Source organism: Solanum lycopersicum, chromosome 1 (genome assembly GCF_036512215.1).
Source record: "Solanum lycopersicum chromosome 1, SLM_r2.1".
Lineage (NCBI taxonomy): Eukaryota > Viridiplantae > Streptophyta > Magnoliopsida > Solanales > Solanaceae > Solanum > Solanum lycopersicum.
Window position 1 is genome coordinate 47,554,187 of NC_090800.1, and position 72,089 is coordinate 47,626,275.

At 35.1% G+C, this 72,089-nt stretch overlaps 2 protein-coding genes and 1 pseudogene across 2 annotated transcripts; 1 reads left to right on the plus strand and 2 right to left on the minus strand.

The window, feature by feature from the left end:
* The first annotated feature begins 30,680 nt into the window (after nucleotides 1-30,680).
* On the plus strand, nucleotides 30,681-33,112 carry LOC138342219 (uncharacterized; annotated as a pseudogene).
* Nucleotides 33,113-36,261: 3,149 nt separating this feature from the next.
* Nucleotides 36,262-39,728, minus strand: LOC138342221 (uncharacterized). Its single transcript, XM_069294464.1, has 7 exons — nucleotides 39,101-39,728; nucleotides 38,776-39,023; nucleotides 38,500-38,703; nucleotides 38,306-38,398; nucleotides 38,100-38,204; nucleotides 37,479-37,859; nucleotides 36,262-36,351 (listed from the first exon to the last, which is right to left on the minus strand). The coding sequence occupies exons 1-6, from the start codon at nucleotides 39,726-39,728 to the stop codon at nucleotides 37,650-37,652; spliced, it is 1,488 nt and encodes a 495-aa protein (XP_069150565.1). The 3' UTR covers nucleotides 36,262-36,351; nucleotides 37,479-37,649.
* A 2,479-nt stretch (nucleotides 39,729-42,207) lies between these two features.
* LOC138342225 (uncharacterized) lies at nucleotides 42,208-44,382 on the minus strand. Its single transcript, XM_069294467.1, has one exon. The coding sequence runs from the start codon at nucleotides 44,380-44,382 to the stop codon at nucleotides 42,208-42,210; it is 2,175 nt and encodes a 724-aa protein (XP_069150568.1).
* Between the last annotated feature and the right edge of the window lie 27,707 nt (nucleotides 44,383-72,089).

Genomic DNA, 72,089 nt, shown 5'->3' on the forward strand with positions numbered 1-72,089 from the left:
AACCATAACTAACTCTTTTGAACCATCCTATGTTAAGTACTAGGATGTTTCTTGAGTTATACTAGTTTAGTGTAACAATTTCTGTTTGACCCCTTTAATTTAATTAATTAACTTGATAATTTAATCAATTAGGTTACCTAGGGTAATTAATAAATTACCCTCAAGTCGTTAGGGCAATAACAAACCCCTTGGACCATCCTGGGTTAGGTACTAGGTTGTCTCTTTAACTAGTTACTAGGTTAGTATAAAGATTTTGGTTTGACCATTTAATTTAATTTATTAGGTGACTTAAGATAATTATTAAATTAACCTAAAGTCGTTAGTACAATAACTAACCCTTTGGAACATCCTAGGTTAGAAACTACGTTGTCTCTTTAACTAGTTACTAGGTTAGTTTCACCCGGTTAAGTCTTAGGTTGTCGGGTGCACTAATTTGTTTATTTAGGTTATTCCTAGGTTAGTTATCTATTTAGGTCAGTTATTTAGAGTTTAGATTTGGTTAGGAAGCTCAGCATCACATGGCTTGACCCCCAATCGCTCTAACCACCCTAACCGAATTCCCATGGGTTGCACATGTACTTGTACAGTGTTGTTGCTCATTTCTTGTTGTCTCAAGGATCCTTACTATATCATTAGGCACTGCTTAATAACCATTTCCATTTTAAGTGCTCATGTGCTATGGTGCCTAGGCTTGAAACATGAATGCCTAGCACCTATTGTGTATATGATAAAAGTATTGAATTTTAGCTTGGGGTCTTTATTGCAGGTATATCACTTAAACAAGCTCATTAATACTTAGAAAAATTGTCTAACACCCTTTAAGCCAATATTTTCTATATTTTCTAATATTCCCAATATTTTTCTTATTTCGGCATTATATAAATTGGCTAATACCCCTTAGCCAATTTTCTATACTATGCCCAATATTACTCAATATTGGGCATTGGAAGGCCTATGTATCCCCAATACGCATTCATAAAGACCTATTGTGATCTCACTATACATGTAATTTTCAGCAATGTTACACTTACATTTAGTATAAGTCATGGTGTTTAAATGAAAGGTAGTTCTCATTTCACTAGTATCTACTACTATGCATGTAAAGTGTATGTATGTGAAATATTTTATGTATTCCTTTCTAGGATGACTTGATAGGTTTACTAGTATGGGCAAGGGTTTGAGACCTTGTCTATGCGTTGCACATGTGTACCTTGATAGGATAGTTCCTAGGTTTGGTTTCTATGTATATGAAAATGAACGTACGGACATGTTATGAATATGATTTATATGATATGATGAAGTATGAATTTGCATAGTGTCTTAGTGGTTTTATATTAAAGTATTGCTCATATAGTTGTACCTATAGACTCATTCTTTGATATATGAACATGTGTGACATTTATGTGTTATGTGAAAAGTTTGCTCACATATATGTATACACACACATATGAATGATGATCTAGTCTATAGAGAAGCATTGAAAGGTGTGCTCAAGTGTATCCATAACTATATAGTGCTAATACATATTCTATGTCCATGTGAAAGGATTTCTCAAATGATTTAGGTTGATGAATTCTCATCTATGACCTATGAGCTAAGCATATGAGGGGATGACGATCCTAAGCCTATGTTTTATAAATTAATGTAATAAAGGCTTTTTCAATAAAGGTAACTTAGCTTAGCGCCGAGTGAACTTTTAGATGAGGGGGTGGCACCTTTCTAAAGATGGAAGAGGAAAAGGGTCCACTACGATCCTCCCGGGGTGGATAGTCTCATGACCCAAAAAGTGTATAGAGAGATGTTTCCATGATAGCCCACAAATTCCATAAAATATGTTGCCACATAGGATCTAGAAAGTGATATCACCTAATATTCTAGAATGTTACTCACGTATTACCTTTTCGAGTAAGGTGCCCTCTTTTTTGTGTGAGGGGATAACACCAAATTCCATGTTTAGCACCCATGGTCTTAGTGTAGGTTAAGGCTATAGTTTCCCTACCGTAAATGGACAATGGAAGTAAATGAATAGGATCCTAACTAGGAGGAATTAAGGAGGTTACTTAGGATTGGTGGAATTAATTAACCTATCTTGACATTGCACAAGTAGCTCCTTATGAAGTCCTTTGAAGGTGACTTGATGTATATGATTATGTTTATGTCTTTATGCAAGACATTGTAGTAATTGTCTACTTGTGATGAAGATGTGCATGATATGAGTCTATATGATGTGATCTTATCCTTATATGCACTATGTTGGTATAAATGACTATATGATGAAGGTCTTGTATTGACATTTATGAAGTTGTCTTCACTTACTTAGTGATGTATGAATCGGATGGTAAGGCTTACGGTCTTATGATAGGTTTACTAAGTATGTGTGAGGTTAGGGGGCTTCCCATATACATTGAACTAGAAGGATTAAATTAGGATTAGGCTTAAGGTCTTATAATTGATTGACGTAACATGGAATTGGTATATGTACAAGTTGAATGTTGCTTACTATAATTGTCAGATGGTATTGACTTAAATATGTCTAGGTTGTACTATTCTTCGATGATGGCGTGTGTTGCGTGCTGTAGATTGTATATATGGTTTCTTTGTGTCCTTAAGGTGATGCATTGCACCAATTATCACTGGAGGGTTACAGGGGAAGCTAATGAATAAAAGAATGGAATATTCACTGTTAAATAGGAATAACTCACTATAAAGTGACTTGAAAATGTAATAAATTCTATATGTGATCTTATGAAATGTTTGGAATTTGAATATGTTTATATGAAGTATGTGAATGATATAATTGCTATTTGATAAAGGTTTTATGAAGATTTACTCAAAAAGGCATGAAGTGTGATTTGAAGAAAATGTCCCTTTTAAATGCATGTTTTTACATGGTTGTCATACTTAGTGCATTATTGTACTAATCCCATTATTATCTAATTTTTACACAAACTGTAGGTTATGGATTCTTAAAGGAAGTCTACGTAATTGAGGATCTTTATATGTAATTCCCAAGATCAAGGAAAGGAATCCTTAAGTCCAAGGGTTCCTATGTTATGTCTTTACTGTAAAGTGCATTCTTAGTGTACTTATGTTTATGTTTAAAAAACCATGTCCCTAATGTATTCTAATGTTGATTGAGTCTAAGATGGAAAATAGACTTAAGGTCTAAGTATGTAATATGATATTTTATATGTATATGAATTAAATTTTCTAGCATATGATGTGCTATAAAAAAATTTAATTTTTTAGCTAAATTTAATAATACAATGCGAGGAATGATAACTATGGGCTTGTTTAAGATCTTCGATAGTTCAAATACGCCATGTTACTTCTAGGAGGTGCTCCCCGATCGTGACAAATGTGGTATAATACCTCTGAGGGGTCTAGTACGTCGTGTTACTTCTAGGGGGTGCTCCACGGTCGTGACAAGAAGCTTAAAAAGATCAGTATATTAAAGACTGATGAATCCTAGTTCTTCTTCGTCCTTATACTTAAGTGAATTTGTAGAGTGACTTGGTCAAGTTTAGGGAATTTTGGAGAATGAGTTTAATATGGGTAACTTTGGGTTTCAAAACTTTGTTAAGGCCTTAGTATAGAAGGCAAAACAAAGTAGTATAGAATAAAAGTAATTCGGGAAAGACCCAAACGCCCCTTTAAAATTACTACCAAATCTCATCTACGGTTTGGATATAGACCATACTTGTTATTCATTGAAAAGTTTAGAAACTTTTATTTTGGACTAATTTTTTATGGATCTGGTCTACAACTCACAGGTCTCTGTACATACAACAGAACCCAACACGACCTCTTAAAATGTTTCTAAGTCTTGGACTCATCTATGAGACCTATCTTTGAGTTGTACAATGTTTGACAAACCATCATGGTGAACCATAAAAAATGGTACTAAGACATGATTTTTCATTATAAAATATTTTTTCATTTCTTACGGTTGCCATCAAGATTCCGAAGAATGTTCTAATGTTTTAAATGGGAACCGTAGATACATACTTTATCCCATAAATTTATTTTCTTTTTTTCCAAATTATGAGGTGTTACAATATCTCCCCATTGGAATATTCCTCCTCAAATAAGACTCAAGGAAACATAAAACGGATAGGGTAAGAGTTCTAACAACCCAACCAGAAGGCAAATTCATTAACAATACATAACCAAGGATAACATAATATCCTAGCTTAACCACATTGAAAATATCATTTCATAAGGTATACACGCAAATGATACTCAAGCATACATAATCATGGAGTAATCAATCAAAGCTAAATCAAATGCATGAGGAAACATGAGAATGACTATTACATGAGGATGGACCATGAGGAATTAAATATATCCAGCTAGAGTAGGGCCAGAGGGAAAGAGATGTGATAATTGTGTCATCATACAGACCTCTACCTCATAGGTAGCACCCTGAACCCTTGATTATTTTATAATACTTTTAAGAATGTAACTTCCTTTTTTCTTAACTTTTTCACTTGCTGGTCAAAAATCTTAACCGAAGCTTCTTCATAAAAATTCTTTTATACCAAGACTCTCCAATGGCACAATACATGTTGGATCACAAACACATTTTTTCAACAAAGAGACATGGATAGTCAGATGTCTCAATTCTAAGTCATTAGGAAAATCAAGTTCATAAGATCCTTTACCAATCCACCTCAAAATCTAATATGAGCCCACATAACAGGAAATAAGCTTTTCTTTCTGTCCAAACCTAATTAAAACCTTCATGGGTGATCATCTACGTCAAACTTAAGATCTTTTCTTCTAACATCAACATAGGACTTTTTTCATCTTTGAGCCATTTTCAACCTTTCTCTAATAAGTATAAATTTCTCCATAGCCTCATGTACGGATATGAGACCAATTAAAGCAACCCTACCAATATCAAACCATTCTATAGGATTTCTAAACCTTTAGTATAAAGAGCCTTAAATGGAGTCATATCATATCTTGAATGATAACTATTACTATTAAATAAACTCAAACAAATACCAATGATATTTGACAAACCAATCGTTTGAATGTTGAACTTAACTCGTACTTTTAGAATAAGTTTAAGACTACCTACCATATTAGGAAGTATTCTATATGATTTATTTGAGTGCACAATATTTTTATGTTAAGTTAAAATTCAAGGAATTTACGGAATACAAGTTGGCATATGTTATTGTTAATGCCATTAAGGAATCCTCTTTGTTTGGGGGTCACATTTCTCATATATTATCAAATAATATATATAATATTTACAAAACCAGTAACCTATAAAATCGAAGGTCTACGAGTATAGTTTCAAACAAAAAAACAATTCATCAATATGAGTTAAGAAATGAAAGATGTGCAGGTTTTTGTAAGACTGCACAAGTAGACATCTCGAAGTGCATCCCCAGACCCCTAAGTTGGTTATCCTTTTAAAACACCCATATTCTTCCATTTATTCTTTACAACTGATCAAAAACCAAGAAAATCTGATGTTAAGCTACTAAATCCTCATGAAGTTTAACGTAAATTGCTCTACATCAGGAGCTTAGTGTTGTGGTATAATTTCCTTTTTGGTTTGGGCTCTGATTGTTGAGTTGCAAACAAGCAGAATTTGAGTATTTTTATTGCATACATTTTGGTCGGGGTAATATTTTTTTGATAAGCCTCATGCGTAGGTCAATGTTGTTGTCACGACCTAGGGGTACACCCTAGATATAACTTGGCGTACTATACCCCGAAGGGGTCTCATACAAGCCCTTTGCATATCATAACATAAGATGATATATAAGTACAAAAATTTTAAAAAACTATTTCCCATACATACGAAAACTTTTATAAAATCAAGCAAAAGTTTTACTACACTTTGTCTAAAACCATCTAATTAAACTTTAACTACTTTTGGGTCACAACTTGTACACTAGTCCCACAACATGAATATAAAAGACATAAAGGAAAATAGTGGCCTTGTCCTCAAAGCTATAAGGACTCATCAAATCTTTAACTTATTTTCTCCTTCGAAACCTATCCTCAAGAATGAAACTCAAAATCACCGAACTCTACATTTGATTAGAATGTAGAAAAAGTATGTGTTGGTACAAAAGTACTAAATATGATAACTAGTATAACATCAGAAGGGTTAGTCAACATGTCATAATTCATAAACATAAGAAATGTTTATGAAACGTAAGAGACAATATCATAATCACAAGTAAAGTCTCCACCATAAGCATCTAATAAGAATTTTTCATCCTTAGCTATCATATCATAGGAGAATTATTTCAAGTTACCTCATGTAATATATGTGCAAGACATGGATAAGACCCCATAATCCCATCAAAACTAAGTATCCCTTTTGATCTTCACATGCATATTCCATACACGTAGTCAAGTCCTAGACTTTAAGATGTAGCTTCAAGTCCCATATTTTCAATGTATGAGTAAGACCCCATAAAAACCCTCCTACTAAGTACCACCTTAGGCAATCATACATACGTACTTACAATATTAGGATCTGATCCTTAGCTTAAATCTCATAAACAAGGGAATCCCTCACCTTTAGTCAATCATTTTATGCAAGGAAACTATAGCAACAATCTATCAAAGTATACATCCTATAAAAGAAACATTTCTTAAGTAACATTAAGTCATACTTATGCAATGAATAAATGAGACCTCCATAATCCAGTCCGTACTAAGTACTTCTTTAGATCATCAATAATACTTTACAATTAGGGAATAATAATTCCTCTTTGGAAGCATTGGAACCCTAGGAATCACTTCATTAAATATATGTTAGTTCCTCATTAAGTTGAAATCTATGAGATGTTACATTAATTACATCTTAGTACATAATTGTTTTTAACTACAGGATATTATTCCACAAGCATAGTCTTAGTTCATTAAGTTTTAACCCTATGAGATGCTTCTTCAAGAACATCTTAGTTCGTTAATTGTGCTGGACTCTAGGAGATGCTTCCTTAATCATAATCTTAGTCCATTTGGTTTGAACTCTAGGAAATGCTTCATCAAGTATATTCTTAGTTCATTATTGATATTGTTGTAGCTGGGATATATCCTTAACCGACATGAGAACATGTGATCTATCACATGATCACTCCCTCTATTACCTATACCGTCAAGGATTGGTCCACTTGGCTAAAGTAGAACCGGTTTGTTAACTTAGCTGGATCCACCAACTTACATTCCTACGGGGTACGTAGTTATGAGATACAAATATTTCTAGTAGGAACCAAAAACTCCAGTCGGTGAAGGCTTCCATCTCATAAGACATACTTTGGGAAATCAAGACTGTACTAGGTGACAATTCCCATTTTGAAGCCAAATATCAACTAGGATGGAACCTTCATCTTATTTCGATATCATTTGGTGCTTAGGTACAAATCCAATAATATAATTAATAAGTCTGTACTTTGACTTAATTTTGATGGTAAGATATTCTTCAAAACCACACCTATTTCTATTGTGCCACACAAGATGGTTCCTCTAAAGTTTGAGCCAATGGTTACAACCTTATTAACCGGACCATATACTTTGGAAAAGTATAGGAAAATATGGGTTACTAAAAAAATGCACTCAGTATGATAGCCAGACAATTTTTTTGAATGTATGCCATTAGCTAAGTTAAACTATTGTTTTGAAGATTGTGTAAAAACACAAGTCATTAGCATAAGAGACATCATAAAAATACATACACAGTAAGCAAAAGAGATAAAAACAAAATCATAGACATAAACCATACATCATCTTAACATAGCATTAGAGAAACACTCCATAAGTCACCTCAAGTACAAGCTTGTGTAATGCACCGATAAGACCCCATAATCCCACCCATGCTAAGTAAGTATCTTTAGGTCCTCTTTAATATATAAAATATAATGATCTCATCTTTAGCTTATTTCTAATAGACAAGGGAACATTCACCTCTAGTGACACACATGTATAGGAAGGGCCTTTCACGATACAATCAAAATTAAGCATAGATCATTTCATAGACAATTATAATATAAGAAAAACACACCACAACTATTCCCAAAGCATACTTGTGCAATGCATGAATAAGATCTCACACTCTCACCTATAATAAGTAAAGTTTCTTGAGTAGCCATAGTTCATACTCAATCATAGTGGGAATAAGCCGTAACTGACATAAGCCATGTGAGCTTAATGTAGAATATGGTGTCCAACATCGAAAAGATTTTGTTTACTTGCCTAAGGTAGGACCATTAACTATAGGTTTGGAAAATCCATTATCCAAATATTCTAATGGGGCACGTAGTTTATGCATGGGATATGGTGATTGTTACTAGATACACAACCTCAACTCATGTAAGGGCATCCATCTCAAGAAATTTCTCCTAGAAACTCGGCCTCAAGTCACGTGAGGGATTCCATCTCATATAAATATCTACTCGGTGCAAGGCATAAATTCGAGAGAGTACTTATTAAGTCTTAACTTTTTTCATTAGGATAGCTGATACGCTCATACTTACTTCTCAAATGAGAAGTAAAGCGGTCGCGTCAAGTAAATAACCCAACTGGTGAGGTTGGGATCGTTCCCACGAGGAAAATAGTCTAGACTTAACTTCAACTTGTTATTATTATTGTTCAGTTGATGACTTCCTTAGAAAGTAAAAGCATAAAAAGGGGGGGTTTGTATTTCCTAATGAGTAAAAATAAACAACGAACTTGAAAGAGACACTTAACAGCTTTTAATTTTGGGTTTTAATCAATTAATCAAAGTAATTAGGGTTTACATGTTCCCCACAGGTTCATAACTTGATAATTCTAACTATAACAATTCTTTCCTAGTATCTTGCATGCAAAGTGATAAGTTATGTATTTCTAAATCCTTGGTTCGGCATCTAGAAAATCTCACTCCGCACCTTGCTCCGGCTGCGTGTGTTGCTTTCCTAACCCTTATCTTTACCTCATATTAAGCATCGTATTCGATATTTGACTAAGTTATTACCTCGTACCAATCAATAATAGCCTATTAGATAGTATACACTAAATCTATGCTAATAATTCTTTTCCTATTATCTACCTCCTTGGTCCAGCAAGTAGCATTAAGGTGAGTTGTAATGTTGATCATCCAATAAAAATAATTCTAAGCGAAAGAATTATTAATACATGAAAGACACTATTCTAGAATTGTTATTTTAGCTAGGGTTTATCTCATTATTTGCCTATGGTTCCCACAACCCTAGTTATGGAGTTTAGTTCCTCATAGCCATAAACACAATATTCAAATATGTTAAACAAGAATTCATGTACTTACTTCAATGAGAAAGAATAAAGTCCGAAAATTTGCTTGATTAATCACCAAAAATCACTTGTAAGAATCTCCAAAAATCAAACACTAATACACAAAGTCTAATAATATCATGTCTAATCTCCCAGAGTCTAACCTCAAAAACAAGGTTTTTCAAACTATTTATAAAAAATAAAAACCTAATTAAACAAGGATTCTAATTACTGGAAATTTGCCAAAACGCGGCTGGGTCAACGGACCACGCGACGGACCGTCGTGGTCATGACGGACCGTCGTGGACTCTGTCGTCCCATACTTGGTGCAATTTCTTCTGCTGCTTTCTTCATTCTCCTCGACGGCAAGTGTGACGGACCATCATAGGCACAACGGTCCGTTGAGGGTCTCGTTTCAAAATACTTCAACTCTTGGAATCTGGGTACTAGGATCACTTCTCTGATCTTCACGACAAACCTGCAGAACGGACCATCATAGCCATGACGGACCGTCACAAGCTTCGTAATCCCACACTTGGTCAGACTTCCCCATCTTCCTTCAGCAGCTTCTCTATGCTGCCACCTACGGACCGTCACAGGCACGACGGACCGTCATAAGCTCCGTAGGTGGTCTCTTCTGCATTTTTTGCTCAAAATCTCCGCATTCAGCTTTGGACAGATTTCCTGCAAAACAAAGAGAAACTTATATCAAATATAGCACAAAAAAGGCTTTCGGACACACTAAAATTATAGAAAAGGTATTAATTATACCGTGAAACCACGGTATATCAATAGCTCAATAGATCATTCTTGAGAATAACGTTTTATTGTCCATAGATAAATGTAACATTAGATTAAATTGGGCGAGAATTGCCCTTCAACCATAGAATCTTCATTATGTGAGAAAACCTTAGGCTTCACGTTTATTATGTGTTCATGAGAATAACCTTTCTATGAATCACAAAAACATTGTCATAATCATGGATACTTTATTAATAGTCATGTATAAGTATGTGTGAGAGAGTATCCTTTGAACAACACAACAGTAACATCATAATAATAATCAATTTACTCTCCAAGTGTTCTTAATTCATATACATAACCTTTATAAAACACACATAATATCATATATTGCCCTTTCATGGATCAAATCTCATATAATATAAACATATCTAGAATTCACTACATTAGACATGGATAATAAAATAGTTCAAATAATCAATTCACTATATTTATAATTCAATAATATTCTACTTTCAACAATCAATACTCTCACACTATGAGATCCAATTTGGGAAAATAGCGGCATAGATTCTTCGCGAATTCAACATAAAAAAATATAAATTGATAAATTTTTTCCATCATAAAAATGATTCAATCATTAAAAACGATTTACTATAAGAGATTGAAGTCAACCCTAACTTTTGTGATTTTTAACTTGAAATTTGGGGTCTTTAAAGGGGCTTCATTGATGAATTATATCCATGGATGAAGAGCTACCATACCTTTGTGATGAATCCCCATGAATTTGAGAAGAAACTCTTGCTCTTTGAAATCTTAGGATCCAACTTCCTTCTTCTTATTCCTTGTGTTTTAGTGAGAGAATTCTTGGTGTAAAGGTTTTCTTTTTGGATTTTAGAAATAATGATTTGGATGAGTTAATTTAAGGGTCTAAAAGTATTAAATAAATGTTTAAAAATGGGCATAAACAACATAAGATAATATTAACTAAAAGTTGAAAAACTACAAAGTATCCCTAAACTTAACCACTATAAGGCAGTTTCCAGGACACATCCACGACCACCACCTACGGGGAATGGAATGACCAGTGACCCGTACTAGTTTCGCATGGGTTGGGGTCTGAAATTCCTTATTTTTTCACTCGAACCATCAAATCAAGCCGAGGGACGAAGGTCATGTCGTAGGTTAAGGTCTTAAGAAGTTTTTAAGAGAAATGCTAGGTCCTCCTCAAGGACCATTGGTTTGTCCTTGGGGGTTTGTACCTTGAAGTTATAACCCAACACCATTTATTTTAAGTACGGGAAGTTATATCTACAAATCTATCCCCAAATGTCAAGCTCTAATGTAGTCTACTAGTTTTCGGAGTGTTACAAAAGTTCATTAATATGATTTAGATATTAGTATCTAATGGTTAGTTTTTTGTTCTTAATAAATGTAACATGTTAAAACTAGGTAAGTTCAGTTGTTGAGGAAAAGTGAAAAAAGTTGTTGGTGCTGGTTTAAATGAGTCCATTTGACCGTCAATGTCCTATGGTTAGTGATGGTGATCGTGGAATGGGTTGTGGAGAAGTGTTATTTACAAAATTCAAGATGTGTTCCAACATACCAACAAGAGGGTTAATAGTAAGGGGTAAGGTTCGTAGGAAGTGCTCGTTGAATGGATAATTGACTTGATTATTTTGTACCTTAGAACTATGGATGGTTGCTTAGCTTGTAAAATATCACATAGACTGCATTCCATGGATATCAAAAGTAACGTGGACTTCCATGAATTTTTGGGATCTAGGTTGTATTGTTTTTGCTTGTGGGTCATGGTGTGTTTTATGTCCCGAAGTTCATGGCTCATTGAAATTTATCAGGATGTTGGCCTCCAGTAAGCCATATATGAATGACCAGGATTGTTTGTAGAGACTTGTACAAACCATAGGTCTAGGCGTAGGTGCATTGCAACAGTTTTAGTTTCAAGGTTATTTGGCTATTTTACTGTCCTTTTAACTACTAAATTATGTCGTTTCTACACTATTCTAAGGTACTATACTCTTCAAAAACCCCATTGTCTCTCATTTACTCAAAACTCTTAAAAGCTGATACGTTTTCTTCTTTAAATTCTCTCAAAGGAGTCCCATGAAATTGTAAAAGTGTACACTATGATTCTACCCAAATTTTCTAGGATTTGCATGATTCTTAATAGGTTTAATTGTGTATGAATCAATTCACTATATTTTATTTTACTATGCATGATTTGGTTCAAATTACATAATGTCAAGATATCTCATATGAACCCATGTTATATGCCTATTTTATTATTGTGAATTGTGTTTTGAAAGTATACATGGATAATGAATTATAGTGGTTATCATTCTAGGGTGCCTTTTGAATAAAGTATCTCATGCTTTATTGAACTAGTTTGCTTCTGATTAAAGAATAATCATAAGTAAAAGATTATAATAATTTAGATGGTTTTGATTAAGTGTCTGTTAAATATCAATTATGTTATTTAATCATGATATTTTTAATTAAGTTATTCTTATAATATACGAGTCTTTATGATTTAGTTTGTGTTACTAAATTTTCACAATTTCAAAAAGTAAAGATTTTATGATTCTTTTTTGGCGTTTCCCAAGTACAAGGTGAATTTAGATGATTCCAAAAGTCCTTGAACTATGTGCTCCCAAGGATATCCCAATTCGATAATTAGCAAGGGGATCTACCTAAACTGAAGAGCATTGTCCCTATGTTTGAAAATAGGATAATCTATTTTCGCTTTGGGAGCAAGAAACATGATTCCATGTTAAAGCCCTCATGATCTATGTTGCTTAATGGTAAATATCCAACAAAGATATAACTCTCTTATTTGGCCTATGTTTTATACATATGTCATGACACTCCTATAGCATGGACCTTTTTATGATTTATGAACTAACCTTATCCAATTCATATGTTTTATTGGTCATGCATTATCATGTTTTGAACCAATCATTTTATCACATTTACGTTGTACACATTTCCCATATTCAATACATTCCTACTAGTCATAGATATATTTATGATGCCGATTTTATTTTATAATATAGGGTCTGATATTCCTCCATCCAGCCCTGCCTAGTTTAGTTGATCATCTATTTCAAACTTTTTAATGGGTCTTGACGGTTTACAGACTTTGCCACCACAAGTCTTCTATTACATTTTGTAATTTTAGTTTACAAACTTATTCATGAGTTAGGGTGTTGTCCTAACACCATCTATCACTAGTAGAGGATTGTTATATGACTTAGTGTGTTTTAAACATTTTCAATCTTGTATTTGTAAATTCTCTTCTGTTGAGATATTACATTTGATACTTTACTCAGCTTGATGATTCATTCCATTTCGTATATTGTTATCTTAGAATTATGCTTGTATCAAGTGGCTTGTAAAGGGAATTTCAATAATTTAATTGCAATGTCACACCCAGAGGGTAGTTTGGGTCGTGACAATAATCCTCTAACTCAATGTTTCCTTCACTCTACTGATGGAATAAAGCAAGTTTACCCATTTCTCTTGTTTGTTTATTATAAATGTTGAGACTTATTAAACGCTTTCAATAATTTATTTTAGAAAAAGAATCTAAAACTTATGATTCGTTTTATTGTATCGATCAAACTAAAAATCTTGCCTATGTAGATTACATAATAATATTTGCTACTTCATATAAAAGGTCTCTCCAATTAATAATGAGAACTCTTAATTTTTTTGCACATCAGTCTGATGAACTGATATATAAAGGGAAGAATTTCTTTTACATGCTCAATAAGGTTGCTCACTCTGTTGTGCGAGAGGTGGAGAAGTGATTGATTTTCTGAGAACTGAAAGTTCGGTTCTAAAACATAATAAAAATATATACAGAAGAACAATGTGAAATAGAAAATTACTCCCATTAAGGAAAAATCTTGTTAGTCAATCATGCATTAGAAAGTATTCACATACTCTTAGTATTAGATAATATACCTCAAAAATGTATATATTCTCAGGTATTTTGCAAAGTCCCTCAGATTTTTTTAAAATAAGGGCAGATCTAAACATTAATAGCATGGGATGATATACATTTTTTGTCCTAGATGAAGGAATATTGATTGTATTGAAGTGTTAACCTAATAAGGGAATACATGGGAGATATAAATATATAGGGGATATAGGAAGGAGTACTGATCCTAATAGGACTAGGATTAAGGAGTACTAATCCTAATAGGACTAGGATTAGTACACAGTAAATACTTATATTATTTAATACTATTTATTTAATACTATCTGTTATTATCCCCCCTCAAGCTGAGCTGAGCGGAAGCGAACGGAAGCTTGAAACTGAGGTAATCGTGATGTTGGCTCGGGAGAGGCTTGGTGAGAATATCAGCCGGTTGTTCTTCAGTGGGTACATATTGCACAGTCATGGTGCCGGCCTGAACTTCATCGCGAACAAAGAGACAATCGGTATAAACATTCTTCATTCTGGTGTGTAGGACGGAATTCTTGGCCACACGGATGGTTGATTTGTTGTCACAATAGAGAGCAGGAACAGTTTGAGTGGAGCGGAGTTCGCGAAGAATATATGTGTCCCACATGGTCTCAGCAGCAAAAAGAGCAAGGGCGCGGTATTCAGCTTTAGTCGAGGACCGAGAGACCTTGGGTTGTTTTTTGTACACCAGGAGATCAGGTTCGGCCCCAAAAAAATGAGAAACCCCGATGAAGATTTTCTGTCATTGTTATCATTCGCCCAATCTGAATCTGAGAAACCCCAAAGCTCCAAGTCCCCAGGTCGAATGAGTAAACCACGACCAAGAGTGCCAAAAATGTACCTGAGAATGCGTTTTAGACAATGGTAATCATGTTCACTTAGTTGATGCATGCGCTGACCAACTCGGTTGACAGCATACTGGATGTTAGGACGGGTAATGGCCAGATACTGTAGAGCCCCAATGAGGCTGCGGAAGTGGGTTATATCGGCAAAGGGGGTGTCGGCTCCATTCGTAGACGAAGAGACTGCCATCGGTGTTGGTTGACAGGTGCATATTTCCAGTCCAGCTTTCTGCAACAGATCTCGAGCATATTTTGACTGATGAAGAAACAAGCCGCTGCTTGTCCGAGAAACCTCCATTCCCAGAAAATAATGTAACGGCCCAAGGTCCTTCATTTTGAAGGTAGTATGGGTAGCTCGAGTGACATCCTGAATGAGAGCTGCAGTAGAGCCTGTAATAATTATATCATCTACATAGACAAGAAGAATGACTGTACCGTGTGCAGAATGTCGAGTAAACAGACTCGTGTCGTGTATGCAACACGTGAAGCTGAGTCCCTAGAGGAACATTTTCAAACATGTGTTCCAAGCACGAGGGGCTTTCTTGAGCCCATACAGATACTTCTGGAGTTTGCAAACATGTTGAGGGAAGTGGGGATCAGCATAGCTCGGTGATTGAGTCATGTAGATAGTTTCATCAAGCATGCCATGAAGAAAAGCATTGGAAACATCCAACTGATTGATGAGCCAATTGTTGCGCACGACGAGTGACAGTACCAGGCGAATGGTCTCCTGCCGAATAACAAAACTGATTGTCTTGGAGTAATCAAGCCCATACTCCTGATTGTAGCCTTTAGCAACCAAACAAGCCTTGTACCTGGAAATACTGCCATCTGCATTGTGTTTAATTTTGTACACCCATTTACAGCCCACTGGGTGCCGCCCATGGGGCTAAGGTACAAGAACCCATGTATTCTTATCAGTCAAAGCCTTAAACTCTTCATCCATAGCATGACGCCAATAACCATTTTTTGAGGCAACTAAGTAGGTTGTTGGTTCACTACCGGGAAGGGGTGTATTTGGTAGTATGGTAGCCTGAAAGGTTTTGGGTTTAAAGATACCGGCTTTGCCACGGGTTAACATGGGATGAGTATTGGGGGGTGGCAGAGGCAGTGGTGATTCGGGGGTGGCCGGGAAGGACCCAAAATGGATCGGGCTGTAGATGTTGTGGGTATGGGGTGGTTCGGGTTGGTTGTGAGTGTGGGTGGTGGTTGCGGGTGTATTTTGGGTGACGGTCGAAGGGGTGATGAGGGGTGGTTGGGTAGTGGGTGGAGGTGTGGGGGAAGGTGGTGAGGGACCCTGTGAGTATGTTGGAAAAAGGGGAAGGACGCCAATGAATGATGTATTTGTGGATGAGGAAATAGACTCGTAGGGAAACTCATTTTCTACAAATTTGACATGACAAGATATGTAGACTTTATGAGTTTGTGGGTCAAGACAGTGATAACCCTTGGAGGTAGGATGATAGCCCAAAAAAATACAAGGACGGGATCGGGGTTGTAATTTGTGAGTAATATGAAGACGTAGCCAAGGGTAGGCAAGACACCCAAAGACGCGGAGGTTGGTATAATTGGGAACTTCTTGGTAAAGGAGTTGATAGGGTGATTTGTTGGAGAGGGTGTGACTGGGCATTCTGTTAATGAGGTAGTTTGCGGTGGCTAGAGCTTCTACCTAAAAGGAGACAGGGAGATGAGATTGATGTAGAAGAGTAACCACCATTTCAATGAGATGGCGATGCTTACACTCAGCCACCCCATTCTGTTCGGGAGTGTATGGACAGGAGGTTTGATATATAATTCCCAGGGATTGCAGAAACTGGCCAAAGATGTTATTTACATATTCCTTTCCATTGTCACTTCGAAATAGTTTAACATGAGAATTGAATTGTGTTTTGACCATTTTTTCAAAAGTGACAAAGGTGGTGTATGCCTGTGATTTGTGTTTTAGTGGGTACAACCAAGTGTATTTTGTAAAATCATCCACAAAACAAATATAATAGCGAAAACCAACAAATGAAGGAACAACAGTAGGATCCCATAGGTCAAAATGAAGAAGTTGAAAAGGTGCAGTTGTACGCTTCTCAGATAAAGTAAAAGGTAATTTATGAGATTTAGCAATTGAACAGGAGTCACAATTGTTTACATGAATAGAAGAAAAACCTAATTGAGACATTAAAGAATTTATTATTTGAGTAGACGGGTGACCCAGATGACTTTGCCACAACAGACTGTGGCCATCAGCCGAAAGAGCCACCTGAGCCACAGGAACGCTTTCTGAAACTGGGTGGGTAGACGAACTTGTGCCAGAAAGAACGTACAGACCATGCTCACAGGGGCCCTGAAAAATCATCCTCTTGGTAGTATTGTCTAGGATCTGAAAATCATTAAAGGTGAACAGGAGTGAGCAATTATTGTCTTTTGTGAATTGGTGAACTGAAATGAGATTGGTTTTAATAGAAGGGACGTGGGTAAGGTTACCTAGGTGAAAGATAGCGGTGGGGGTTTTAATGGTACCCGTGCCAGTGTGAGAAATATTAAGGGACTCACCGTTGCCAACAGTAATACCATTAGCACCATGATATTGATTTGGAGCGTTAAGCTTGGATAGATCAGAAGTGACGTGTGCATGTTGGCCCCAGTTTCCAATAGCCATTAAGAGGAAAAGCCGACTTGAGATGCATAATTAGCACGGTTATCACTATTTCGGCTCTCCTCATACCGAAACCAGGAACGAACAGCGATGTTTCCTATTTTCTGACAGATTTGACAAGTTGGACGATCCCGCTCGTAAGTGCCCTGCTCGCCGCTGGAAGATGATTATCCGTCACTGTCGAAGGAGTGCAGGTTGTTGTTGCTGCCATGTTGCTGACCGTTGTACGGCGGACGACTGCCCTGCCGACCGCAGTGCTCGTGGCCTTCGCTTTTTCTACCGTAGCCACCACGGCTCCCCTGTTGGCCGCCACCACGCCCCCGTGATAGTTCTTGCTTGTGGTGAGAGCGGTGGCTGGCTCCATAACAGCGGATTCTCAGAGAAGAAGTTTGCTCTCCAGATCCATGTTGATTTCTTCACTTCTTAGCCACGAGGAGAGAGTAGCCAGGTTAACGGGCGTTGGACTGATGCGAACCGCCTGTTTAATGGAGGAGTAAGCTGATAGGAGCCTCCGAACGATGCACATGATGAAATCTTTTATAGGAATGATTTCGTTCACGGTGTCGAGGGCTGTGATGATGGTGGAGACCTCGTCTAAATACTCCACCATAGTTTTCGTGCCTTTGGTAATTGTGTGGAAACGATCACGCAATTGAAAAATATGAGAGTGGGAAATTGATGCATAGCGTGTTGTGAGGGGCGTCCACAGGGTTGAAGAAGTTGTGTAGGATCGGACGTGTTTCTGAACCGTGGGAGAGATGATTGCAATCAAACATGATCGGATCTGGCCATCCACTGCTTTGCAGGCGGCATGGGCCGAATTGGTTTTTTCTGATTTGTCTGTGGTGGTGATGACTGTCGGCGGCGGTTTTGTGCTTCCATCGACGTATTTGAGAAGGTCATTGGTCTCAAGGTCTTTAAGAACGGTGATTTTCCATGTAGGGTAATTTATGTCTGATAATTTTTTGGGAATCAGAGCATGAAGATGCCTGAGAAGGAGTTTAACGCCAGAAGGAAGTGAATCGAGAGGATCCACCACGGTTGTCATGGCCGCCGCCGCCCAAGAGAAGAGGGAACGATCGGTGCCCTAAAGAGAGAAAACAAAACTAGAGGAAAAAAGATCTAGGTTTTCTGGCTCTTGATACCATGAAGGAATATTGATTGTATTGAAGTATTAACCTAATAAGGGGATACATGGGAGATATATATAGGGGATATAGGAAGGAGTACTGATCCTAATAGGACTAGCATTAAGGAGTACTAATCCTAATAGGACTAGGATTAATACACAGTAAATACTAATATTATTTAATACTATTTATTTAATACTATCTGTTATTAGCAGATAGTGGGTCCCAATTTTAAATCTCTGATGATGTCTTGACAGTTCGTTTTACTAAATTTTTTTGAAACTACATATAACAAATTTACCCTTTCATACAACTTATGGTGGAAAAAATATTTCAAGAGACATAAACCTCAATAGAGGAATGAAGAGGGAATTCTCAAGTCTGTTAAATTATGCTAGATGCTTGGATTTGTTCTTGTATCAAGAAGACATGCAAATGTTTTCTTTGGCAATTGGAATCAATAAGTAGATTTATACATTCACATGCCATGAGACATTCTTAAATGGATGTAGATGAGGCGAACTAATTAATAGATGAGAATTGATGGAACAATAACACGTTGTAGGAGAACTTTAATGACAAAGTGTGCTCCTAATTCTTAAGGCTTTGTAAAAGGTAAAATATCATATGCAAAGCATAAAGCTTGGTGGATACTTAATTGGAAATGAAAAATTTTAGTAAACAATTCCTCGTATTCAATTAAGCAAAGATAAGAAAAAAAATTGAAAATAATGCATGTTTTGGAAAAAAAGAAATCATATAAAGGTTCTAGTGAGGATTAAAATTACCTATTGGTAGAATGTTTGTGTTGTAGTGATTAATTAGATGATTTATTTAATCATCTTTTTATTTACTATTATATTGATAAGAATTTTGGAGAATGTTAACAGATAGTGTTGGATTGGAAGGACCACCAATACAAATCAAACAAGGAATTGATTTATGGTAGGTTGAAGAAGAAATGTTATTATACATGGTGGAATCAATCCAACGAATGCTATCATTCTGGGTCATGCAACACAGTTATCATTGTTTGATAAGTTTGACATTCATGATTGATTGATATTCCTAATACTTGACCTCTAATTGTCAAATTCCAAGAGGAATATACTCCCCTATATAGAAGTAAGGTGTCCTACTAAAAAATTGCCGAAAACTACGAACAAATAGTTGAAAAACACATCAATTTTAGTCAAAATTAATAGAAAAGAGACTCATTCATCTACATTGCTTTTCTTAATTCTTGAAAGGCTTGCTGGCCGACTTTCTTCTTTGAATGAATATATTTAATATGGTGTTTGTCATGTTGAAATATCAATCATAAAGAGTTATATCTGTTGGACAAACACTCTCATCCATCTTATTGATGTAGTATGCTTACGCCTCACCAACCTCCGACATGAAAACTTCATAACTGTACCCTATGATAAATCTGGGCGAGCGAACTCAGACATGGACCATGTCCCTTCATTTGTGAGGATCATCAAAGCACCTACAATATAACATTTCGCCCTTTTTAATGATAGCACACAAATACACCTAACACTGAGTTTATCATTCATTTTCGTGTCAGCAATCCCAATAACAAGGATACGGTGCCTTGTAAGATGTCTAAGTTTGTTAAATCATCGAAACATAATATCATCTCTGAACTAACAATTCCCCCTTTTTGATGATAATAGACTTATTCACCAGTTCCCTCTATCAACAAGAACTCTTAGGGTAACTGGAATTGAATCATCTCCGAAGTTTGTCAACTCATCAAAACATTAACAAACATTTTCCCCCTTTTTGATGATGACAAACTTGTTCAACTTTTTCCCCCTATTAGAAGGACCATGCTATCTTTAGGTAGCTAGCATTGATTCCCTTATCTGCAAAACCATTTCCTCTTCAAGCAACTAACATTGATTCCCCCTATCGGCATGATCCATGTCTTCTTCCAGCAGTGATAACACCATTAATCTCATACTTCTTCAAGCAGTTATAAGACCATTTATTTCATACCTTACTTTAAGAACTTTGCCCCTTTTGACATCATAAATAAGGGTTAAAGCAGTAAACCAAGTTAACAGAAATGCAGTTTATAGCAAATTTATGGCCACTTGGGAAACACTGAGCATTATTAAAAAGACATAAGTAATGAGACAAGTCAGTAGAGACAAGACATTTTTCATTCATAAAAAAAGATCATCCATCAAAGCATTGAAAATATGACTACATACGGAAACAAGAAGAATGCCCAAGAGTAATGAGGACTGCCATAGAGATATAAGAAGAGAATGGATGACTTAGAGGCAAGGTATTGAAAGAATATAATTAATAGAGCGTATCCCTTAGCATAAGATTTCAAGAATCTTCTCTTAACATTTAGCATGTTGTGCAGCCCAACCTGTATGTTGAACCTTCAGGGCTACCAATTTTCCTTTTTTTTTTGTTTAATCACCTGGTCCCTCTGATAGTGTTATTTGAGAAGCTGGACTATTACACAGCCCATTTCATTATTCCAGTTAACACGAGCAATTGCCATAGCTTCCAACACCAGCCTGAGTTTCTCATAACAAAAAGATTTGTAACACAAAAAACCAAGGCCTCTGAGATGAATAGATCAACAATTTAAGAACCAAGAAGATTTTTTTTATCACACAACTTCTTCTTAAGAAAATTTTGAGTTCTCAGAATATCAACTTCTTCCTTTTTGAACATCATTTTTTCCACTTCTTCATTTTTCATGGAGGACTAGATCCCTCTTCACACTCAAAACATTTTCAATATATAATTCTCCAGCAAGAATAAAGGGGTTAAGAATTTGAAGTGTGTTTGGAAAGAAGAGAAAAGAGAATTTTGAAATACCCTGACATTTAGAAGGTAACTTGATTGTTCTGGGAAAATAGAAAGAAATATGGAGTATAAAGAAAGAGAAAGGAAGTATCATTTTGGTACTCAAAAGATGAGACAAAAGTCAGATTCTTGAATGAAAAACATGTGGCAATTGAAATGGTTCTCATGCATAATTCAAATTGCAATGTTAAGATTGCAATGCTCGAGAAAGGACCAGGTCCCTCTCTTTAGTTTGAATGTCATTGCCTAGACCTGTCCTGACATCCCTTTTCCTTCATCCACTTTTCTATGTGTGTATACCAAGAAAAGGTATGAAACTAAACTTGCTAAAACATACATAACCAAAAAGCAAGGATACCAGCTCCATTTGCATAGTCATGAAAGTGTTGATTGCTTCAGGAAGGATCCATTCAGGAAAGTATGAGCATTTCCATCATTAGCATGGTTATTTCCGCAAAGTTTTTGTGAACTTCAGGTTGCTGCTTGTTCCACAAGAGTTGAGTTCATCAAGTAGCACTTTCTACATTTATCACCTCAATTGATGAAAGAGCAATTGAATCTTGCCCTTTAATTCCACATGAGTGAAAGATCAATGCATAACATAATCCGCTCTTGAGGTAAAAATAGTACCAGGTCCTCTGTTTTCTTCAAATGACTTGAGATTTTCTCTGCAGACTTCAAAATAATTTCCTTTGTACATGAGTAGAGTATTTGAACAAGATTGATTAACATACATCTTCAATTTAGTTCCCTTGAGATTATGAATTATTCTAGGAAGCCATAACATGAAACTTTTTCAACAGTTTCTCAAAACCGGTACAAGATCCCTCTCTTTGATCAAACATCAATAACCTAATCATGTTGCTATTTTCTTCCCTTCATCTAAGTCATTTGAGTAAACACATGGTCTTGACAATTTGGACCTTGATTAGGCCTTGGGTGAAGATGTTAGCCACTTGATCTTCAAATTTGCAAAACTCCATAATAACATTACCTTTTTTTTAACATTGTCATGACATCAATTATGTTAAGCCTTTTGAGTAGCTCATTGATTTACTTTTCGGGACAACCAAGGATATCTTTAGAGTTTTGCTGAATCTGTAGCTCTAAGAAGAATTCTCCCATCATGCTCATTTAGAAACCACTACCCATGAATGTGACAAACTGTTCACACAATAATTCAAAGAGTAACTCCAAAGATGACATCATTAATATGTAACTGAATAGTCAACAATTCTTTTCCTAATGTATTTTTAAAAAAGAGGGTTTTGACAATTTTACCTATTTTGAAGCCATTATTGAAGAGGAATTCAAACAACCTATATGCTTGTTAGGGACGCGACAGTCATACTTTGCTTATTTCAAACTCAACTTGATCAGCTTAATTATTCTCACCTTCATAATTCAATTTATCAGTTTGAATTGCACCATCTTTGTTCAACATTGTCTATAGGACCAGGTCCCTCATCGGGTTCATCATGTGCATCACCTTTCTTGATATTGCTGGATTCATGAAGAGAATGTCCTTCAGCAAGCTCACTATTTAAACCATCTCTCTTAATATAAAGCAGCTCTTCCACCTCAGGAACTTCTTTCTTTGCAACTTCTAAACTCTTCTAGACTCATATTTGAATACATAACCATTTTTAGTATACCCCTGATAAGCGTTGCTGGAGAAAGAGTTTACCACAACTATTCTTTCATCAATATTGATATCAAACTTGTCAATATCATTATTTTGGCAACAGAACATGTAACATTCATTTTTAGTCGAAAGTTCCTTGAAAAACTCAAAGTCTACATATTTTACTTGAAGGATGGTTTGAGTTGCTGCTCTTTAGCACCATTTTAACAACCTTTGTCATCTGCAAATATCATTTTATCCAGATTGGGACCAGTTCCCCCGACACACGTTTGTGCAGAGAAGAAACACACACATGAGCACATCTCTTTGTCATACCTTAACATTCTCACTTTATGATCTAAGACAAGTAAGACTTTCTCATTGAGCAGTAATCAGATCAGCAATATATATGTTCTTGCATCTCTTTCCAATAAAAATCATTGCCTGAGAGATCAAGTTTGTGACCACATGTTAACTTTTATAAGAACTTCAATTTATTTTCATTCATATAACATTTATGAAAGACTTGAAAGATTGTACTTCAACCATTGATATAGTACAAAACTTCAATAGTGTGTTTCATAGATTTCTAAACCATGCCTTAAGAAAGAACATACATTTTGTTTCCATCACCAAATGAGACACCTTCACTTTGAAGTACATTGACAGAGAGGAAGTCCAGTGCTTTCAACATCCACCATTTATGAATAAACACTGGTTGTTGCCACTTCCTTTCACAAGATTGTCATATCACGTGTTATCCTTGGAACCCACTTCAATTGGAGTTCCCGTAAATAAATGAAGGAGAGATAAGAGAATTATTTGCCTAGTGAGGCAGAGTGATATTTTTCAACTTTGGAACAGAAGCACGACAAAGTCCCTTCTCCTGTTGAATATGTCCCTTCTTTTGCCAATTCTTGTGTTAATGAGGTCCCCTTTTCTGATTGCTCCTATTTTAACTAGTTCCCTTCTTCTTCTTGCTAGTCTATTGACCAGGTCCCTTTTTCTTGTTGTTCCTATGTTTTGAATATTTTGAGAGGTTATCCTAGGTCTTTTTCCAAGATAGACAATCCTACTTAAAGTGACCATCACGACCAAAATGGATACACGACAAACTATTAGACATGGCACATAATTTCCATGGATATTGTAAGAAGAACTTTTGTTTGAATATCCTAACCCCTTTCTATAATTGTGACCTTGACTGGTAGGATTGGCAAGTAATTTTTAAGAGGTAACCCATTTGAGAGATTTGTTCAGTTCATCTTTAATGTGGACCAGGTCCCTCTCTAACTGATTATTTCTATCCAAGGCCATGGAAAGTTTTGCTTCAACAATGTTTACACTAGCTTCTAACTCTATTTGCATACTAGTAGCTTTTCCTTTGCCTTTTCCAGATTTCTCACTCAACATCTCCAATTTCTTCTTGAGTTCTAGATTTTCAGCTTCTAGCACTATCAATTTTTCTTCTGTAACAGATGTTTGGTCAACCAAGGCTACCTTTTCTTCCTGATGAATATACAGGTTATTTTTCATCAACTCCTTTTTAATTGTTGACTCAATTATAGAGTCAATCAAAAGAGCAGATTGACTTCTCAACTTCTTAACACAGTAAACATGCAAGTTTTGTTTAAGATCGGAAAGGGTTACCTCTTCTTCATCTTCCTCATCATCATATTACGCCATAAAGGCTTCATCAGAGTGATTAGAGTCATCAGAAGCACTCGGGAGTCTTCCCATGCAGTCATTTTCCTCTTTATCTTCTGGAGAAAGTATTTTCTTCAGCTGTTGCTAGCGCGGACCTGGTCCCTCTCTTGATATTTTACTTTCTTGTTATCAACTTCAAGCACATGAAAGTCTCTCATGGTGTGACTTGTTTGATCACACTTGCAGTAGATGGTACTAGAGCTTGTAGCGCAGTCATGATTTTTTTCCTTCAGGTAACCCCCATGTTTACTCACAAGTTTTTGAAACTTCTTAGTGCGATAGTTCATGGTCTCATCTACTTCAAGATTCTCACATTTTTACACCTCAGAAGCTAATGATTCATCCCTTTCAGTATCTTCCTTCTGATCAACATCCTCGATCTGCCCTTGTTTCCTCAGCTCCCCCATACATAGTTCTCCCAGCAGATCCCAAATTTCTTTTGCTGATTCGCATGAAAAGGTCAAACTATAGACAGTTGGTCTCATTCCACACATTATAAAATTATTAGCCTTGTGCTTTTTCTAAATTTTTCGTTTGTCGAATTCATTTTATTTATGTCGAATTTTGACCACGATCTTTTTGACATCCCCACATTTTACTTAAATAGATATGACATAGGGACCATCAAAAATAAAAACCCATAGATCGCAATATTCAGCCATTATGAAGTCAATCATGTAATGTTTCCACCATCGATATTGTTGACCATCGAACAGGAGTGGCCTTGTTGAAGACCGACCTTCTTGCCATATTAGTGAAGCAGCCATTCTTTTTGCAGGAATCTCTCTTGGTGTTATCCAGATAGAGAGCACTTGCTCTGAGACCAATTGTTGGAATGTATATTTCCACTCTTACAGATGGGATCAGGTCCTCGATACACTAAAGTCAAACAATAATGAACAAATACAGAAACGTAAAGATTGACAAACAATTTACGTGGAAACCTCATTACTAAAGAGAGGAAAAACCACGACCTGTTATCAACAGGACTTTCCAAAACCACTTTCACTAATCTTCAACAAGCAAAAGTAAAAGTATGTTAAAACAAGAGATTAGCCTACTAATATTCCCACTAAGTGATATTCCCTATTACTTAGCGAAGCCTGAGCATATATAACATTGCTCTTAAAAGTAAAAGCTCAAGTTACCCGTAACCCAAGCCCTTACAATGATTCACCCAACATTGAAACAATTCTATCACAGTTGAAACAAATCCTATAGTTTAAGAACGATTACAAGCAAGTAGAATATAGCAAATACATAAAGCAATAAATGCACTTTAATAAGTTCTTTTGTTGCTCCTTGAAGCTATAAATTTATCTCTATGAATGAATGAGTGAAACTTGTTGTTTTTGTTTGATATATAACATTGAGAGTCATTACCCATCGGACCAAAATGTAGTCGTCCCTGATTGGTGAAGTACTCTGTTGCTTCACCAACTTTCCTGACGTAGACAACTTTTACAGTTGTCCAGCGCTTTGAAGCCTGGACGAGTTTCATACTCTGTAGTGGACCAGGTCCCTTCACTTGTGAGAATATTATCAAAACATCTAAGATCATAAAAACTTATCAATTTCCACCGTTTTTATGATGACATACAACTGCATAACTCATCACTTGAGTGTACAATCATTCATTCATATGACCATCAACAATAAGCACTATTCATATGGCCAATAAAATCTTTTTCAGTCTATCAAGTCCCTTTGTTGAGTTGAGCAGAGTTCTTCCTTGAAGACTTCTTTCTCTTTGTAAGAAAACAAATTTTCAGAGAGAAGAAAATGCAAATTTTGTTTTTCAAATCTTGAGTTTGAGTTTTGGTGAGAAGACTATATGAATTACACAAACTCCTTAGGACCACCAATTAGCTGAGAGCCTGCCTTTCTGGAAGGACGTGCACTTACTTTATCAGAAGTGGCAGCTTTTTTGGAAGTCGTCTTGTTGTCCATTCACATACGTAGTCTTGTAGGGACCAGGTCCCTTGAAAACTTCTTTATGAATTCTTGAAGGTCTTGCTGGATGACTTTCTTCTTTGAATGAATCTATTTAATATGGTTTTTCTCATGTTGAAAATATAAAACATAAATAGTCATATCCGTGGGACAAAAGCCCTCGTCCACTTTGATTGATGTAGTATGCTGGTGCCTCACAAACCTTTCACACGAGAGCTTTATAGTTGTACCCCATTATAGATTTGGCGAGAGACCTCTGAAAGGGACCATGTCCCTTCATTTGTGAGGCTAATCAAAACACCTGCAGTGTAATAATTTTAAAGGAGGTAGCTCCGCAAATGTTGCACTATTTGAATAACTAAATGTGAGTGGAAATGAAAAGGTTGCACTATTAGAAAAACTGAATGCTAGTCTGAAATAAAATAAATCAATGAGAGGATGCATGGATAACATAGATAAGATATGTGAAATGTTAGAAAGTAAAATCTTTAGAGATCCATCATCACCATTTTACAGGTTAGTAAGCTTGTTACTCTTAAACAATGTATTTTTCAGTTTAGCAAGCTTGTTAATATGTATAAGCTGATCATACAATGTTTCAACAGTTGAACACCATTGTATCCAATAAATGTAATACAGGGGACATCCTTCTCTAGATCTATATAGCTCATGTAAGTGCATATCTACACAAAAAGTGCACATAGACAACATGGAATTGACAACAAAAATTCTAGATTTCAGGACTCATCAAACAATTAGAAAGACGCCACAAAGTTTTGAATGGCTTCGAAAATATTCCCATTGTATATCACAGTAACTACTGAACTCCTTATTTTTCATAGTATCCTTAGCTTTCATACTAAAACAGGTTTTACATTTATTAAGAGAGGAGGATTTCTAATACAGTTGAAGTACTTGCACTTCGGAAACTCTCCATGCTTGAACATTGTTTGTTCTTTTCACATAGACTTTGTGTCACACCTTGATTCTGGAATCCGAATGCAACCGGCGTCGTTAACCTATCAAAGGTCGCAGACAAGCCTGTTCTTAGCTTTCATCACATTCATATAGTTAAATATGAAGACAAATTTAAAACTTTTAAAACATAATGAAGTATACATAGACTTCATATATTTTCTACATAGATTAATATTCTACTAAGCTCAAATTAAAACAACCATCTACAATTGATGAATCAATTCAAATAAAAATATCAATAAATAATGTAATACCTAATGATAAGTTAGCACTACATACCAACAACATGTTCAAGATTACATCTATATACTTAAAGAATCGAAAACAATGATAACTAGGGAGATGGACGTTCAACAATATCATTAGAGAACAACCCTAGTTTCAAAATTCATGAATTAAAACATTTCGAAAGTCTCTTGGAGAAAGAATTACATAAGATAAAACTCATACGTTATGTAGAATTAAATGTACAAAGATCACCTTGCACGAAACTTTGAAATAAACCTTGAAATCACCTAAGAGATATCGAGAGAAATTTTTCTGTTTTTCTTTTGTTCATTTACTATTTTGTGTCATGTTTTTCTTTGTGTTTGAACACGAGTCTAAGTTTTAGGAACTGATCTTGACTCATTCAACTTAGGCTTATTAAGTAAAATTAAATAATTTAATTAGTTAATTACTAAAAAGCCCCTCCTAGATTGACTAAATCTAGGAAAATATTTAATTAGTCAAATCTAAAAAAATTTCTAAGAATTTCGGCCGTGCTTTGGAATTTTACCTAGTTTATTAATTCCCTAATTTAGTTAATTAAGGGACCTAAGTTAATTACTAAAATACCCCTAAGTCATTCGGATTATAACTAACCCTTTTGGACCATCCTAGGTTAGGTACTAGGATGTTTCTTAGTGAGTTCCTTGTCTAGTGGAAGGATTTTGGTTTGACCACTTAAATTAATTAATTAAGTTGCTAATTTAATTAATTAGGTGACCTAGATGTCATCCAATTAAGTGTTAGGTTGTCGGGTGTTCTAGATAATTTATTTTTATTTTTCCTAGGTTAATTAGCTAGTTATGTCAGCTAGTTAGAGTCTAGAGTTTGTTAGCGATTTAGGCCCCCCATGGTAGGACCCTTGTGCACTCTTGCCCCCTAACTATCCTAATCGAATTCGGTTAGGGTGATCCCCTCCCTTGACCGTTCCTTCACGTGTGCTTGCACATGTGTTACTTGTACTTTCCTAACTACCTATTCTTTATGGTTCATTTGGAATGTTTACTTATTGTCCCAAGGATCTTCATTATGTCCTTGGGAACTGCTTCATCTACATGCCCATTTTCATTGGTCATGTGTTATGGTGCCTAGGCTTGACACACGCATGCGTAGAACCTATTGTGTATATTGAAGAATATTGTATTTTAGCTTAGAGTCTTCATTGCAGGTACATTTTGTAAACAAGCTCATTAATACTTAGAAAAAAATTGGCTAACACCCTTTAAGCCAATATTTTCTAATATGCTTAGTATTTTGCTTAGTTGGGTATTATATAGAAATTGGCTAATACCCCTTGGCCAATTTTCTATACTATGGTCAATATTTCTCGATATTGTACATTGGAATGCCTATGTATCCCCAATACGTAGTCTTAATGACCTACAGGGCTCTTCACTAGACATGTTATTTTCGGAATGTTACACTTTGTCCCTTCGAAGTTTGAATACTCATCAAAGTTCTATAAAAGATGATGAACTAGTTCTTGGAAAACTGACATGCATTTGAATATGAATACAATAATAAGGGGAATAATTAAGTATTTTATGAGCAGTTACAGGAAATAACTTCTACATTTATGCACCTGATTTTTTTTTACTAGACCTAGTGTAGAAGTGCGCCCACCAAACTAAGCACACTGGAGAAAGTATTACTAAAGTTCATTACTATACAAGTCATCATGCCTTCTTTCAACGTCCTTGCATTGATTAATTGTTTCTCTTTTTAGAATGGGTATTTTATTATTAAGAATTAAGGTGCTGTCAAAAGTATTTACAGGTCAAAATATACCTGCTGGTTTTTCTTGTGAAACAATGTATTTTCTTACAATCTAAGATTTTATGCGAAAATAATTATACAATCATCATTTATGCCTCAGAAACATACTAATTGTACTATTTAATTGACTGATGCAAAATCTTATCCTTGCAACAGATGATCAAGAATTTGAAGTCATGAAGGATCTACACGTTTAGAGTGAGTTGAAAAACAATTGAAGATGTTAGCAGATGAAAAATTTGAAGTGCAAGATGTTAATTAGACCTACTTTAATTTACTTGTTATCTAGTATGCAAGTTGAAGTGCAACAAGTTAATTAAACTTAGTTTACTTATTATCTAGGCTACTTGCTTAAAAATACTAATTACGATCTCTACATATATGTTATAGATTCTTAGTTTTCTTTTAGTAGGATTTCTAAAATCTCTTTGTTTTATGTAATTAACTACTTACCATGCTTGTACATATAGTATTGACTGTATTTGATAAGTTATGAAATTTTGTACAATTAAATATGAAGTAATGATTTTTAAATATCAATCACAAGGGATTAAATGTAAAAAAAATCATTTAATAATATTTATTATTTTAACAAATATCAATAAAAATTAACAAAAGGATTCCGGTCTCTAAAAGAATCCAACTATATCTCTTTTTAAAGTTATGTACGACTAAATAAAAATTAACGAAGGGAAAATATTATCGCAAAAAGAAATCCAACGACAAATTTTTTTGCCGGCGCTAAGGAGTTTGTAACGACCAAACTATAATGTTGTAGTCCACTTTTAACGTCAGAGTTACTAATGATGGGAGACGACAAAATTTTTTTCGGTTGAAAGTGACTTATAACGACAGGATTTATACTTTTAGTGATTTAATTTTCTTTCACCAAAGACCCATCACTGCTATAAAACAACTACAAATGACGGAAGAAAAAGCTACAGACGGCGTCGCTCCAAAAAGCGTCACAATTAACCACAATGTCCGTTACTTTTTAATAAAAATAATTTTTTCAATTATTTTTTCAGAAATATACTGATAGCATCGCTTCATCCGTCACTTATTTTTGTGGATTTTTGCATTAAATATATAATGAATAATAAATTATTTTATATAAATAGCGAGGCAGTCCATCGCTTTATGTTAAATTTTATAATTTATTAATTTAAAAATAGTCATACCATCGGTCTCTATTTGGTCAATATTTTTGGTCAATTATTTTAAGAAAGCGACTGACAATGTCTCTTAGTACATTGCTTTTTTATCAAAAAGTTGATCAAATATGTTTTTAAAAAAGTGACGAACAAACGTTGTCTGTTGCTTTTTTAAAAAAAATATCTGCTAGTGCAGATCGGGATTTTCCCCATTTCTCCTTATGTTTTATTTCTCTCTTTAATCAGTCTATCTTCCTCTCTCTTGACGCAGTGATGTTGGCACCGACCACGCCTCCTATAGCCCCTGCCCACACTGCCATTGCTATCCACTGCCGACCCACTGCCCTTTTCTCCTTTAATTTAAGGCTAGGGTTATAGTTTCAATTTTAATTTATTTCAATTTGAGTATTGGATTTTTTTAGTTAGTTTATTGAATTAGTGTTTTATTGATTGTTAGCTAATTAGTAAGTGATTGATTTAGGCTTTTTTGCATTTTGTTAACTAGTATTGAATTTGTTTTTAACTGAATATTATTTTATGTTGGATTGATTGTTAGTTTGATTTAGTAATTATATGATTGTTAATTTGTGTTTCTTGATTGTTAATTTAAAATGTTAATGTTAGGGTTTTTTTAAAATTAGGGTATCTTAGGATTTGTTTGAATTTCGATATTTTGTGAATTGAATAGTTTGATTTTGGAATTGTACATACGATTTGTTTGATTTGTTATTGATATTTTAGGACTAATAGCTTGAATTTGGGATTAGGAATAGGTAGCTAGTTTGAATTTAGGATTTTAGCAATTGTTAGATTTTGCAATTTTAGAACTAGTTTGAATTTGTGATTTTAAGAGTAGTTTGATTTTAGAATTTAGGGCTAGTTTAATTTATTATTGAGATTTTAGGACTACTAATAATTTTATTTTGGTAGAGTCATGATTGAGTCTGTGGAGCATCATAAATTTGTTTTGTTATTAATTTGTTATTTTATTTTATTTATTTCTTATACTCTAATATATTGTTCATAAACTAACATACTTATTATGTGTTTTGCAGGTGACATCCGACAAAGGATGCTTTACACAAGCTTATCAGTTTTGGAGCAAAATCCCAAAGAATATACGCCAAGCGATGTTTAATACCTTTAAGGTATATATTTTTAAGTTAAGTTTAGTATACTTTACTTTTTTTTTACGATTGATCTAATTAACATTATTCAATTTTATTATTCAGACTATGTGTACTAGGGATTCGAGGCACAATCATGTCATTTTGACCCTATATGAGAGGAAGGTATCCGCCAGACTGTCTTCTTGGCTAAAGAAAGTTTGGGATAGCGCTGAACGTCCAGATTGTATGTTGCCTCATGTTTTGATGAAGTAGGTCTGTATTGGAACACAGACAAGTTTAAGGCAATATAAGACCAAGCAAAGAAATGCTAGAGGCAGTCTTAAGGGTAGCTCGTTGCATACAGGAAGTGCAAAGTCCGTTGAAACAATTGCAAGATAGTTGGCAAGTTGTAATTCAATCTTTTAAATAAATAATTAGTTGATTCATATAAATCGTTAAATTTCCATTTTTATTTATAGGAAAAAGAATTGGTACGCACTCCATTGAACAAGAGATTTTCAACAGGACTCATGTAAGGAAGAAAGAAAATGAGTCAGAGCCGGTTGTGTGGGTGGAGGAAAGAGCCTGACGAACTTTTGTAAGTTATTTAATATACATAACATATATTAATTGTAAATACATTTATTATATGTGTGTGTCATGATTTATAATTAATATACAAAATGACTTTCAGCACTACGTCATTGAGAATCTTGATAGTTCAGTTCTATTTAGACCAGAACTGTCCATCCAGATTTGGAAAGAAAAACGTTGTAAGGGGACAAACAAGGCTATACGTTATGGTCTATGCTCTCAAAACAATATCAGACGACTTCAATAATCATAGAAGGAATTGAATTATCAAATCAAGTCGAGTGACTTGACGCTGTGCAGATTGCTGCAATACAAGATCAAAAGCTAAACTTACGACGGAACTGGCAGAGTCTGAGCGGAGAAGAGTAGCTAAACGAGAAAGCATTAGTGAGACTGTTAGGCAAATCAAAGAACAAGTCATGACCCTCGCTCGTCAACCTATTACTTTGGCTCCCGATTACAATGACGATGAGAGTAATGAGAATGATTATGTATGACGCACCCCTTATTTTAGATCGTTTAACATTTATGAACTTTTTCAAATTTTGAAACGAACTTTGAAAGACATTATAAGTATTTAATATGTTATTTAGATACTTTCTAATATTATTTTATGTTTTTCTATTATGTTTTGTTTAGAGTGTTTAAATTGAGTGCGTTTGATTGGGTTAAACAATGTAGAAATGAATTGTATTTGCAAGTGGGTAGTAGAAACTGCAAGTTTTTGCTGTAAATTATGTAGGAAAAGCGACGGACAACATGAGTGTGTCCGTCGCTTTTTTGGGTTTCATTTGATTAAAAATCCCAGGAAAGCGATGCACAATGTCCTTTTGTCTATCGATTTTTTGGTATTTTCAAAAAAAAAATTTAGAAAATAGATGGACAAGGTCCTTTTGTCCGTCACTTTTTGGGGATATTTTTTTTTAAAAAAATTAACAAAAAAGCGATGGATTGCGTTGCATTTTAGGAATTTTTTTACAAGCAACGGGGTCCGTCGATTTTGTTAAAAATATTCTTTAAAAAATGACACAATCCATCGTTTTTCAGAGATGGAGTCCGTTGTTTTTTAAAAAGTGTCTAGCAAAAAAAACGAAGGAAGTGATTGCATCACCTTTTTCCATCGATTTTTACCAAAAAAGTGATGCAGTTCATCGCTTTTGGCCGTTTATTTTTCGATAGGTTTTTAGTAGTGCATTTTTTTTTGTAGATCAACTAGCTATGTTATTTAAAAAATCCTATAGGGCATGTAGTTTGAAACTAGAGGTTTCTACTAGAAAGTATCGTATTTGAGCCTCCACCTCAAAGTTCTCTCAGAGCTAAGTTATATCCCAATGTAATAGTCAATTTCATAGTTTTTCATTTCATACATGGAAGAGAATAATTAGATTACTTATCAAAGCATAAAATATAATAGAGTAGCTCATTAAATCTTGAATCAAGCACGTGTGAGAAAATCTTTAAGCAACCACGATTCCTTGATATGTGACAAAATCCTTTCATGATTTCATAAATACTTATTTTAATGCAACCTAGATCATATCATGCATAACTTTCCTGAAAACATCATTTAAAGATTCATAGTTTCTTAATAAATTTATGTCTTTGAGAGTTCATAATCAAATATCATGATCAATACATGCGTTCATGTGATATCAACTAGAAAAGATGTATTTGAACCAGAACCGTAATAATAAAAACAAATTACATAATTGAACAAACAAAACTAGAACCCCATGAGTAGTTGAAAGAAAACATAATTAATTAATTAATGAAATAAAACATGGATAATTGAGAAAACTTAAGGACTCAATAGGTAAATGGAATCCATTGATAAAACACTACATACCTTGAGGATAAAATCCTAAAAACAATGGTGAAAAAAAAAGATGAGATTTGGAAACACTATCTTCTTCTTCTGTGAACTTCAGAGAGAGTGATAGAGTGAGAGAGAGTTGAAGAAGATGAATGCAAATTGGCAATTTGAGTGATTGAGAGCGCCATGGTAGTTTTAGGTTATAGGGTAGTTATATGACTTATATATAGGGGTCAAAAACATAGTACAAAAATTTATTTATTAGGGAAAACCCAAATACCCATAAAAATAATAGTTGGATGGTTCCGAGGTTTGGACCTATAGTCCGTAAAATTTCCTATTGTGTGAACTTGTCAACCACAAAACCAACTTAAAAAATAAAAAATTCACCTTACTTTCCACGATCTTTTCATTGTCTATCTAAATTTCTATGGTTTATAGAACTCATCTTTTAAAAGAGCACGTTTTACTTTAAAATTTCACTAAGTCTAGAACCTTCCTACGAAACCCATCTACGACTTGTCAACTTTCCTATGGTTCATTCTGGTCATTTATAGGTCATATTTCAGAAACTTGAAATTCGAAAAACTCATGTTTATGTTAATGATTCCCTTCCTACGATAATTATAAATTCCTAAGATTCATATGTTGGACTTTTAGAACCCGCTTCAGTGCGAAAAGTATTTATTTTCCTTTTCCTTTCAACTTTACAACTGACAAAGTGTAACAGTAATATTGTGGTATGTCTGATAAACATTATATAAAAAATTTGTTATATGTGCAACTAAATATATTATAGTTATGTTGTCACTGGGCAATATGGAAGAATGTAACTTACTATTTTATTTGTAGCCGAATTAATGTAAAGCTCATATATAATATACCATAAACAACAAATCTCATTCTTATACAAATTATTTGATTGAATATATTTTCGTAATTAAACTCCACAAATTGGTTCTCCATCCTTCTATTAGGATTACAACATATATCGCACCTTTTCCATCATTGAGGATTGTGGTAACATAAGCCACTACACCATTTTCGGCCTACAGCAACACCACGTAAGTGTAGCCTAAACTAGCATAAAGTGTGGCCTTTGATAAAAGACTACACTTTTGGACATTCAGCAACACTTTTTAGGGGCTGCCCAAAAGAAGCGTAACCTTTGACATTAGGCAACACTTTTTAAATGTTGCCACCTTTGGCAACACTTATAAAGCGTAGCCAAATAGGTATAAAGGCACGCTGTGAAGACGTGCATTAGCAACACCTATTTTTTGTTAGACTACACTTAAAAGCGTTGCCTTTTTAGATTAATTGGTCACACTTAAAAAGTGTTGCCTTTTATTGGTCATCTATTGCAACATTTATAAAGTGTAACTTTATATCTCATCTATTGCAACACTTATAAGGTGTTACTTTATATGTCATCTATAGCAACACTTATTAATTGTAACTTTATATCTCATCTATAGCAACACTTATAAAGTGTTGATTTTATATCTCACCTACAGCAACACTTACAAAGTGTAACTTTATATCTACCTAGAGCAACACTTTCAAAGTGTAACATTTTATCTACCTAGAGCAACACTTACAAAGTGTAACTTAAACATTTATAAGCCTACATGTAGCATAAATATATATAATATATTTACATACATACAAGTGACCTAAAACACAAAATGAACTAATTAAGCATTAAATTGAAGAGATATTTCAAATAAACTTCGAGAAATATTTCATGTACAACCAAAACATAGAAAGTTATTGCTTAAAGATCTCTAATATCAACAAGTTCCAAAAACCCAAAAGTGTCATTCAAACGTATATGACAACAATACAAAAATTTCTTCATCTTTTGCCACAATGGATCGAGTTTACTTCTGGCCAAATTCAAATTCAGTTACCTACATTTTCCTGCACATTTAAAATAAAATTATAAGTTTGTGAATTAATTGTGGAAGTGCATAATCATAGAGAATTCACTGCAAGACAACCAATCCAAATCTAAATACAATTTCAATGTAAAAATTACACATTATAAGGACTACAACATTTGTGCAGTCTTCTGTTGTTGGCTGTCAAAAATTAAACTTCAAAAGTTTAATTTGTGCAGTCTTCTGTTGTAAACTTCAATGTAAAAATTACACACAAGTAGTTCAAACAAACCAGTGATGACCACTAGAAACAAGGTTCATAACATACTCTAGAAGTGTCCACAAAAATCAATACATAACAACATGAACATGATATTTTCAAAGAACTGCAGCATAGGCCAAGGTTCATCATCAGACTGCATCTCTAGTGCATACAAAAAAGACACAAACATCATCAGACTGTATCTCTAGGGCAAGGTTCATCATCAGACAGTGAACAAAAAATACAGATAAGAGAAATGTTTAGTAAGAAGAGAAGGAATGCTATAAAAAGACACAAACAAAATCTTGAACAAGTTAAAGATTTAACAGACAATGAACAAAAAATAGAGGACCAGTAGCAAGAAAAACCCTTGCAGATTTTCCTCTCCAATTTTCTCTGCCTTGTCTGTAGTTTAAAAGTAACCATTAAGGATCTATCAAACATAATAAATCTACCCACAAGATCACAGGCTGCACCACATTAATACTAACAGCCACAACCACCTAGCTAACAGACACCAATATGAATAAAATAGCAATAGCTTCATAAAGGTGCAGACAGACCATTAAAAGACCAGCTACAATAGCCTTTACAATGAGCTGGATTCAGAAGCTAAAGGTAGAAAATAGTGTCATCATTTTTTTAATTGAACACCATTGGAATATGCCATAAAACATAATGTGTTAGCCACAGACTCCTCAATTGCACAATACTAATAGAACAATTATTCAACTAACGATTCGAATGCTTAAACCAAAAACAAAAACATTCTTAACAGCTATAAATAGGTGGACTAAACTTAGACAAGTAAAAATAAGTTTTGAATTTCATTACCAATAACACCAACTAAACTAGAAGAACAACAATATTGACACTATTAATAGAGAATTTGAAATATAAAATACCTTTTGATGAACCGAATCTTGAGCTGACCCCGAAGAATATGGAAGATTTGTGCCTTTTACAGCTTGTGCACTACTTGCATCAATAGGTGAAGCAAGGTTAGATCCAACACACCCGGGTATATCTTGAAAATTCAATCCAGGGTTGTTTTGCAGCAATTGAGTGAATAAATGTCACATTTCTTCTCTCAATTCTTCTTTTAGAGAAGTGATTACATCGACATGCTTTTGTTTTAGATTGTTAATTTCCTCATCTTTCTTCAAAGAACTTGTTGTCACTGATCTACCATAGCACCTAACTCGACCAGGCTGCTCCTTTCCAAACACTGCCCTAAATGCATCATCAGCTGTTTCCCCAGAATTTTGGCGACTTTGAAGTTCAGCCTATTGAATAAAATTGGCATCCATAGTGAATTGTAAGTAGTATCAAGCATTAAAACATTATGAAAACTTTTCGTAAAAAATAATTAAACAATGTCGACAAATAATTGATATCTCCTTGAACTTGCACAAGAAGAAGAAGAAGAAGGCATACATGATTAAAATTTAATGTAGTCAAACTCCCCACGATATAAATGTTAAGTCTGAATAAAGTTCACTAATAATCCTCTTTGAAAAACTTACTATTGCAACTTGGGTATCAGCCTGGATTTCCTTTCCCGTCTTGGTACGAGTTGCAATAAATATTTCAGGCTTTGATGGTTCTTCGTTGTTGTCTTTGGCTGCACGCTATAGATTATATCAAAAGAAATTTTAAAAAATCAGTAAGTTCTTATAAAGTACAAAAAAATGAAAATCAAATTTTGTATGAAATGTCAGCTAAGTATTACCAATGCCACGCGTACTCTAGCAAAATTAATAGGTCCCATTCGATGCCTCCACTTTTGTTTTTTCCTGTTTTGAGAATTCATCTCGCATATAGCCTATTGTTAAAAACAAAGAGATAATTGAATTGATATCTATAAAAAGAAAAGATATGACACAGAATTAGTCGATGAGTGGAAATGCACCATTTTAACCTTACTTGAACAGTTGGGTGTTTCCAATACTCGATCAACTGGCGGAATTGATGATGTGGAATGCCATCAGGATATTTTGCTAGCATATCCTCAAGGGTACTGTGTTTATCAAAAAAATTCTTTTTAATTTTTTGCTTGTGTCGCCTCCAAGCATCACGAAGACCAGTCATCACCCACTTCTTTCCTTCTACTGGAAGTAGAAATTTGGACTATGCAAAATAAAATATATTTAGTTTCAATAAGTAAAAAAAATATGAATTCTCATGAGTGGTAGTTCTTACATTGACGTATTCCCACATGCGCTTTTTAGTATCCTTTGGCACCACATGCCAACTAGTGTACATCAAGCTGATGAATCTAGGATTCCTTGCAATTGTTCCTATAAAGTTGCTTAGTTGTGAAACTATCTTATTAGTTGGTCCCACCGCTTGTCCTTTATCAAATGTAACCTCCTTTCTTTCTTCCAAATTTCTTGCATGAATATCTTTACATGTTGTATGTCCTCGAACTTTTTTTGGCTTCGACATTTCTAGATTTATTTAACAGACGTGAAATAAGATATTTCTTTTATAATGAGTTCTAAATCATACAAGGTTTAAAACATACCTTTTGTACTACAATCCATGTCAATTTCCTTTTCGACATCACATTTATCTTTACTGAATTCTTCTTGTTCCACACGATCATCCAATCCTTTGTTATGTTCATTAATAGTAGGAGTATGCATAAATTCGACATCACTTGTTGTGTTGTTGTCACGTTTTGTTTCATCATCTTTGTGTATCCCTTGATCTTTTAGAAACTGATCAAGAGTACTAGCTGGTATGACCGGCTTCCTCTTTACCTGATTGCAATTCGGTAGATCAAGAATAACATGTCGTGCCTCTCCATTACCTAGTGCTGTTCCAGTCGCATGTGCTGAAGCAGTAACATCTTTCTTCAATGACGTATGGAACCTTGAAGATGATTGAATGACTGATTTGTTCCCAAGCAATTTACTCTTTCCTTGTTGTGGAATGAAATCCTCAAAATTCTTTCTTTTATGTGATATTAGTGCCTGCTCTTTCTTAGCTTTATCATTGCGTTCATTTGCAAGTTGTTCTCTCTTAATCTTGAATTTGTTGGCCAATTCAGCACTTGATCGGTATTGCATATCAACATCCAGATTCTTCAATGGACTTTGACCTTTGTTTGGATTTAAACCCTTTTTCTTTAGCATTGTTGATTGATTCATTGTTTTTGCTTTGTTTAAATCTCTTCAATTTGTTTCCCAATAGTAAGTAAACCTACAAAATAATAAGATTGTTTAAGTGAAAGAAGTAGCAGCAATGTAATTTTGATATAAGGTTCACAGATGGATAGCTTCTTATAGTAGATTGCAACATTTTAGTTTCTAAAATTTTCAGAATTTCTCTAATATCCAGAACTTCCAAAATTTCCTGAATTTATACGTTAAAGTACTGTATAATATTGTAGAACTTATACAAAACAGTAATGTAATTACAGAACACATTTTAAATCACATAATAAGTCAAACACACATACGTACAACAATCTAGGTGCAACACTATAATGAGTAAAGGTGCTAAAAGAGGAAGTAGACATAAAATCATACACACAGAGTCAGGATCTCTCATATAAAGGATTCATATATGCAATACAAACTAACTGATATAAAGCATAATTGTTGATACAATTTAATTAAATTTGGTATTTGTCATAAGACTCATTAGTCTGCTTATAGACTTAGCTAACAATGTGCATGTGGGATTTAGTGAATTTTTTGTAAGGCATAACTCAATATTGTAAAGAAATGGGCTCTAATAAAGCAGAATGAATAGGGACTGAGGAGTGTAACTTAATATCACTATGTAACTGAATACCACAGTAAAACAGGACGGATTGAAATTGGAAGAACTACATGAACAAACAGAAAAAATTGATAACATATGAAACAAGATATTTCAAACAACTGCAGACGCGACTATTTAAAAACTGGAGAGCTTCTTATTACTTAAATTAATAAAAGGTAAAGAGTTGTACCTCTCTCGGAGCGACAAACTCCGGACAACGACCAAATCAGAAGCAACTTCAAACTACAGAGTTGAATGCCTCTAATGCCAACTGCCTGATAATAAAATGAAACCAGAAAGTATATTAATAACAAACAACCAAATCAAGCAAAAATCAGCTAGAAGTATAGGTTCCTCAATAAAATAATAATCAGATAAGAAGGCAACATATTACATTCTACAGATTAGATATATTAATGTGTTTTACCAAAAAAACTATTATATTACAAAAAAAACAGTGAGTGATCACTATATGATCATCACAACAAAACTATTATATTACAAAAAAAAACAGTGAGTGAGCACTATATGAAACTCATGGTGTGTCTTCTTCAGACTCGACTTCATCATCAAACTCATCTTCATACTCATTTTCAGTCTCGTCTTCAAGCGCATCTGAAAACTCATCTTCATACTCATTTTCAGACTCATCTTCAAACTCATCTTCAAACTCTTCTTCATACTCGACTTCAAGTTGTTGATTGACAAATTCCTCCACAGGCACATCAATGATTGTTTCTGGTAAATCAGTCCTTGTTAAGAGTACTTCACCATTATCTTTTGGTATAGATGGACCCTTCGAATGTTCAGATGGCTCATTTTCATAACTTTGTGGGAGATTAGATTCAACTTCATCACCCATGTTAAACAGGTCTCTTGGAACAGTCTTCATAACATAATGTTTATCTTGATCATATGGATCTTGCACATAGAAGCATTGGTGTACTTGAGATGCAAGCACAAAAGGCTCTTCCTGGGAACATCTCTTGTTAAAATAGACATAAGTAAGGCCATAAACATCTTTTTCAACCTCATACCAATCACACTTAAATAAAACAACCTTAAAATGGTTGTAATAGTTTAATTAAACAATATCAACTATTCTACCATAATAAGTCAAATCTGCAGCAATCGGATTTTTATCCTTTGAACTTGCAAAGCTTGTAGTTGAGGCAATTAGTGTAACACCACTATTTTGTGTTTTACGCCTTGTATCACGCTGCCTAACATGGAATCTATATCCATTTATGAGATACCCAGAATATCTTTTCGCAACAGAATTTGGTCCTCTAGATAATTGTTTTATCAAATCAGACACATCCTCTTGCAAAGCACGAGTTTCAAACCATTGAGAGAAGTTTTGACAATGATTCTTTGCTTTTCTCCATTTAGATCTTCGTGACTGATTATTAACCTCTTGCTCATGCTCTCTACAAAACATTTATTTTATTTGTTAAAATAATAAATTAAATAAGATAAAAATTAATTATACAAAAAGAATACTATATTCAAATTAAGGTACCTAATATATTCTTGAACATCGTCACAATTTCCCAATAAGTATGCATGTGCCTGACTTAGTGACTTGTCATCTAAAATGATTGGATCAGTTTTCTTTGCTCCTAAAGGAACTCCTTTGTTAGAAAACAAACTCACAGGTTCTGCGTCACTTGGGTCACATTCATCATTATTTCGCGCTCTCCTATTAAATCTGGTATGCACACCCCGATGCAGATATTTTGAGAATAAATTCATGCAATCTATTCCCACTCGTGTCTCTGCTATGCAACCTTCTGGAAAACGCCTATTGCGAATGTATGATTTGAATGTACCCATTTATCTTTTAGTGGAATACATCCATCAATTTTGCACTGGGCCGCCTAATCTCACTTCATTCACCAAATGAATAGGCAAATGAATCATGATATCAAAAAATGAAGGAGGAAAATTTCGCTCCAACTGATTTACTGTTTCTATGATCTCTACTTCTAAGCAATCTAGTTCCTCCAATGTGATTACTTTTTGGCACAAACGATGGAAGAAGGAACTTAGACGAATCAAAGGAATAGCCACATGATCAGGAAGAATGCTTTTAATTGGTATTGGAAGCAAGTAATGTAACATGAAATGAGCATCATGGGTTTTATAATTAGACACCTTTCTTTCATCCAAGTGCACACACCTAGATATATTTGAGGCACAACCATCAGGCAGCTTGGCTGTCTTTAAAACTCCACAAAAGATGGATTTCTCTCCATTTGTCATTGAGAAGCATGCCTTTGTAAGCTTTGTTCTCTTACTATCTTCTGTATCTTGTGGATGAAGGTTCTTCCTGATTCCCATATCTTTCAAATCATACCGTGCTTTTGCATGATCCTTTGTTTTTCCTGAAATATCCAAAAGAGTTCCAAGTATGCTATCAACTATGTTCTTCTCTATGTGCATTACATCAAGGTTGTGACGTAACAAGTTATGCTGCCAGTAAGGTAATTCAAAAAAAATTGACCTTTTTTTCCATGGGCCATCATTTGATCTCTTTTTCTTTTTCCCAAACACATTTTCAAAATCACGTAAGCTATTAAGAACATCAATTCCCTTTAAAGGAGCTGGAGGAGGCCTAAATTCAGTTTTTCCATTGAATGATCTTTTGTTTGATCTCCATGGATGATCCATCGGTAGAAAAACACGATGATCCATATAGCACATTTTTCGACTATGTTTAAGATAGCGAGAATTAGTGCCATAGTTACAGCAAGGGCAAGCTAACTTGCCTTTTGTACTCCAACCAGATAACATAGCATATGCAGGAAAATCACTGATTGTCCATATAAGAGCTGCCCGCATTTGAAAAGTTTCATTTCTGGAAGCATCATATGTTTCAACCCCAGAATCCCATAATAATTTTAACTCGTCTATCAATGGTTGTAAGTAAATATCAATGTCATTTCCAGGTGATCGTGGTCCAGGTATAAGTAAAGAAAGTATGGAATATTCAGATTTCATGCACATCCAAGGCGGTAGATTATAAATCATCAACATAACTGGCCATGTGCTATGTGATATACTCATGGTTCGAAATGGATTGAATCCATCACTTGACAAGCCAAGTCTCACATTGCGACAATCTAGTGTGAAATCTGGATGCACCCTATCAAAGTCTTTCCATGCTAGACCATCAGCGGGATGCCTTAACTTTCCATCTTTAGAACGTTTCTCTTCATGCCACCTCAACGAATCTGCCATCTTTGAGCACATAAATAGCCTTTTGAGTCTAGGAATTAATAGAAAGTGTCTCAAAGTCTTTGCAGAAACTCGATGTTGCTTTTTTGAAGACTCAAGCTCACTATCAACTTTAGGAGCTTGAATATACCGTGAAGCTCCACAAGTGTGACAAAATTCGTCTTCCTTATGATCATTCCTGAACAACATGCAATCATTTGGACATGCATCAATTTTATCATAATCCAGACAAAGATTCTTAACCATAGACTTGGTTTTATTGTAAGACTGAGGAATGTTCAACTCGGGAATCGCCTCTTTTAATAACTCTAGAAGAGAAGTGAATGATTCATTGCTCCATCCATGTAAACACTTCAACAAATATAAGCGAAGTGTGAATGATAATTTAGAGAAACCTATACAACCAGAATATAATTCTTGGTTTGCCTCTTCAAGTAAGCTATAGAATTTCTTGGCATCTTCATTTGGACCATCATAAACTCCTCCAGCCTGTGCAACATCTCTAAATTGATCATTCAACAACCCATCAATATCATCACACGAGTAATCCATATCATCATCAACATTCAACTTGATATCCCATTCCCCGTGATTGATCCATCTAGTATAGCCTTTAATGAATCCATGGCATATTAGATGATCATACACTACATTCCTTCGGTTACAAAGAATATTAAGACATTTCGCACATGGACACTGAATTTTCTCTCCATGAGGATCTCCATAAGAGTAAGCAAAATGTAGAAATGATTCAATGCCATCAATATACTCTTTGCTATACCTTGCTAAATTCATCCAATCCTTGGATGGGATATGTGAACTCCTAGAAGAATATATCAATATTTAGTCTTTCAGCAATAATCATGAACCAGTTAACAAATAAGTTTTAAAAGTCACGAGTAATCTATCAGAATCATGTGTTATCAGATGATAAAAATTTCTTACCTAGTCATGAGGCGTTCACTATGTCAAATCAAACCTTTAAACCTCCACAAATGTTTTTCAATGCTGATGATACTATAAATAAAAAAATAAGTACAATTAATAGGATATACACAATTAAGAAAGAAAATAAATAAATATAACTCAAATGATTAAAAGTTAAAGTTTTGTAATTGAATTTGGAGCTTTAGTACTTTTAGAGTTTTATGAGCTTTTAGAGTTAAAGCTTTAAAATCTCATTCTTGTGCACACAAAATCAGAGAAGTATCAAATATCTAATACCATGTTTAAACATTCAAGCAAACATTCTTATGATCCTATAATAGATATTCGATCAACGACTTATGAATGTCTCTTTGTATTAGAAATACAATAATTTTTATATTTGTTGTCTTAGTAATAAAACAGTTTCCAAATTTCACTGTATTAGTGACACAACAAGTTTTTATATTTCTGAACTGTTGTATCTGTGATACATGAAGAAAGATCTTTTTTATCCTTACTTTTTGTGGTGAATGTTTTGTGAGTGTAATATTTTTTATAAATGTTATCATGTTATTAAGATTTCGGCATGAATGAATGTAAACTAAAGAACTACAATACACCCAACCCAATCAATAAAAACATTATGCGTCATAGTCCAAAGATATTCAAAAGGTCAAGCATAAGAGTAGAAAGAAATAACTTTAAGTGAAATAATGAAAGCATCAGAATGACGATATGAAACCTCCATTACTGGCCTAAATTTATTTGTTTCAGTTGGATTATTCTAAAATACTCTTGCTTGACACAGAAAAATTTGTTTCAGTTGGATTACCATTAAAGTAGGATGTTTGATTACTCTTTATGTTGTGTTTATCTTTCTCCCGTATTTAGTGTGGATTCTTACGTAGAATTTATCATCAGTGTTGTTAACTGTTTGCTTGACACAGAAAAATCATTCTTTTGTAATCTGTGCATCTGCTTGATGCTTTATTAATGACATCCTTCTTACTTCACAAAAAAATATGTCTATGCAGATGTGTTGTCTTATGAGCATATCTGTCATATAAAGTGGGAAGAAACACAGACTCTTATGATCATATCTGGCATGTACAGTAGGGAAGAAACATAGACCAGAACAATCCACACAATAATTCTGAAAATTATAGACACCAACAAAATGGTCTCAAACTATTCTAATTTGCTCTGAAATGAGTAGTTAAGCAATCAAAAAGTTTAAGTCTGTTATTAAAAGTAAAATCAAGTCTTCAAAACACAATGTGCACTGGCAACCTAGCTAACCTTATTGAAATAATCATATTATTGTCTAACAAACCACATAAGAAGTACGAATAGTTATATAACATTAGCATATATAAGATAACACAAAGATATAACCATGAAACCAAAATTATATGGTCATCGCCTAGTACACATATAATCACTCCATACTTAAAGTGTTCATCTTTTGAAAAAGACAGAACTTGGTCAAAGATCCAATAATTTTAAAAAAAATCAAACTTTGATACTTAAACATCCTATAAAAAAAAATTCAAAGCATCTCGACTCGGCAATAACAACTCTGGCCTTGTAATAAACCTTACCAGCGGAAGACCCCATAATGAGACTACAAAGTGAATCTCTAGCAATCCTAATGTTCAAAAACGATCCCAATATATGTATCTCTCTATCTGCAATTACTATCCTAGTCTTCGTCACATTTTCTATAGCAAATTTTGTCACTATGCCATTGACTGTATAAAGGAAATGGATATCATATCTAACATATATCGTGACAAAGCAGAAACTTTCACATAATTTGATAAAGGAAATCGATAATATTTGTTGTATGTATCACTTATTTTGATTCAGTATTCTTTACATACTTGATGAGTTACTTCATGTCCTAAAAGTGAGAGATGCTAGTTTTAATACCTTATTTCTACCATGTGTCCTATAAATTAAAGACATTTAAGAAGTTATATATTCATGTTTACATATAAAGACATGGAGAATAAACTGACCTAAATATACCAAAATGAGATGATTATCTCATTAGCACATGCTACACTTGTCAAGTCATATTTCATTATATTTTTTTCAATCAATTCATCTGATCCATGGAAATGGTACAAGTCGCAAGTAAGATCAGCGTGGATCAACCTTCAAACTATAAAAAAGATATCCAATCAGTTCTAGGTAAGTAACATAGCATGAATCATCTAATTAGAGCTTTTGAATTCACTATTCAGCAAGAAAATCGTGAGGAGTAGAAGTGTAAAGAACAACCCCAAATTTCTCATTTTTAAATAGGTCCTTGGCTGGAAGAGTTTAAAATATGCGAAGGAACAGAAGTATAAGCTTTATGTATGTATGACAAAATTCATATTAAAGAGGACAGAACAACAGGAGATAGCAGAATATGCAGTCTTAAAAGACTATTTTTAGTTCACTTTTTTGGACAAAGTAGACTTAGCTAGTGAAACTCAAATTTGGAGAGTCCAATTTCTAGTTCACTTATCAAAATATGCAATGGTGTAATAACATATTTGGAGAGTCCGATAAACATAGTTAAAAAGTGAGAAGGTTCTCTATGATTAGGAATGTAAAGAAGAAAACAACATTATTTTCTGATGTTAATTCTTATATGTTAAAACTATTTTTTTATTTAGTTTCATCACGAAGATGAATAGACTATAGTCTTATAGATATGGTCACAAGTTTCAAACTTGAAAGCGTACAAATTACAACATGTTTATTCTTCAAAAATTACAAAAGAATAAATGTATATTAAGCTCTTCAGTAGGCTTATTCCTGTTCACTACTAACTGGAATATCCACAGTTTGACATAGACTAAAAGGAAAGGCATCAAACAACTGAAGTCACAGAGAAAACATGTTGGTGGATACCACCATAGGTCTCTTCCCCCTGAAGCTCAAAAGAAACACCACTTTGTGGAGCATGACAGAACCATTGAAGTCGATAGGAAGGAGAAACATAAAGTCAGTGAGGAAAAAAGCACTTGACCATAGACTGTCTTTACAATTCTATTTACTACTATTTTATATGGAAGAACTTGACATGTAATGAAATTGGAAAGTTACAAGCTATTTTCTCATCTGTTGCATCTAACTCATCAAATAGGTCAGACTTTAGCATCATACAAGACTTTCTCTCCATTTTGTTTGCACTAACTTCTCCTAATTCTTCTAAAACTTAGATGAAGCAAGCCTCACTTTCAACAATATCCAAAACTCAACAAGTTGTCCATACCACAAAAACAAATCTTCTACTTTTATTCTGTTATTGCTAGTAACAGTTAGCAGAAAAGACTGTCACAAGTTACTGCTCCCTCTCTACCCGTTCTAGACTTTAAAAATATATGTTATATCTCCAATTTCTAAGGCATATGATTTATTTTCTATATAGTGCAACTCAAACTACAAAACAAGTTTAACAAATTCATAGTACGAGCTGATCCCAAAACAACTAAGCAATATTGAACCAATGTTTCTGATCTATACTTGAAAAATGCACTAGACAAACAACAAATGACTTCTAGACACTTCAAGACATGTAGTCGAAAAAAGAAAAAATTTACCAGCAAATAGCTACAAGACAGAATCAATGTTGTTAACAAAGGAACAAACCAAGCTTAAGACGAGCACAATCATGAACTCAGGAAGACTAAAAAAGACTAAAAAAACAGTGACATTAAAACATACATTAAAACTTTTTCAAATTCATGTAGAGTAGCTACTTACACTTGACGAAATCTATATTAGGGACAAAATATTATAGGTATCGCCAACTTCAACACTTCAGTTCTTCGAAGAAAGATAACTTAGCTACAACTCAGTTCTTCGAAGAAAGATAACTTAGCTACAACTCAGTTCTTCAGATACTTTTGACTTAGCTTCAGCTTCTACATTCAACATTCAAGAGAAAAAATTAGTCTGTCAAAGATAATCTGCCCATTTATACGTCATACAACTACAAACTAAACTCCCTAAATCAACAAAATTCGTATCAATAACACAAGTCATAAAAACCCTAACTTTAATTTTGGACTGACACAAAAGAATATCAAAATCTTAGAGCTATAATTTAGACTTTTGAAGATAAAATATCTTACCTGATAAACTCTATTCCAACAACCCTAAAGCTTTAAGATATGAAGCAAGTTGATTTGTGAAGCATTTTCTTTCAACTTTCAAAAGAAAATCTGATGGAACAACACTTTACCCAAGAATCTTTGAAGAAAATCGTCTTCTTCAGCTCTCCAATCTTGAACAACGAAGCTCGGAGAGGAGGATCTTCTTCTTCAGTTTGCTTTAGACGAATCGTGTTGCTCTTTGATTCTTCGACTGAAAATGGTGTTCTTCAACTGAACTTTGACAGAGATTGTGATGAAAATCGATTTCTTCCGTTCTTCGATCCTGTTTTTCATTTCTTGCAAATGGGTTCTTCAATTCTGGATGAAAATGTGTTCTTCAGCTGAAAGTGAAAGTTTCAGCTGAAGTTTCTGTAATGTTTCCCATTTTGTTTTTTCAATGTTTTATTATTTTTAATATTTCTTTAATGTTTTATTTTTTTGGCCAAATAAAAATGGAGGGAGATCAAATTTTAATGTTAAAATGTTAGAGGGAATATAAAATTTTGGGAAAACACTAAGGCAACATTTTTCATGTGTTGTATTAACAATTATAAAAATAACACACTTTAAAAGTGTGGCCATTTATGTAAATAGTTGTTGCCAACTATAACAACACTTATAAAGTGTAGGTTATCCCATTAAAGAGTACACTTTAGAAGTGTTGCTAATATTAGTGTAACTAAAAGTCAAAATCTTTGGTTACACTTTAAAAATGTCCCCAAAATTATTTTAGGCAACACTTTATAAGCGTTGTCCAGATTTAGTGTTGTCGTAGACCTAAAATAGTGTAGTGAGCTAGGGCAATGAAAGGTGGTAATTTGACTAGTTCTGTGATTCGTGCTTCAAGTATATTGGTATATACTACCAATGTCTCTACCATTGATATATTTGAGAACTTGATGTGAATTACATTTTGCTTACACACTAGCCTTAAAATTTGAAATAAAATGTGCACTTGCTGAAATTGTCATATTTTATACTAGTCAAATTAGTTTGACATAAATGTGTATGCTAAGTTCACAATTTCAGCAAATTTTTCGCTTAGTTCTTGATAGGAGGATATCAACAATCAATCAATCATTAAACATATTTGGTGTTTAAATCAAAAAAGGTAACTAAAAATTTAAAACTTCATTAATAGATGTTATCCAAATTAATGTGGATCGCATCTTATCTCAATGAAGAAAATACATATTCACTGAAGATCCTATTTGAATTGACTTACTTAAAAAAAAAAGAATGAATTATTAATTGGGGAGTTCCCATTAAAAATAACAAGGAGAATAGTTTCAAATTATCGAGACCAAAAGTGATCTGGTCTAGAAATAGAAGCATAAGAAAAGGGTACAAAATATCTAATGGAAAAAATTAAAAAAAGTATATTAGAAAAATGACAACGAACAGTTGGAATCTTCCAGCTTCTTCCTTATAAGCTCCTCTAAAATCCCAATCTTCATACACTTCCATTGTTGTGATTGAAGTTGCAATCAAGGTGAGATATTTAATTGTATCTACAATAAAAGTCTGATATTTAATTCTTTCCGTCTAGTATTAAATGAGTTTAAATACTTATCCTTTTATTTATTTCATGTATGGAACAGTGATGGAATCAATCTCATCTTCCCTTTTTTGAATGAATCGAACTAAGGTTAGTTCTTCAGCTCATTACTCTATCGTGTTTGTCTATGAAATGTCACGACCCAAATCCGGGCCGCGACTGGCACCCACACTTACCCTCCTATGTGAGCGAACCAACCAATCTAAACCTTAACATTTCAATATAATATCAACATGAAGTAACGCGGAAGACTTAAAATCATTAATAAAAATCAATAATCAACTTCTATAACTCAAAACTTATCATTCCCCAAAATCTGGAAGTCATCATCACAAGAACATCTATGTTCAAATGACTAAACTAAGAGTATTCTAAAAGCTAAAACTACATAAGAAGCTAGTCCATGCCGGAAGTTCAAGGCATCAAGACTTAAGGAAGAAGATCCAGTCCAAGCTAGAAGCATTAGCTCACCCTGAATTTCCGATATAGTAAGACTGACTTGAATTACTGTTGAGTCGAAGACGACGGCACGTTTGCTGCACTCCACAAATAAACAAGAAGAAAACATAAAAGTAGGGGTCAGTACAAAGCACGGGTACTGAGTAGATATCATCGGCCACTCAAAATAGAAATCAATATATACCAATAATATCATAAAATCAACCATGATACTCAACATGTAGCAACAACAAGTACTATATCATTAACAACTACCGTCAAGTTCACACATGAGGACTCAAGCCTCAATACCATACTCATTTGGGAATTATGTTCATTAGATTGAGTATATTACATCTTTCAAGATTCACTATCTTTATTTCTCTTGTGTCGGTACGTGACACTCTGCTCCCTCATATTCATTAATCCTCTTGTGTCGGTACGTGACACTCCGATCCCCTAAATCTACGTGTCAGTTCGTGACACCCGATCCCCTAAATCTACGTGTCGGTTCGTGACACCCGATCCCCTAATACTACGTGTCGGTTCGTGACACCCGATCCCCTAAATCTACGTGTCGGTTTGTGACACCCGATCCCCTAATACTACGTGTTGGTTCGTGACACCCGATCCCCTAAATCTACGTGTCGGTTCGTGACACCCGATCCCCTAAATCTACGTGTCGGTTCGTGACACCTGATCCCCTAATACTACGTGTCGATTCGTGACACCCGATCCCCTAATACTACGTGTCAGTTCGTGACACCCGATCCCCTAAATCTACATGTCGGTTCATGACACCCGATCCCCTAATACTACGTGTCGGTTCGTGACACCCGATCCCCTAAATCTACGTGTCAGTTCGTGACACCCGATCCCCTAAATCGACGTGTCGGTTTGTGACACCCGATCCCCTAATACTACATGTCGGTTCGTGACACCCGATCCCCTAATCTCCTTCTATCAATTCATCAAGCCTTCTTTTATACCAAGGCATCATCAATCTCATTACTTTAGTTCATCAAGCCTTCTCCCTTACCAAGGCATCATCATTAACAAGAGAATAGGTTTTTATCAAGATTTGGAATTCAATAACTTCATCATGCTTAATATAATCACAATTATATAATCACGTTCATGCATGCATACAATTAAGCACATAGTAGGGTTTACAGTACTATCAATACATATCATTCACTATTAAGAGTTTACTACGTATAGCATGAAAACCATAACCTACCTTCACCGAAGAATTGCGATCAACAAGCTATCTTCTCAGAATCCTTGCTATCCTCTTCGTTTCTCTCTCTCTCTACTCGTTCTCTTTCTTTTTCTGTCTCTCTTTGTTCTTTCTTATTCTTTTCTTATTCAAACCCTCTTTCTTTTACCCTAATAAATATATAATTAAGGATAAAAGATGACAGTAATACCCCACTAATTAACTTAAGGTTAACTCTTTGAACCCCCAAGTAATTAGACTTATTAACATTAACCCACTAAATTTATAATTAAGGCAGGAATAGTCAAAAACGTCCCTTAAAACTTATAATGAAATCCGACCCAGACTGGGATTGCGCAACCTATGACGGGCCGTCGTGCCTGCGACGGTCCATCCTGCAGGTCGTCACAAAGTTCAGAGACCCAAATTTCCACCAAGGGTCTGTGATGGTCCGTCACACCTGTGACGGTCCGTCCTGCCATTTCGTTACGAAGTTCAGAGAGTCGATTTTCAGTACCCAATTTTCAGTTTTTCTATGTGTTTTGAAACGAGGCCCGGCGACGGTCTGTCGTGCCCATGACGGTCCGTCGTTGGGTGTGTCGCCTCAGCCTGTTTTTCCAGAAATAAAGTCTGCTGCTCAAAATGACTAAACAGGTCGTTACAATAGATACCAATTTACCCATCGTTAGTCCCCGAACGATCACAAGAAGGAAAACGAGGGCGAAAAGAAGTACCTGAATCTGTAAACAGATGTGGGTATTTTTCTCGCATATCCGCCTCCTTCTCCCAAGTGGCTTCTTCAATGGGTCGATTCTTCCATTGAACTTTGATGGATGCAATCTCCCTTGATCTCAACTTGCGAATTTCTCTATCTAGAATGGCAACAGGTTCCTCCTCATAAGACAAGTTCTCATCAAGCAAAACTGAATCCCAACGGATAATGTAGTTTCCATCCCCATGGTATCTTTTCAACAACGACACATGGAATACCGGATGTACTCCGGACAGCCCTGGAGGCAAGGCTAACTCATAAGCCACCTCTCCTACTCGCTTAAGTACTTCAAATGGTCCAATGTACCTTGGACTTGGTTTACCCCTTTTACCAAACCGCATCACCCCTTTCATGGGCGAAACCTTCAGCAAGACTCGTTCTCCCTCCATGAGCTCTAAGTCTCTAACCTTTCGATCTGCATATTCTTTTTGTCTACTTTGCGCCGCTAGAAGCTTTTCTTGAGTAGACTTCACTTTCTCTATCGAATCCCTCAAAAGGTCAGTACCCCAAGGCCTAACCTCAAATGCATCAAACAAACCAATGGGAGACCTACACCTCCTACCATACAATGCTTCAAATGGAGCCATATCAATGCTTGAGTGATAGATATTATTGTATGAAAACTCCGCTAAGGGTAAGAAGCTATCCCAATGGCCGCCAAACTCTATCACACATGCACGAAGCATATCTTCCAACACTTGAATCGTTCTCTCAGACTGACCATCGGTCTGAGGATGGAACGCAGTACTGAGGTCCAGCCTAGTACCCAATTCCGCATGCAATGTTTTCCAAAACATAGAAGTAAACTGCGTACCTCTATCTGATATAATGGATAGTGGAACCCCATGCAATCGCACCACTTCCGAGATGTAAAGTTTGGCTAACTTCTCTGCATTGTAAGTCACCTTGACCGGAATGAAGTGAGCAGACTTAGTTAACCTATCAACAATTACCCAAATAGAATCAAACTTTCCCAATGTCTTGGGAAGACCAACCACAAAGTCCATTGCAATTCTCTCCCACTTCCATTCAGGGATGGGCATTCTCTGAAGTGTTCCTCCGGGCCTCTGGTGTTCATACTTTACTTGTAAACAGTTTGGACATTTGGCAATAAAATCAACAATATCACGCTTCATTCTACTCCACCAAAAGTGTTGCTTTAGGTCACGGTACATCTTGGTTGCACCCGAATTTATCGAATACTTTGAACTATGAGCCTCTGTCAGAATAGTGTTAATCAAATCATCAACTCGGGGTACACATACCCTTCCCTTGATTCTCAAAACACCTTCCTCATCGATTTGTGCTTCCTTAGCCTCTCCTTTCAACACTTTATCTCGGATCCTGATCAATTTTTCATCATTAAACTGTTTTCCCTTAATCTTGTCAAGAAAAGAAGATCTTGACTCCACACTAGCCAACAATCCTCCCTTCTCATTTACTTCTAACCTCATCAAGTCGTTAGCCAGAGTCTGAACCTCTCTAGCCAATGGACGTCTAGAAACTTGCAAGTGAGCTAGACTTCCCATTCTTCCCGCTTTTCTACTTAAAGCATCTGCCACAACATTCGCTTTTCCCGGATGATACAAGATAGTGATATCGTAGTCCTTTAGTAACTCCATCCATCTCCTCTGTCTTAAGTTCAAATCTTTCTGAGTAAAGACATACTGAAGGCTATGATGATCCGTGTAGACCTCACACTTAACCCCATATAAATAGTGTCTCCATTGCTTTAATGCAAACACTACCGCAGCCAATTCCAAATCGTGGGTCGGATAGTTACGTTCATGCACCTTTAATTGCCTTGAAGCATAAGCAATCACACTCTTCTCTTGCATTAGTACTGCACCCAAACCAGAATAGGATGCATCACAATAAACAATGAAGTTCTTACCCTCTACTGGCAAGGTAAGGATAGGTGCAGTAGTCAACAAGTTCTTGAGCTTCTGAAAGCTTTCCTCACATTCGTCCGACCATACAAATGGAACATTCTTCTAAGTCAAGTTCGTCAATTGGGAAGCAATAGAAGAGAATCCCTTGACAAATCGACGGTAGTAGCTAGCTAACCCAACAAAGCTCCTTATTTCTGACACATTAGTAGGTCTTACCCAATTCTTCACTGTCTCAATCTTAGAAGGATCCACCATCACTCCCTCCTTAGAAACCACGTGCCCCAAGAAGGACACTGCATCTAGCGAAAACTAACACTTAGAGAACTTGGCATAAAGCTTTTTCTCCCTCAACATTTCCAATACCATTCTCAAATGCTCTTCATGTTCCTTCTTGCTCTTTGAGTATACCAATATATCATCAATAAATACAATCACGAAGAGGTCCAAATATGGCTTAAAAATCCCTTTCATCAAGCTGATGAACGCAGCAGGGACATTCGTAAGACCAAAAGACATCACCACAAATTCGTAATGTCCATACCTCGTTCAAAAAGTAGTCTTTGACACATCCATTGCCCGTATTTTCAATTGATGATAACCAGATCTTAAGTCAATCTTAGAGAAGACACAAGCACCTTGTAATTGATCGAACAAGTCATCAATGCGAGGAAGAGGATACTTGTTCTTAATAGTTACCTTATTCAGTTGTCTATAGTCTATGCACATCCGAAAACTCCCATCCTTCTTCTTCACAAACAAAACCGGAGCACCCCAAGGAGATGCACTTGGTCTAATGAAGCCTTTGCTCAACAACTCTTGAAGTTGGGCCTTTAACTCTCTTAACTCTGCGGGAGCCATTCTATAAGGGGGTATAGAAATGGGGCGTGTGCCTGGTTCAAGATTGATACAGAAGTCAATATCCCTATCTGGTGGCATACCAGGAAGATCTGCAGGGAACACATCCAAAAACTCGCGGACTACCGAAACACGAATTGGCATATCAAGTAATTCACAATGTAAATTTAGACCATTAGCAAATGAGGAAGATACATAAGAAAATGTGGATCCAGGATCAAACAATACGGAAGCCATGCAATCACAAATCAGAAGATTACCTGTGATGACAGCATCGGATGCCTCCGCTTCAGACCGCCCAGGGAAAGCGTAACAATGGGCCCTATCGTTTGTCTGTCCGTTACCCCTACCATGTTGTGATGTAGTGGCTCCAGTTTGCCCATCACCTCGGCCGTTTTGGTGACCACCATTTCCTCGACCACCACGTCCTCCAGAATAACGGCCTCTACCATGACCACCTCTACCTCTAGCCATTGGGGGTCTATAACTCTATTTTGGACAATTCATCCTAATATGTCCAGTCTCCCCACATCCATAACACTCTCTGGAATCAAGCATAGGTCTCTCAAAGAAGTGTTGACCAGTCTGAGGTGGACCCCCAACTACAGTCTGTAGTGAAGACTGAACGGGTCGAACGGAGTAACCTCTAGAACCTTGTTCTCTAGAGTAAGAACCATTAAACTCACTCCCTTTCGAAACCTTTTTGATGTCGATGTCGTGGTGAAGTCATCTGGCTTCACTCCTTCCACCTCTATAACAAAGTCTACCACCTCTTGGAAGGATTTTGCCGTAGCCGCTACCTGTAAGGCTGAAATCCGCAACTCTGACCTCAACCCCTTCACAAAACGGCGAATCCACTCTTGTGGACTGAAACAAAGTTGGGTGGCATATCAGGATAATGCACGAAACTTAGCCTCATATGCATTGACCGACATCCTACCTTGCTCTAGGCTCAAGAACTCATCCCTTTTCCTATCCCTCAAGGTTCGGGGGATATACTTCTCCATAAACAAGCTAGAGAATGAGGCCCAAGTCATAGGTGGTGCCTCTGTTTATTGACACTCATTATGTGACCGCCACCACATTTTGGCGTTCCCTTAAAACTGATAAGTCACAAACTCCACACCAAACCGTTCTACTATACCCATCTTGTGTAGTAGCTCATGACAGTCAACCAGAAAATCATAAGCATCCTCCGATTCAGCACCCTTGAAGACTGGAGGTTTCAGTTTGAAGAACTTACTGAGAAGTTCATGTTGATCAGTTGTCATTATAGGCCCAGTAGTCAGACGTGGAAATGTGCCTATGTCCAATGAGGCTTCCATACGAGGAGCCATAGTGGCTGCATGTTGTACTTCTGAAACCGGAGATGTTGGCGCAGAAAACACTGGAGGTGCCTGACCTTGATCAGACAACCCACTGAGATAGGCGAGAACCTGATTGATCATCTCTGGGGTAGGTTGGGGTGGTAATTCCTCATTTTGCACTTGTTCATTCACCTTATCCTCCCCCTCTCTTATCACTTCCTCAGTCGGTGGAGGAGTCACCGCCCTAGTACCAGATAGGCTCGGTGCTCGTCCTCTTCCTCTAGAGGACGTCCTCCCACGACCTTTACCACGGCCTCTTGCCGCTGCTCTTCCTCGAGCTACAGCCCCAGTGGCTGGCTCAGACGCACCCTATCCCGCCGGTGCTGTTGTTGGTGTTGGAGTAGTCGTTGCTCTAGTTCTAACCATTTTCAAAAGAGAGTGAAGATGGTCAGATACCAATTCGTATCGCCTAGATGCCAATTGGACTCAAGTAGTAGCACGAAAAAAAGAATGAAAGAGTGAAATTTTCCTAAAGTCTTATAGCCTCTCAAGGAAAAGTAAAGGCATCCCCCTACCGTTCCTTAAGACTCTACTAGACCTGTTCTTGTGTGATGAGACCAACGAACCTAATGCTCTGATACCAAGTTTGTCACGACCCAAATCCGGGCCGCGACTGGCACTCACACTTACCCTCCTATGTGAGCGAACCAACCAATATAAACCTTAATATTTCAATATAATATCAACATGAAGTAACGCGGAAGACTTAAACTCATTAATAAAAATCAATAATCTACTTCTATAACTCAAAACTTATCATTCCCCAAAATCTTGAAGTCATCATCACAATAACATCCATGATCAAATGACTAAACTAAGAGTATTCTAAAAGCTAAAACTACATAAGAAGCTAGTCCATGCCGGAAGTTCAAGGCATCAAGACTTGAAGAAGAAGATCCAGTCCAAGCTAGAAGCATTAGCTCACCCTGAATTTCTGATGTAGTAAGACTGGCTTGAATTACTGTTGAGTCGAAGACGACGGCACATTTGCTGCACTCCACAAATAAACAAGAAGAAAACATAAAAGTAGGGGTCAGTACAAAGCACGGGTACTGAGTAGATATCATCGGCCAACTCAAAATAGAAATCGATATATACCAATAATATCATAAAATTAACCATGATACTCAACATGTAGCAACAACAAGTACTATATCATTAACAATTACCGTCAAGTTCACACATGAGGACTCAAGCCTCAATACCATACTCATTTGGGAATTATGTTCATTAAATTGAGTATATTACGTCTTTAAAGATTCATTATCTTTATTTCTCTTGTGTCGGTACGTGACACTCCGCTCCCTCATATTCATTAATCCTCTTGTGTCGGTACATGACACTCCGATCCCCTAAATCTACGTGTCAGTTTGTGACACCCGATCCCCTAAATCTACGTGTCGGTTCGTGACACCCGATCCCTTAATACTACGTGTCGGTTCGTGACACCCGATCCCCTAAATCTACGTGTCGGTTTGTGACACCCGATCACCGAATACTACGTGTCGGTTCCTGACACCAGATCCCCTAAATCTACGTGTCAGTTCGTGACACCCGATCCCCTAAATCTACGTGTCGGTTCGTGACACCCGATCCCCCAATACTACGTGTCGGTTTGTGACACCCGATCCCCTAATACTACGTGTCGGTTCGTGACACCCGATCCCCTAAATCTACTTGTCGGTTCGTGACACCCGATCCCCTAATACTACGTGTCGGTTTGTGACACCCGATCCCCTAATCTCCTTCTATCAATTCATAAAGCCTTCTTTTATACCAAGGCATTTCAATCTCATTACTTTAGTTCATCAAGCCTTCTCCCTTACCAAGGCATCATCATTAACAAGAGATTAGGTTTTTATGAAGATTTGGAATTCAATAACTTCATCATGCTTAATATAATCACAATTATATAATCACGTTCATGCATGCATACAATTAAGCACATAGTAGGGTTTACAATACTATCAATACATATCATTCACTAGTAAGAGTATACTACGAATAGCATGAAAACCATAACCTACCTCCACCGAAGAATTGCGATCAACAAGCTATCTTCTCAGAATCCTTGCTATCCTCTTCGTTTCTCTCTCTCTCTACTCGTTCTCTTTCTTTTTCTGTCTCTCTTTGTTCTTTCTTATTCTTTTCTTATTCAAACCCTCTTTCTTTTACCCTAATTAACATATAATTAAGGATAAAAGATGGTAGTAATACCCCACTAATTAACTTAAGGTTAACTCTTTTAACCCCCAAGTAATTAGACTTATTAACATTAACCCACTAACTTTATAATTAAGGCAGGAATAGTCAAAAACGTCCCTTAAAACGTATAAAGAAATCCGACCCGGACTGGGATAGTGCAACCTGTGACGGGCCATCGTGCCTGCGACGGTCCATCCTGCAGGTCGTCGCAAAGTTCAGAGACCCAAATTTCCACCAAGGGTTTGTGACGGTCTGTCCTGCCATTTCGTTACAAAGTTCAGAGAGTCGATTTTCAGTACCCAACTTTCAGTTTTTCTAAGTGTTTTGAAACGAGGCCCTGCGACGGTCCGTCGTGCCCATGACGGTCCATCGTTGGGTCCGTCGCCTCAGCCTGTTTTTCCCAGAAATAAAATTTGCTGGTCAAAACGACTAAACAGGTCGTTACATGAAACCAATCATCAAGGAAGTTCTGAATACCTTAGTTAGATCTACTATGAGTAAGTGCAAAATCATGTTATAAATGTATCTTGTCATGTCATACAAATTCTACTATTGCACAAAAGCTCAACTCTAGCCTTCAAAATGTGGAGATCCACTATTATCTACGTACAATGTCTCAATGGATTGAACCCCATTAAGGATTAATACCATATTTAACCCATCATTTGGATGATTCTACCTAAATGAATTCAGAGAAAATTTATGATGTATCATTTGTAGGTTTCTACGTATGCCCCTTGTTGATGATGATTTTGAACTGAAACTGAAGTTTTTATTTGATACTAATGGACATCCAAGCTCTCACCTGGTGTAGCTAAACAAATCTATTTAATGTACTTCAATAGCTTATCATTTATAAAAAAATATTACCTTAAGAAAATTGAAGTAACATGTAATCATTAATGGATTTTCTGAAAGTAAATAATCTAAAAATCACTTGTAAAAAAAACTAAATTAGTAAAAAGTCTACAGGAGTATTTCCTTTTAAAAAAATGTTTGTTCTTGCGAAATACCTCTTCTCAATCTACTGGTGATATTATTATCCTATGCCACACTTCATGACACTTCCCACTCTCCCTCTAAAATATGCACCATGCTTAAAGAGTCAGCTCAATAATGATATTTTAAATTTCATACTCAATAGAGTACTTCAGACTCTCCATTATAGCTCTCGCTTCAACTATTATGTTTGGTGTATCATGAATTCTAAAACTCTTAGCTACTACCAGATTACAACTACAAACTCTGATACAAAATAAAAACTGAACTAGGACTAAAATTTTCTTTTCATGTTCCATCAATGCCGCGCTTACGTTAATTACGATGATTAGGGTATCTTCTGACAATTCAAAAATATAATTTTGGTTTGTACTATTCCAATTTTGAAAGAATGAGAGGTCAAGAATTTTTCCTACGTTTCCCTTAAATCTAACAAGAATGAATTTTAAAATCGTATAATTAATATACAATAGCACTCTAAATTCTGAAAAAGGAACCTCCATGAACAATAGTTTTCGCTTACTTACACTGAAACTATAAAATAAAGTAAGGATAGCTTGAAAAACTATCTTCACTCTATAGTTTCCTTCTACTTCCTACCGAAACCTTATGGACTGCTTCAAAATAAGAATAGTGCCCTCAATTCCAATAGCTCTAATAAAGTGGCTCAAAATTGTTGTAACCTATTATCGTATAAGTATAATCAAAGTTTCATCTATGCACTGGAGAAGCCAAAGGGATCTTTTTAACCAAATTCTCCATGTAAGAAAGGAGATTTTTGAAGTAATCCCTTTTATCGAAAATCTCACCATCTCTCAATCCTCTCTCTTTTGTACCTCAAAGGCTCCCACACTGATTTAACAGTGAACTTACCATTGTTAGTTCCAGTCCACCAAACTATCACCTTGATTACAAAGATATGCGGGATGCAAGTTAGGTTTGACATGTACAATATACCAAAAATTAGGTTAGTCTTATTGTTGGATAATTTTCATGCCCCTTCCTCCTTTTGAAACTCACCAAAACTTTTGATGCGATAACAAGTTTGCACCTCAAATGCAAAGGTCCCAGTTTATACAATTTATGATACCATACTGTAGAATTATCTCATTTATGTTCCCACCATATGTGATGTTATAGTAATCATTCCCCCGCGCACTCCCATTCACCAACATTTGTATCCAAATATGGGAACCTCCTTTCGATTGAACAAGGACACGTATTTACTTCCTACAACACTTTATCTGTATAAAGCTAGATTATAACGTACCTTGAGTTCAGGAATAGCTTTCAAATAATTTTGTACTGTTAGGTAAAATAAGGAAATTTTTTAACCACTTACTCTAAACTTGTGATTTTTTAGCTGATAAAAAAAGACATATTATCCTACACTAATAGGTTCTTAGTCGTATCTCATACACTACAGATGCACAAAATCTATCAACAGAATAAACCTTATTTGCTTGTTAGTTATTCTAAAGTACTTAAAGTTGTGAATTCATTATGACTTTTATTTATATAAGTATTTAAAATATCTTGAGATATCTAAAAATTAGAACTAGTCATCTAGTATTCAACTTGTCAATAACAATATATTCAACACATAATTTTAGAAGTATAGTGTATTCAATATTATGAACTTCAAGATTGAACCTATTTAATTTAAATTAATAATATACCTCAAGAAATAGTAGTAGATCGGTTTTAGCTGAATACACCTAAAATAAAGTTATAAGTTCCGTAAGATAAAATAGAAATATATATGTGAAAAAATTATTTGAGCATAATGTATGAAGGATTAGAGAAATAACAAATTGAAGGGAACAACATGAAACCTCGTAACACAATATAACAAGTATTATCAGTTTATTTTGAGCTTATTTAGGGGATGTACTTTGTCAAGCCTCGATGTATGAGTTTAACATTCTAATTACACGGTTATACACCGGTCTCTTGATGACTCGGCTTACAAACTTTAAACATAATTGTTCCATGAATTTATTTATTCATATTGTTCCTCTTTAACATTTAAAAATTTTGCAAGAGGAATCAATATATGTTGTCAACCGAACAATGCTCCTCATGATGGAGATATAATGATATTTTGTTTAATATGATGTTCTTATATAAAATGCTCTCAATTCGTTATACATATGTTTTACCATTTAAAAGTTTCGTAAGGCAAAACAAAAAAATGATGATTGAGGGAAAATATGGACTAAAACTCATAACAAAAAAGACGGATGTTATGTAAGTGAGCGTATAGGGAGATCGGAGTAAGTATTCTTTCTAAACATGGTTACTCGAATGATCTGAAGAAATGATTTTTTTCTTGGGTATTGGTAATTTAGTATGTTTGTGGATATTCTCACCGACAGAAGCATGTTAGTATTCCACAAACTAATAGTAGATCGGTTGTCTTTGGGGTTTGATACCTTTGTCAAATGAAAGAAGAAGGGGTGTTAAATAGGTGGAAAAGATGAAGCAACCGTCTTTTCTTGAAAATTTAAGAGTTAATACGTGCATAAAATTGTTTCTCATGCCAATATACCACCCAAGATAAGTATTGTACTTTGTTTTCTTCTTTCGAGAGAAGATGAATTGAAAAATAATGAATTCTCTTTAGTGAGTCCCATTTTATTTGATTCACTAATTTAATAAAAGCTAAACAAAACATCTATAAATTAAAAATAGTCATATTATATAGAATCTATTGAAATCTAATAATTAAGACCCAATATTAAAAAGTTAATCAACTTACAAACATAAATTTCAAGCATCTAATATATTTTAAAGTTCAAACAGTATGAAATAAATAAAAGATTAAAAACAATTATGAAAAAAATCAAAAAAATGTTTGAAAAGAATTGTTATAGTTGTGCAATTGGATAGGGGATGAGGATTAGAAGATTGGTAGAAAGTTTTGGGTGAATGGATATTGCCAAAAAAATTCCCTGTAAAATTATTCGATAAAGTTTTGACATGAAACTTATATCAAAAGATAGTTATTGAAGAACTCTACATATTTATGTTAGGGGTATAGCGTGGGGACGAACGGAACTCAATAAATCCATAATAAAAGTAATGGTTAGTACTCAATTTTCTTAAATCTACGATGTTTGGCTAGGAATAATAATAAATGGTTTATAGATTTTTGTAGACGATAGTGGAGGGAAGAATTGGTGAAAATTTAAAGTAATTCTTATGTGATTGTGTTGGTGGCCAACGGTGGAGAGGTTGGAAATAAAGGTCAGATAGAAAAAATTAAAATAATAATAGTACAAAATCTGATTTTTGAGGTCTTTTGAAATATGATGTTGTAAAACAAGTGTCATTGGATAACAAAAATGATGAATGGTGGAGATTTTTGAGTCATACTTATCAGACCAGATTTTAAATTGATTGGAATATTAGAATTGGATTTAAATTAGCCCAATTCACTCAAAATTGAGCCATTAAGGATAATTCATTTATTTTAAATAGAAAGACAATAAAAATATAACACGAACAAACAAAAACAATATAATTAAATACGTCAAAAATTAGGTGTTCACAAAAGTCATTGTCTGTAAATTTTACTTTGATGGAGTAGTCAACACAAAAGGAACATGGATTGGGCTAATGCTCAGATAACCCATAGGGCAGCATTACCCTGCAACAACTGAACTTTTGTTTCTTCCATACAAATAAGACAACGGAGTATGAAGAATGAATAATGGGTGGAAATATGGAATAGATTTTGAAGTACGAGAAATGATTGTCCTAGGAGATTCTGATTTGCTTATTAAAAAAGCTCAAGGCGAATGGAAAAGTAGAGACCTCAGAGCTTCTTCCATACAAGAAATTTTTGTAAGACCTCAACAAAAGTTTTGTGTTCATCGACATTAGATATATTACCAGCTTTCGTAATGAATAGATTGATGCCTTGGCTACATTAGCATCAATGCTTTCATATCCCGACAACACTTGCATCACTCCTTTTGAAATTAAAACTAGTGACCTACACTACTGTTCTAAAAAAGTTTAAGTAGAATCAAATGGTAAGCAATGGTACCTAGACACCACTCACTTTCCTGTTAACAAAAAAATATCCAAAATGTAACACTCCAAAAAAACATTTGAGCAAATACTCGAACCATCCTTCTATGTGAGTAGTATTTTATCGAGGAATTTAAAATTGATTGATTGTTGGCATAACTATATTTTTCACCTTGAGTTCCAAAAAGAACTAAATTTGAAATAGCAAAATCTTCAAATTTTCTAGTTATGCTTAAATTGTGAGTTTTGGATCAACTTCAAATGACTATAACTCTTTATACAAAATGAGTTTGGTGGGCTAAAAAACATCTAATGAAAGATCATTGAATTATCTTTCGAACTGCAAAGAGTTTTCTAAGTTTCAAGGTCGGATGAGTGAGATATGTCATTTTGAAATCAAGTTATCCAACTAAGGAAAGTTACCAAAAATAGTAAGGGGTATTTGGTCTTTTCCTTACAAAATTAGATTTCATTGATTTTAGTATGGTTTTAAGGGGTAATCCTATTAGATTCAGTTTTATAATACTAATGTAAGCCTAGGATCTTAGTTGAGAGTTAAAAAAGAGAAAAGAGGAAAGGATCACAATGTTCATCGAGAATCTGGAGTTTTGTTGTGCCTTTTCGCCATGAGTTTGATCCCTAAGAGGTATGTAATCTTCCATTGTATTAAATTTATTCACCCACAGGTCAATCATGTTAATTTCAGCATTAAATTTGTTCTAGAAAGAATAAGGTTGATGGTAATGAATTCTATTATTGAAATAGGCTTTTGTTCTTGAGTTTAGTTGAGATTGAGGAGTTCCTAAAGAAATCATGTCAATTTTGGAGTTGTGTTTGATTAGATTCTTGTGTACAGGTAAAGGATATCTTAATCTAAAGTGAAATTGAGAAATCAATCGAATTTAGGCAAATGGGGTTAGAAAACGAGGAAGAAAAAGTCAGATTGAAAACTAGAACTAGGTCCGCGGACCTGTTTCTTCAGAGTCAACTCTTCTCTCCACATCGCGAAGAGGTCACGAACCCCTTTGCCTCAAAATTTATTTCACGATGAATTATTAAATGCATCTTCGCATTGTGGACTTTCTCCCGGACAGTGATTTCTTGATCGTTTCTCATGTTTAACTATTTAAAAACACTCCTAAAAATCTAAATATCTTTCCTACCATAAGAATAACCTTAAATTCATAATTAAGATTCAAGGTAGGGTTAAGGGTTAAGTCCTGAGTGTCTTTTCAAACATTTTTGAGGAAGTCCATTTGAGTCATCGAAGAGTCTTCTACAATTTCTAATAACTTGTTTCGATACTTGAGTATGTGAGTATGAGAATGTATTTGTGAGCGTACATTATCATCACGAGATCATTCATATTATGAACCATAACTATTGAATTCATAATTCACATTCAAGATAGAGTAAAGAGTAGAGTTCAAGAATGTCTTTGAGTTGGATTGTGAATTGAGATCATCTACCGATTTGAACTAAGTTTCGAGGAAGTAAGCAGGAGTATGAGAAAAGTCTTATACACAACTTCCATATCGTTATGTAGTCCCTCGATTCCAGTTGTCATGCTCAAAAATTCTGTATGAGCTATATAAATTGAATTTGTTTTGACACGAGTAGTATCTTAAAGTTCTAAGTCTTGAGTATCGAGTTCCTAATACCCCTTGAGATTGTATTCCTAATTATGGGACTATTAGATGATACCCATGAAGTACTTTCATTGAGTTGTTAATGCTCATAATTTTACAAGAACCATGTGCGTTGAACATTCTTGAAATGAGTAGTATCATTGAAGTCTTGAGTTTCAAGTATTGAGTTCTATCTATTGTTATTGAAAATCATAAATTTAGTACTTCACATCCATAGTTCGGAAAGAAATTTGTTTTAAAAACTCTTTAACAAATGTTTTAAACTTGTTTTAAGACATGAACATTAAGTTTAGTATCAGTGAAAGTTGAAATGTTTTTCTCCAAAAGATTATATGGTAACTAAGTATTCCCAAAGAATTAAATATTTTCACACTAAATCAAGAGAGGATACACCGATTTCCAAAGAGACTTTGAGCTAGTTTTCAGTAAAGAGTAAAGGTGTTCATATTTAATCAAGAAATAAAACACTGATTTTTAAAAGATTGGTTGAACTAGTTTTTAGTAGAGAGTATATGTTTTCACATTTTATTAAGAGAGAAAACATTGATTTCTAAAAGAGAATTTTGTCTAGGTTTTAGCAATTATCTCAAATTAAAGAAAGATTTATATTTTTAAACATATGAGCTAATTATATTTTAGGAGTAGTATTGAGCACCAACATGGGGGAGAACTTAGAGAACTCACATCCCCCATAAACCATGCAATAATGTGGGTTGAAAAGGGTCATATTTTTTAGATGATTCCTCATTGCTCTTAAGAATAGACTAGTTGATCCACTTAGTAGTTAGGTTCTATGCCCTTGGCCAGGTATAGGACGACCTAGGTAGCGCAAGGAAAAATGTTGTCTCATCACATAGATCTTACGTTATGGTTATCGATAGAGAAACTCCCACAGTTATATTTTTATTTCTTTAATAAACACATATATTTGGTATTATTTAATACACATAGATATTTTGTATTCTATCATACACAAAGTTTATTTTTTATTTTCATAAAAAACAGAGTTTGTATTGTATCTCTGTATACAAAATGAGGTACTATAAAATTTTTCAATACAGTGAGTTGACTTCTACTATTTTAAATGTTTTCTATATATTATTTCCTTTATATAGAGTTGAATATTCAGAAATGAGTATCAAGAGTAGACTATCTTGTGTTGAGTACCCAGAGTCGAGTATCTTATAATTGAGTTGAGCCTTATTTAACTGAGTTTAATTTCCTATTATTGAGTTTAGCCTTATTTAACTAAGTTGAATATCTTATCATTGAGTTGAGCCCTATCTTCTCTAGGTCAATTGAACTATGTTTCTTTGAGTTTAGAGAGTAGTAAGAGGTAAATATTTTTCAATCCCACCAGTTAAAACTTAAGTTATGCTTTAGAATTCCCTTTACATACTCGTGCATTCCATTTACTCAAACATTTGGTCTGCATCATTTCATAATGCAGATATAGTTACTCATGATCATCAATAGGTGGTACATTGATATCACATTTAGTTAAAGTTATATATGGTGAGTCTCCTTTCTTTCGCAAGGTTCAACTTGTACTTTCAGTTATATCAGTTGTTAGTATGTCGTAGTTCTTCTCGCGACATTCATATTTGTCAGTTAGAGGCTTCATAGATAGACAATAGAGTTTAAGAAGACTGTTCATTTATTTTGTTAAATGTTATAAGGATTTAAGTTCCCTATTTTGTGGAGATTAGAATATATTATTTTTATTTAGAGTTATTAATTTGAGTTAAATCTTTATATTTGAGTTTCATCAATTTTCTTCATTTATAAGCTTTGTATGCTTGAGTTAGTCTTCTACTTATAATCATCCAGGATGAGGGTTTGCAAGGTGCCATAAATGGTTCTTGAGTGCTGGCCACGTCCAGGGTGTATGTTCGGGTCATGGCACATAACATTCTAATGGAATCTACAAGATTTTTAGGGGCATGGCTTGTGATTTAAGATCATCAGTGTCAAGGTATTTAATTCATTCACCTTCTTGAGATATACACCATATGCCCTTTTTTTTGTCCCTTTACCGCATGGGAAGTGGATATCTTCGGAAAAATTAAGACAAAAGCTTCAAAAGGACATAGTTTCATTTTAGTCGCAATTGATAAATTCACTAAATGTGTGGAGGCGGTCACTTTTAGAGTAGTCAATAAGAACACGGACATGAATTTTTTCCATTCTAACATAATTTTCCATTTTAGTATCAAGAACTATTATCACATACAACAATATAAATCCGAATAGAAATTAATAATTTTGAATCACAATTATACTCCATTCCTACATAAAGATAATTCAAGGCACAAGAAAATGGCATGAAAAGTTAGCTTTAATTCTTTTGGGACATCATACGAAAACACACACTTTGATTAGTGCAACCCCTTGCTTGCTAGTGTATGAAACCAAGGTAGTAAAACCAACAAAAGTTGAAATTCAATCTCCCTAAATGACTGTGGAAGTCAATATTCAGCATATTGAATTGGTAAAAACTCAATTTGATTAGTTGATATTAATAGATGAAGACAGATTGAGGGACATTTCTTTTGGCTAGATTTATCAGCAAAGTATGACTCGTGCATACAACAAAAAGGTGCACATAAGACATTTTGAAATGGTACAACTTATCTTAAAATTCATACTTCCATACCGTAAAGAAATTAAGAAAAGTTTGCTTCAAATTGTCAAGGTCCATATCTTATCAAGGAACTGTTACCCAAAGGAACAGTGCACCTTTACTGATTTAGAGGAAAAATCACATGCAAAATTGTTAATACAAATACAGTAAAAAGATACTACATGTAATGTGTTTTAAGATATAGTGACAAACAACGGTTGACATTTCATATTTATGAAGATGAAGGCCCCTCTTTCCAATGAAATAAATAAAAATAAATCTATCAAAAAATATCTTCTCTTTTAAAGTTTGAACTATGTGTGTACTGAAAGGATGAATACAGAACACTTTTGGGTTTCATCATACAATCAAAAAATTAATATTCTATTATTCATAAGAGCTAGGGTATTATTTTACTTGGTTACAGTAGTTCCCAAAATGTAGTTCTGTTTATGGTTCTTTTTGGCAACTAACATTGTGAATAACACGTTAAGAGTACAAACTTCGATCTATTTTGGGTAGACAATTTATCATCAAGAGGAAAAAGAGACTTATAAGCAGTGCGGACAAAATGAGTCTATATCTTGGTGATCCATCCAAACCCCATATTTTAATGGATTGAGCGAGTGATTTTTCATATGGGTAAAATATGAGCTGATACCAATATTTGACCGATAATATTATGGGCAAACATATGGTAACGTATGAATTAGCCAAATGAGTTAAACTTCTAACTATTATTCACTTAGAACTAATGATATCACTAAAAATAGTGTAGCTTCTCTTTATAATAATTGTATAGAACTAACTATTCTTCTTTCTAATTGAAAAGGTAAAGTCTCTCACCCTCCAAAAATATATAATTTAAATGTATATTTCTTTTGTTAATTAAAATTACATTTTATTTATTTATTTAATTTTATATTGCATAATTGTCACGACCCAAATCCGAGCCGTGACTGGCACCCACACTTACCCTCCTATGTGAGCGAACCAACCAATCTAAACTCTAACATTTCAATATAATATCAACAGTAAATAATGCGGAAGACTCAAACTCATTAAATAAAACCAATTCATTAACTTCTAAAATTCAACATCTATTATTCCCCAAAATCTGGAAGTCATCATCACAAGAACATCTATGATCAAATTTCTAAACTAAGAGTATTCTAAAAGCTAAAACAAATAAAAGTTAGTCCATGCCGGAACTTCAAGGCATCAAGACATGAGGAAGAACATCCAGTCCAAGCTAGAAGCATTAGCTCACCCTGAAGATTCGGTGTGACGAAGACTAGCTAGAATTACTGTTGAGTTGAAGACGACAACACGTTTTCTGCACTCCACAAATAACAAAGAAGAAAACATAAAAGTAGGGGGTCAGTACAAACACGGGTACTGAGTAGATATCATCGGCCAACTGAAGATAGAAAACAATATATATTAAGCAATATCATCAAATCAACTAATATCCTTAGCATGCAGCATTTACAGTTACCATAACCCTTGGTTACAACACCAAGCACATCAATGAGGACTCACACCTCCTCATCATACTCATTTGGGAATTCGGTTCATTAGATTGAATATATTAACATCTTTCAAGATTTATTATATTTATTCCCCTCGTGTCGGTACGTGACACTCCGCTTCTCAATATACTATCCTGGTGTCGAAACGTGACACTCCGATCCTTATTCTATCCTGGTGTCAGAACGTGACACCCGATCCATATTCTATCCTGGTACCGGAATGTGGCACCCGATCCATATACTATCCTGGTGTCGGAACGTGACACTCCGATCCTCATATACTATCTTGGTACCGGAACGTGGCACCTGATCCATATTCTATGCTGGTGTCGGAACGTGACACTCCGATCCTCATATACTATCCTGGTACCGGAACGTGGCACCCGATCCATATTCTATCCTGGTGTCGGAACGTGACACTCCGATCCTCATATACTATCCTGGTACGGGAATGTGGCACCCGATCCATATTCTATCCTGGTACCGGAACGTGGCACCCGATCCCCTAATCTCACTACTTTCGTTCACCAAGCCTTCGTTTATACCAAGGCATCATCATTAACAAAGTAGAATAGGGTTATCTTTCAATGTTTAGGATTCAATAGCTTCATCATGCTTATTTTATCACAACCATATAATCACATTCATGCAAGCATACAATTAAGCATATAGAAGGGTTTACAATACTACCCATACATATCATTCGCTATTAAGAGTTTACTACGAATAGCATAAAAACCATAACCTACCTCCACCGAAGATTAGTGATCTAGCAAGCAAATTTTCTCCAAAGCTTTTTGCTTTCCCCTTCTCGATCGACCCTCTCTCTCTCTTCTTGTTCTTTCTATTTTCTTTATTAAAACCCTCTTTCTTTTACCCTAATTAGCATATAATTAAGAATAAAAGATGGCAAATATAACCCACTAATTAACTTAAGGTTACCACTTTTAACCCCCAAGTAATTAGACTTATTAACATTAACCCTCTAACATTATAATTAAAGTAGGAATAGTCCAAAACGTCCCTTAAAACGTGTAAAGAAATCCGACCCAGACTGCGATTTCGCAGTCTGTGACGGCCCGTCGCGCCTGCGACGGTCCGTTCTGCTGCCCGTCACAGACTTCAGAGACTCAATTTCTCTGAAGGGTCTGTGACGGTCCGTCACACCTGTGACGGTCCGTCCTGCCATCCCGTTACGAAGTTCAGAGAGTTGATTTTCAGTACCCAATTTCAGATTTTCTAAGTGTTTTGAAATGGGACCCTGCGACGGTCCGTCGTGCCCATGACAGTCGGTAGTGGGGTCCGTCGCCTCCGCCTGTTTTTTTAGAAATAAAATCTGCTTCTCAAAACGACTAAACAGGTCGTTACAATAGATACCAATTTACCCATCGTTCGTCCCCGAACGATCACAAGAAGGAAAACAAGGGCGAGAAGGAGTACCTGAATCTTTAAACAGATGTGGGTATCTTTCTTTCATATCTGCCTCCTTCTCCCAAGTGGCTTCTTCAATCGGTCGGTTCTTCCATTGCACCTTGACGGATGCAACCTCCCTTGACCTCAAGTTGTGGACTTCTCTATCTAAAATAGCAACAGGCTCCTCCTCATACGACAAATTCTCATAAAGCAAAACTGAATCCCAACGAATAATATAGTTTCCATCCCCATGATATCTTCTCAACATCGACACATGGAATATCGGATGCACTCCGGACAGCCTTGGAGGCAAGGCTAACTCATAAGCCACCTCCCCTACTCGCTTAAGTACTTCAAATGGACCAATATACCTTGGGCTAAGCTTACCTCGCTTACCAAACCGCATAACCCCTTTCATTGGCGAACCCTTCAACAAGACTTGCTCACCCTCCATAAACTCCAAGTCTCTAACCTTCCGATCTGCATACTCCTTCTGTCTACTTTGCGCCGCTAGAAACTTTTCTTGAATAGATTTTACTTTATCTAACGATTCCGTCAGAAGGTCAGTACCCCAAGGTCTAACTTCAAATGCATCAAACCACCCAATGGGAGACCTACATCTTCTCCCATATAGTGCCTCAAATGGGGACATATCAATGCTTGAGTGATAGCTATTGTTGTATGAGAACTCTGCTAAGGGTAAGAAGCTATCCCAATGGCCACCAAATTCTATCACACATGCACGAAGCATATCCTCCAACACTTGAATCGTTCGCTCATACTGACCATTGGTTTGAGGATGGAATGCAGTACTAAGGTCCAACCTAGTACCTAATTCCGCATGCAACGTTTTCCAAAACA

What these genes read in the sequence shown, in the direction of transcription:
- LOC138342221 (XM_069294464.1), bottom strand. Translation starts at nt 39,728, where the DNA reads ATGAATCAATCAACAATGCTAAAGAAAAAGGGTTTAAATCCAAACAAA. An exon ending in CATGGATTGTAGTACAAAAG is followed by an intron (nt 39,024 to 39,100) that starts GTATGTTTTAAA and finishes AAATAAATCTAG; the next exon opens with AAATGTCGAAGCCAAAAAAA. An exon ending in GGAAACACCCAACTGTTCAA is followed by an intron (nt 38,399 to 38,499) that starts GTAAGGTTAAAA and finishes TTTTAACAATAG; the next exon opens with GCTATATGCGAGATGAATTC.
- LOC138342225 (XM_069294467.1), bottom strand. Translation starts at nt 44,382, where the DNA reads ATGAATTTAGCAAGGTATAGCAAAGAGTATATTGATGGCATTGAATCA.